The sequence below is a fragment of the Castanea sativa genome, chromosome 3 (assembly GCF_040712315.1).
Source record: "Castanea sativa cultivar Marrone di Chiusa Pesio chromosome 3, ASM4071231v1".
Lineage (NCBI taxonomy): Eukaryota > Viridiplantae > Streptophyta > Magnoliopsida > Fagales > Fagaceae > Castanea > Castanea sativa.
Window position 1 is genome coordinate 38,801,497 of NC_134015.1, and position 72,089 is coordinate 38,873,585.

General features: G+C 33.6%; 3 protein-coding genes across 26 annotated transcripts; 2 read left to right on the forward strand and 1 right to left on the reverse strand.

The window, feature by feature from the left end:
• The first annotated feature begins 9,821 nt into the window (after positions 1-9,821).
• LOC142629957 (F-box protein PP2-A11-like) lies at positions 9,822-17,443 on the forward strand. Of its 24 annotated transcripts, none has more exons than XR_012843169.1 (8): positions 9,832-10,100; positions 10,706-10,758; positions 11,431-11,494; positions 12,625-12,685; positions 12,990-13,077; positions 13,476-13,594; positions 16,224-16,314; positions 16,939-17,443. XR_012843169.1 is itself a non-coding variant. In XM_075804021.1 (7 exons), the coding sequence occupies exons 2-5, from the start codon at positions 10,708-10,710 to the stop codon at positions 13,557-13,559; spliced, it is 273 nt and encodes a 90-aa protein (XP_075660136.1). In that variant the 5' UTR covers positions 9,822-10,036; positions 10,706-10,707; the 3' UTR covers positions 13,560-13,594; positions 16,224-16,314; positions 16,939-17,443. The 24 variants fall into 24 exon arrangements, 8 of the variants coding, with proteins under 8 accessions (XP_075660136.1, XP_075660135.1, XP_075660131.1 ...); XR_012843170.1 differs by having other exon boundaries at positions 11,431-11,486; positions 12,636-12,685; XR_012843166.1 differs by having other exon boundaries at positions 9,833-10,100; positions 11,431-11,486.
• Positions 17,444-21,763: 4,320 nt separating this feature from the next.
• LOC142629827 (protein MICRORCHIDIA 7-like) lies at positions 21,764-31,387 on the reverse strand. Its single transcript, XM_075803862.1, has 19 exons — positions 30,937-31,387; positions 30,403-30,477; positions 29,881-29,915; positions 29,703-29,787; positions 28,243-28,335; positions 28,013-28,097; positions 27,671-27,746; positions 26,795-26,923; positions 26,180-26,278; positions 25,955-26,056; positions 24,945-25,112; positions 24,756-24,851; positions 24,153-24,204; positions 23,904-24,015; positions 23,453-23,825; positions 23,018-23,106; positions 22,831-22,918; positions 22,134-22,256; positions 21,764-22,043 (listed from the first exon to the last, which is right to left on the reverse strand). Exons 1-19 carry the CDS (start codon positions 31,385-31,387, stop codon positions 21,978-21,980), a joined length of 2,397 nt encoding a protein of 798 aa, XP_075659977.1. The 3' UTR covers positions 21,764-21,977.
• Positions 31,388-70,074: 38,687 nt separating this feature from the next.
• Positions 70,075-71,278, forward strand: LOC142626929 (protein SMALL AUXIN UP-REGULATED RNA 54-like). Its single transcript, XM_075800658.1, has one exon. It carries the CDS (start codon positions 70,588-70,590, stop codon positions 71,077-71,079), a length of 492 nt encoding a protein of 163 aa, XP_075656773.1. The 5' UTR covers positions 70,075-70,587; the 3' UTR covers positions 71,080-71,278.
• The last annotated feature ends 811 nt before the right edge of the window (positions 71,279-72,089 follow it).

The following is a 72,089-nucleotide window of genomic DNA, read 5'->3' on the forward strand; positions in this document are numbered from 1 at the left end:
TGGGCTTGAAACCCAGGTTAGAAGTGTGTGAGGATTAAATGACAAACTAAAGATTGCAAATACTTGGAAACAACAAGGAATATAGTAAATCAGCTTCCTCGGACATAAGCCGAGAGTTGTTCTTATATTATCTCTCTCTTTGTTTCTTTTCTTTTTAGGTTACAAAAAGGCCGTCCACCTTTTGTGTTCTAGGTTTCCCCTTAAATACTCCTCTCTTTGATACTTTGTACACGTGTTGTCCCATCTCCCCCTTAACCTAGATATTTCTTTTCTCAGTGCCTTTGAATAGTAACCAGAAGTTTCCCTTCCACTGTTCAGGTGTCACTTACCCATTAATGCGGCCAGGGTAGTAGGTGCAGGGTCTTTAATACGGATGTGGCAGCCTTTATCCTTGACATTTCTCCAACATCGGTGCTTCTGGGGCATTCTAGAGTTCACCCCTTTTAACCATTGGCCTTAACCGTGTCATCTCCTAATCTTTACTATGAAGTCCCGAGTTCTTCGGTGTCTATCCGAGGGTAAGTTTACCCTCGGCTGGATCCACGGATCCTCAGCGTATGGGCCGACCCATAGTACTAACAAATTCTAAACCCAGGAGCAGGTCGGCCTTCCTTAACACAGCTCAAAAGGCCCACATTCCCTTCAGGATCTTTTTACCCCCCCACACTACCTATCTATAATTTATAGAAGAATTCTCATTTATATATTTTAATTTTATATAAGTTATATTCAATAATTAAACCCTCTATTATAATGTTGGTGTATCATATTTTCCTTAAATAATAGAATATATATGTGCATGTATAAATAGAATCATATTAAATGTGTAATGATATATAAGGAATAAATTAGCAAAATCCCTAAGCGCATTGATTTTGGAAATATTTCTAAAAAAAATTAAGAAAAAAAAAACTTACTTTTTTGACAACTTTTTATATTTCCCATGAAAAAGGTATTAATTTTTTTTTCAAATGATTAATTAACAAATACCCTAATTACACTTATTAATCAGATCCAAAATATAATTCTATATACAAACACAATCATAAAAATGACTATTAATAACTATCATATTTTGTCGCATTTAATTTTTAGAAAAAAAATAAAATAGAAAAAAAAATCCTTTTATGTTAATGTTTATTGCATTGAACAAGTTACTAACTAATTATTACCTCAACTATTAAGGTTGCTCACCATCGAAGAAGAGATTTAGGGTTCGATCATGGAAGAAGTTCACAATCGAAGTAGACTTGAATTTAAAATATCCAATGACAATGCTTTAAGGTTTAGTACTAGGCTTTGTGTGCCTAATTATTCATTAATTAAAGTAGAGATATCGGAGTAAGCACATTGTTCACCTTACACGGTGCATCCGGGTAGTACCAAGATGTATCATGATTTTTGAGAAGTTTATTGGAGGAACAACATGAAAAGAAAAATATTATCACCTTTTATGGAGCAATGCCTAACCTGCCAACAAGTCAAACTAGAACATCAAAGCCCCTCAGGGTTGTTATAACCACTCTATACCCAAGTGGAAGTGGAAACACATCTCCATGGAACTTGTGTCTAGATTACTGGGGTCACCTATGAGTCAGGATATTATTTGGGTGGTGGTGGAATAGTTGACAAAATTTGCTCACTATATTCCAATCCAAATGAACTATATATTCTCATGATAGACTTGCAAAACTATGGGAAAATCAAATCTCATAAATAATATTGATAATCATCAACAAGTTTTTGTCCACAACATTAATAAAAAAATTTAGCTACTCATGGTTATTGAAATAAAACTCTAAACATTAAAATAAACAAATAAAATAAAAAAATTGGATTAAAGGAGAGAAGTCATTGTGTTGTCTTGGGGAAAAGTCACAAAGATAGCAACACATGTGGCAGCCCCTTTCGCTCTATTTTATTTCTTCTCTTCAACTTTCGTCTCACATTCAACCCTAGCTAGACATGGCAAAACGAGTACGAATTTTCTGACCCGACCCGAACCTGATTTTTTTTTTACCCGAAGCAAATACGGGTTGGGTCGTGACCCAACCCGTGTTTTTTGCGGGTCAACCAAGCCATTTTTTTAAAACTTTTTTTTTGGGTAAAAAAAATAGTAAAATTAAGACAATATTGGTTTAATTATTTGTTGTGAGCTTTACGGAAACAATTGATACATTTACATAACTGCATGCAAATTAATTGAAGGATGAATGATTGAGCATTCTGTAATGAGTAAAGATTTTTAGATATCAAATAGAAAAATACATGCCAAGATAATCTGGTTACAATAGAGTTAAAAATATAGATTTAAAATTGTAGACATGTGTGAGAAACATTCATAAGTGTGAAAATAGTGAAGGTAGAGTATCAAATTAGCATAAATTATGATTGCTTAGACCTATTTTTTAACAATTTATGTCCAAAATAAACGGCTTTTCAAAATAAATTATGATATATCCTAGAGTGTGTATTGCTTAACAATGATATGATAGTCATAAAAGAGACCATGTATAAATAAGTAAACAACCAAACTTTAATATATATCTCAAATTGAAATAGAGTGTCAACCACAATTGATAATAGATTATAAAATTAATTAGATTGTAAATTTCTTATATGTTTTTATTCTTTATCAAATGAGTTATTCAATAAGTCATTTGTAATTTTGTTTTATATTTTGGAATGTTGATATTGTGTAGAAATAAAACTTGTGTATTTGTTTTACTTATCTTTGTATTATTTTGTTTTAGATAGCAATGTTAGGATTTGTATAATTTTAAAATTATTGAATATATATATTAGTAAGTTTAACTAAGTTCATTCTTGATATAAGTGGTGAATTTAAAGTAATGCATTTTACATTAAGTAATTTGTTGCATAACTTTCCAAATGACAAATACATATTGTTTTACTTATTAAAAAAAAAAAAAAAGAAGATTCATGTGAAAAATACGGGCCAACCCGACCCGACCCGCCTGTTTTGCCATGTCTAACCCTAGTGACTTTTATATCTCTAGCAGTTGTAGAGAAACCGTAAAAGAGTAAGGAAATTCGGATAGTGATATTTGTCAAATTTTCAGACCCATGTTGTGAGGTGATTGTGGCCAAGAAAAAGTCAAAATCTGGGCTTTACGTAAACTACAACGTTCTAGCCTTTGAGTTATTTTTCCAGCCAACTTCATTCACCACAATCCAATATTTGAGTTGAGAGTTATGCCTAAAAAACTGAGACATGCACAAAAATATCTTGATTCCAAGTAGGACTTTTACTACAATTGGCTTCTTTCCAAAATTGATCAAGCTTCTCCACATATTGTACTTCTTTGAGTCTAAATTGGGTTCAGCCTACTTGAATTAGATTTCATCCTTTTGCCTTAAATAAAGCCCATTAGCATGTAAAGACTTTATTACCTATAAACTAAAGATAGTTTATACTTAGTCACAAAATAATGTCAAAGTAAGGCTAAATATGCAAATATAAGAGTACTTTATTTTATATTCTTCATGCATATCTCTAATTGTTTGGCAAGTCTGATAAATCAAATTCGCTGAATTAATGGATTCCTCCTTAGGTTAGAAATTCTCAAGAAAAGGTCTGAATGATCAACTCTTCCATCAGTTGTTAGAATCAATACGTCTTCAAATTGTTCATTTGAAAAGGTTGAATTTGATTCTTCGTCACTGTAGTAAATAGGATAGGAGAGAAAATAGAATTTGTTTCTTTGTTTAAGATTGTATCCTTTCACCTTAAATGTATAACCATTCTTAGAATTCTCAATCTCTATGACACCATAAGGAAAACCATTTTTTACAATGAAAGGTTTAGTCTAGATCTCAATTTATTGGGAAACAAATGTAACCTAGAATTATACAAAAAGCAACTTTTTTGAGATGGTTCAAATGATTTCCTTAAAATATGTTTGTCATGAAAAACCTTCATTCTTTCTCTATAAATCTTAGAATTCTCATATGCATTATGTCAAATTTTTTCTAACTCATTCAATTGCAATTTTCTCAATGGACTAACCTTATTTAAGTTAAAGTTTAACATCTTTAGTTCCCAATATGATTTGTGTTCCAATTTTGTAGGCAAGTGACAAGCTTTACCTAGAAAAGTCGATAGCGGGACAAACCAAGAATATTTCTATAAGCTGTGTGGTATGATCAAAATGCATCATTCAATCTCAAATACTAATTTTTATGATATGGTTAAACCATCTTTTCCAAAATTTGTTTGATCTCCCTATTGGATAACTCAACTCTCATTCAACCCCACTTGCAATGCATATCACTTCACAGTGATGAATTGTTATTTTGACCGCTTGCTTTCCAATTGCATTACATGATTTAAATCTTCAAGTCATAGTGATCAAAATTATAGTTCAAGAGCCCTAATCGAACAACCGGATTAAAAAATATCAAAGAAACGAGTTTTAACAATAAAATGCACTTGCATGACATAAGTCTTGACTATATGTGACTAAGAACTTTTAATTCTAATTGGTATATTTTTAGTCCAATTTAAATTAAATTATGTGTAATAATACTATTCATTGAGGATATAGTTTATGGTAAGGTTGCATGCACCAAATTAAATCCCGAGGCAGTATTTCTTGATTCCAAGAAAAATTAGTAAAAGCTGATTAATTATATAATTAATTGTTTAATTTGATATATTTGGTTAAGTTAATTAAATAATTAATTGGTTAATTTAATTAGTTGAATTAAATAATTGTCATAATATTATTGATTGAGGATATAGTTTAAATAATTAATTGGTCAATTTGATATATTTTTATTTTATTTGTTGAGCTTAAGGACTAAGGAAGTTAAAAAAAATATTCAAAATTCGGAAGAAATTAAATCACAACTGAAACAAAAACAAAATTCAGAGAAAAGCATATATTAAGTCTCAATTAATCGCCATGTGTCGAGCTTTCAGTCAAGGAAACAAAAAAACAAAATCATTTTCTTCAGCTAATCTTAAGCCTTCATCTTGGGCATGATAAAACTCACCATAAAATCTACAAGACTCAATGCTTTGTTCATGCCTTGCCAATGGTCGAATTTTTTACCCTAACAGTATCTATTTAACTCAAAACTATATCTATTTAATTCAAATAGTAATTAGTAAAAAAAAATTCATGAATAGTATAATTTCAACTAAGAGCCTGGTAACTTAGTAGTGCATCATACTCTCCTTTATTAGAAGAACCAAAGTTCAAATCATTCATTCCTACTATTATAATTATTTAATTTTATATATATATATATATATATATATATATATATATATATATATATATATATATATATATATATATATATACATGCACACTATTAATAAGAGGATTCCCTTGTTTCGTCTTCAAATTTTGGTGTATCAAAATATCCTCATATAAATTCTGAAATAGCATACCCTTTAGTTTAATTTTTTTTTTCTTACAAAAAAGCAAAAAATGTTAAACAGTAATATTATCTCACGTACAAAAGGTAAAAATAAAAAAAACCATTATTCTCACCACCCATTTTTATTCAAATGTCTGATTCCTATCTGTACTTGTTATCTATTTGAATTCAAATAGTTCAATTATCTTTATAAAAAAAAAATACAAAATTATTGCTTTAAAAAAAAAAAAAAAAAAAAAAACCCTACCTCACGTAAAAAGTAAAAACTATAGTACACATTCTTATTTTGAAATTTCTATGGTTTTTTAAAAAAAAAATTCTTTAAAACATTCCGAAATTTTTGTTATCCGAATTCTATTCAATTCTCACAAATCCTCATCCATTCACACTAACGCATATCATTTTTCTTTTGTTCAAATCTCAAATTTTTTTACTCATCTCAATTCTTATCCCAATCAATAAATTCAAATGTCCTATTGGGTTTCAACTTCTTACGGTTCTCTATTTCAATTTTAAACATTATTCCACGTTATCTTACCTCCTTCTTAAAAAAAAAAAAAAATACACGGTTATTTATATATCACTTTTAAGCATTATAACACCTAACTAAAAAAATAAATAAATAAAAAAGAACATTATTGCACGCGCAAAGCGCGTGTGATGAGTCTAGTGTGTATGTGTGTGTATATATAATTTCAACTATAGTTTAGTTATTAATTATTAGTTTGCTTTTTCTGGAATAGTGTTGACTATTTATGGGAAATAAAATAAGTTAACCAAGTTGCTTATAAACAAGCTCAGTTTGTTTAACAAGAAAACAAATTGAGCGTTAATATGGAATTTTGTTCATTGATGAGATTGAGCTTGGCTCATTTTTCAAACAAAATTAAATGAACAATTTTAGACAATACTCGATACTCAATTCAACCTTGCTCGACTCATTTTCCACCTTACTTGAAGTCTCTAAAATAATTAGAAGACCTCTTGTTGGGGAGATAATGCCTTGGGGAGACTCCAGTTGAGTAGTTTATATTAGCATATAAGGACACCATTTGACACAAAAGGTTTAAGCCTATGAGTTTGAGTCCAACTGTGTTGTATATAAAAATAATAATAAAATTACTCTCTTCTCATTTGTATTCAATGTGGGACTTCACTCATAACCAACCACACTATTCACATGTTAATATTGCAATAAATCTCTCCCACTTCAAGTGTGATGAGTCATCTAGCGATCAAGTAACTTGTAATACTTCAGTTAATCTCTCCATTGAACATAAATCATTTTCATAACAATCCAAATGTCATATAACTTTACTCGACCATGGGAGGAGTCATGACTCATGAGAGTTTTCTTCGTTCTATTTGGTCGAATCTAGTATTAACATAAATTTGCTCTCAAACTAGGCTCTGATACTAATTGTTGGCAAAATATGCTATATTAATTACTCTTTTCATTAGTATTCAATATGAGACTTCACTTCTTAACCAACAATACTACTCACACATGAATATCACAATAAATTTGTGCCCCTTCACGTGTGAGTCTTCTAGCTACCAAATCACTTGTGGCACTTCAATTTGTTCTCTAATTGAATAGAAGTCTTTTTCTTAACAATTCAAGTGTCATAGCCTTTTACTCGACCATAGGTGAAGTCATGTGAGTCTTCCTGTTCTACTTGGTGGAATCCATTAACAAACACTTGCCCTCGAATCAAGCTCTGATACCAAGTGTACGTTGGAGACTCCAATTGAGTAGTTAATGTAATAAATAGTCACACCACTTGATCCAAAAACTTATGAATTTAAGCTCAACTATGTTATTTTAACCACTCATATAAACCATACTACTCACACATAAATATCACAATATCTCTCAATCACTTAAGAGAGCGAAATGCTCTCAAAACCTTTTATTATTATTATTATTATTATTATTATTGAGAAGATCAAAACCTTTAAAATGATTGACATACTACAAGAACATACAAAATGCCTCCAATTAAAAAAAAAATTAGTGTAATAAAGGGGGTGTTTTATCTAAGAAAAGGGAAGGCGGATAAGTATACCGTATACGTGTCGATCACTGTAGAAGGTTGGAAGCTCGTTGACATTATCTGCCCATGCATCAGATCATCTACCACTGTTGTTGCAGGTACAATCTTTTGATCACCAAAGGCAGTGAAGGGAGAAAAGTTTCAAGTTTGAGGAGTCTTGGCTGCTGCTAGATGATTGTAAGGACATAGTGAAGGAAGCTTGGGGTAGAGTTCTTAGTGCTTCTCACGGCCTTGAATGTATTCAGCAGAAAATTCAAGCGTGTGGAGCAAAATTGATGAGATAGGGTTCGGCCAGGACTAATTCAGATGTTGAAGCAATTAAAGAGATTCAAAAAAGGTTGGACTGTTTAAATGAAGAAAAAGTATCTGAAACTAGTAAAGCCAAGTATTTGGAATTGAGTAAAAAGCTAGATGACATTCTTCAAAAACAAGAAATTTATTGGGCCCAGAGGTCGAGAGTTTCATGGTTGAAGCATAGTGATAAAAATAAAAAATTCTTTCATTCAAAAGCTACTCAAAGAAGAAGGAAGAATCACATTAGGGGTATTTAAAATGCTCAAGGGCAATGGGTAGAGGAAATAGAAGATGTGGTGGAGGTAGTTTTAGATTATTTTCACACTTTTTTTCATGCAGGAGCTGGTGATCAAATGGAGGAGTGCTTGGATGCTGTTCCACGTAGGGTGACTGATGATATGATGGTGGTCTTATCTAGTGAATTCACTGCTGAGGGAATTTAATTTAGCTATGTTAGCTAAACAAGGCTGGCGATTGATCCAAGACCGTGATTCCTTACTATCAAAGTGTTTCAAAGCAAGGTATTTTCCTCGTTCCTCCTTTCTTGAGGCAAAAGAGTCTCCTAGATGTTCTTATGTGTGGAGAAGTTTGGTGGCTGCTCTTCCTATTCTTAAATTGGGCTATTGTTGGAGGGTTGGTAATGGGGTTTCAATAAGTGTGCTGGGAGATAAATGGATACCTAATTATCCTACTAACAAGGTTCTTCATCCCATTCATGAGCTGGTTGAGGACATGACTGTTTCAGAATTAATTGATCCAAAGTTGCATATTTGGAAAGGTGATATGATCATGACTTTGTTCCATAGAGAAGATGCTAAGGCAATTACAAAGATTCCCCTTAGTAGAAGGGCTGTTTCGGACTCAATTATTTGGATGCATAATAGACATGGGAAGTTCTCTGTCAAGGCTGCCTACAAGGTTGCACGAAGAATGCGAGGTGAAGGGTCTCAGGTTGAATCTTTAGAGGGCTGTGTTGGGAAGCTTATCTGGCCAGTTTTGTGGAAGCTTTGTATTCCAAACAAAGTTAAAATTTTTGGGTGGCGGGCATGTAATGACATATTACCAACAAAGTGTAACCTGGTGAAGAGGAAAATTATCACTGATGACAAATGCCACATCTGTACCAGGGAGGTGGAATCAGCAATCCACGTTTTATGGGGCTGTGCAGCGGTGCAAGATGTCTGGGCAGAGAGCATTTCGAAACTGCAAAAGGGTGTCTCTGGCTTTAGCGATGTCATGCAGTTGGTGGAGCACTTGGTAGACCGGCTTTCCCTTGAAGAGATGGAGCTGTTTTGTGTTCAGAGTTGGCTGATTTGGAATCAGCGTAACTGTGTCTTGTATGGTGGGCAGCTGAAGCATCCGGCTAGTCTTAACAAAAGGGCAGAGGAGTTTCTTAAGGAATTTAAACAAGCACAAGTATCTCTGGATAGCAGCCGAGGGAGCAACAACTTGGTGAGACCTGGCAGCCGCCTTCGTCTTCGGAATACAAGTTAAATTTTGATGCAGCAATTTTTTCTGAGTTGGAGAAATCTGGTATAGGTGCTATAATCAAGAACGATAAGGGTGAGGTCATGGCTGGTATGTCTGCTATTGGGTCGAAGGTGGATACAAGTGAAGAAGCTGAACTCCTTGCGTGTCGACGATCCATTGAATTTGCTGTGGATGCTAGCTTTAATCGGCTAGTGATAGAGAGAGATAATTTAAATGTTATGAAGGCAATTTCCTCAGATGTGGCTAACTATTCTTTTCTTGGCAATGTGGTGGATGATATCCGCCATTTGATGTCCGGCCTACAATGGGTTACAACCAGTAAGATTTGGAAGGGAGGTAATAATATAGCACATGTATTAGTTCAATATGCTAGAAACTTAGATTTTGATTTGTATTGGATAGAGGATTCTGCGTGGGAGGTTTATATCAGGATTTTATTATATTATTATAATGGAATGAATGACGTTCCCTTCTTCTTCCAAAAAAAAATGACGTTATCTTCTTATCTTCTCAAAAAAAGCGATAAATTACAATGTTTCACTGTGCTAAAAACACCGTTTGGGAGCCTCTGGTATAAAACGAAACTAATCGCTTGAAAAAAAAAGAGAAAAAAAAGAATGGTACACGGAGAAAGGAGAGAGAGATGAGGCGCGCCGAAGACTTAACACACAGAGAGACCGAGAACGAGAGCGAGAGATCCCAACAATGGCGACACGTTTCACAGAGGAAGGAGAGAGAGATTGAGAGAAAAGAAATTCAGGGAAAGGCTTAGAGATTTAGAGGTAGAGAGGGAGACAGAATTCGTTAGCCACACCATGGTCGAATCCCATATGGGTTCTGCTCAAGGTTTTCTCTTTTGTTTTTTTGGGTTTAATTTCATAATGTCAGAGGTTATGATTTTTATTGAAATTGATTACAAATATAGAAAATGTTGAAGATTGAAGTAGTATTATTATATGGGTTAGAGTATATGCCTCAGATTGGTGTAATGGTTTCAATTTGAATTTGTCTTGAAAAAATTTTAGGAAATAATCATTGGTTCTGAGGGTGATAGTCTTTTGGAGTCTCAAAATCCCTATAAAAAATTTAAGGTCTATCAATTTTCATTATCTGAGCTATTCTTTGTCCAAATATATATATATTGATTTGTTAAAAAACTTTCTTTGATAAAAAAACTTCCTCCACCCAAAAACAACACCTCCGATGGGTTCCTAATCTTTCTCTATTTAAAAAAAAAAAAAAAAAAAATCTAAAAGGTAAATTAGATTTGTTATAGGTTTTCAAATTTTACAATTATAGTTGGCTTTGGTTCTTGATTTAAATTCAGAAATCAGGGCTAAGAAAATAGGATTCTGATATGTGACAATTTTTATTAAATATTTTTGTTTATAATTTTTTTTTTAATTTTAAATTTGTCTCTTTTGGATTTAAATCATTCAGTTTCTTTGCAGAGATGACGTTGAATTTTTCACAATGTAGAGAGACTAATTTCATTGAAGCAAAGGTATTAATTTCTTTTTCTAATATTCTCTTCAATTATGGTTTGTTGTCAATTTAGGAATTTCAGTTCGTAACCCTTTTCATCTCTATTTATTGATATGAGGGAAAACCCCTAGAAGATGAAACTCTATCTGAGTTTTAATGCTTAGTGATCTTTTAAACTTAATCATGTCACTTTAATTTTCAGGTTTTGTTTCCCCCCTTATCTGTTCTGTTATTCATAAGGGAGAGTGAAATTAAGGAATTCTGTTGGTTTGATCTACTTTTGGTTTTTGGGTTGCTATGGTTTAATGGTTTGCCTTTGGTTCAACGGCGTTAAAAAGGGGTTTTTAACAAATTTTTAATTGTGTTGTTTTGGTATTTGATGTCCTTCACCATATGAATTCTTAGTTTATGCTCTATTTGTATTAATGTGAGGCTTTTTTTTTTTCTTCTTTTGTTCGTGTTTGGATTTAATTAAAGTTTCTAGGTTATATCAAGCTTTGGTTTTATGTTTAGTCTATAGGTTATCTCAAGCTTGGTTTAATCAAAGAATCATTTTATTTTATTTTAATATGATCAGAATCTTCTTTAAGGGGTTTTGTTTGATTCTTTGTTTGTTTGTAGACCCCAACTTCTTTTCCAATGTCCTCCTTCAGTAACCCACAGATTATTTTTTGCTTTCTACCATGCACAGCGAGAGACCAAATCTATACAATTTAGAAGCTGTCTGCAAATTCCAGCCATAGCAAAGTGAGAAGGTAGAGTTGTGTTTTTCCTTCTATATATATTTGAAGCATACTTCCTAAGACTTCACTGCCATCCAAGATAATATATTGATTGTTGAATCTAATAGTCAAATAGTGGGTTATTTTTCATTATTATGTTGCCTTTGAAAGGTGGGGGAATTTGCTTTGTAGGAACCAATTTTCGCAATTAGTTTAATGGTAAGAACTGATTACTGCACTAATAATGAATACTATTGTGAAATTTGAGGGTGCTTAGACCAGGGAAAGGACTAAGAAGATTACTTATTGATAAAAATAAATAAATAAAGGACTAACAGGGTTGAGTCTAATAGATGGGTTTGTGCTCTACCCCTATCTTCTCTCTGCGGCATCTGCTATTTGTGTTCGTGCTCTTCCCCATCTCCTCTTTGCAACGTATACGGAAGGTCTGCATCATCTCACTGTTTCTTCTCCTATTCAAATCAGCATCTTCAGTCTTCAATATATCTATGTTTTAATTTAAAATCTGATGATTATACTACTCGAATTACAATCTGTCTTCTTCAATATATCTATATTAAAAAAAATTTCCCTGCTTAATTGTCTAGGGTTCTTCTTTTACCCTTTTTTAAAAATCGATTGGTTAATTCTCTTTCTTTGGATGCTTTGGTTTGGTTTTTTCTTTTGGTAACATTAGGGACTTATCCTTTGATTTATTGTAGTTAAAAGTAAAATTTCACCTTGGATTTTTTAAAATCTTTATGTATAAGATGAAAACAAACTTTCCAATTCAAGTTTGTGTCAAAAAGTGTTACTGTTTGGTGTTAATCTTGCTTTAAGTATTTATTTATATAACCTTGGCCAATAGAAGCCAAATCCTTAGCCATCATATGGGAAATAACCAACAGATTGTTAAAAACTAGCCAACAAAATGTTAAACATTGTGCAGGCCATTCACTAAATATGGTTGTATTTTTACACATTAAGACTTGAATATTTTTTGGGACTGATAAATTACCTTTGATATGGGAACAATCTTTCATATTTTTGCAACTCAAAGCATATTACAATGTTTGCTTCCACTTCTTTTGTAGTCTCTCTTTCATCCTTCGTTGCTGTGATTTTAAAAACCTTCTTACCCTGTCATTTTGTTGAATATTAAGTTCTTTGCCAGGTACAACACTTGGGTATTTTGCAAGAAGAGTTGCTACATCAAATTAAGAGGTTAGGATAGCCTGATTTTCCCTCTATTTATCTCATAATTTGAATTAAATTTTGTCCATTGATCTGTTTGGGTTTGATTTGGCTTTGAATTGCATATTTTAGTCTGCTTTTTTCTTCATTTTTTTAATTCAATGAATTCTTTTTTTGTATTCAACTGAACTATAAAACTGTTATGATTTTATTTTTTTGCTATGCTTTGTGATCGAATTCCTTACAATGATTGTTTCAACTTCTTTTTGTAGTCTCTCTTTAATATATTGCATTCTTCTTTTGCTATGCTTTGTGTCCTGTTGTTTAAACACAGATTTCTAAGTTCTTTACCAGATGACACTTTGGTATTTTGCAAGAAGAGTTACTGGATCAAACTGATAGGTGGACATGAGTCTAATGCTGTAAGATACATCGAATAGTTGAATCTAGATACAATTTTACTTTATGTTTCCATGTGTTATTATTTTCTTCATCATTAGAGGCTGATTTGTTTCATTTTTAATATTTCTATCTTACTTTCATTAGAGTATAGAGTTTACTATCATTTTTTCCTGCCAACATTTTTTGGCTATAGAACTCTTTATACCATCAATTTTCTTTGGTTCTTTTGGTTTAATTTTAGTTAGTAGTCATTGCATATTCCAGTAAGTTTAAATGTTTCCTTAAATATCACTATGTTAGCATTAAGTAAAAGATAGACCAACTCTGGCTTATTTCCTGTTTAGATTATTCATATTATATGATTTTCTTGATATGGATCTGTTTCTGATGGATTTGTTGAAAAATTGGCTTTATGCAGAGAGTTTGGCTGCATAAAAGAACGGGTGGTGTTTGTTTGTCGATTGCTTCAAAAGGGTTAGCGATCACCGGGATAGGTGATTGAAGATATTGGAATCATATCCCAACTGAAGAATCTAGGTCAAATTCGTTCAATTTTTTAATCCTCTTTTTTTAGTTTTTATGTATTGATTTTTCAATGGAAATGGGAGAAAAATTGTATTTTTCTTCCCATGTATGTTTTAGATGTATGTTTTAGATGGACGATCGAAACTCCAGCCAACTATGGAATTTCCTTGCTGCAATTTGTCCGAGTAGGTTTTTTTTTGGTTATCTTTTCTATCAATTATGATTGACATTTTAAAATTTATTGTGTGATGCTATCATAATTGCAAGTGGGTTCATAAATCATAATAACTTTATTAGCAAGTTTTCTTAAATAATAAATATGGGTCATTTGAAGGATGTGGTCATTTCAAAGGATGTCCAATACCATTGAGTTTGTTTGGAAGTTCTTAATGTTTAAGGCAGTTCTTATTGGTAATAATATGACCATCATATTATTGAACTTGAAGTTATGCTGTCTTTGAGTTAGACTAACACATTTGATCCTTTAAAAACTAATTGCTATGAGAAGAATCATGACAAGCCCGAAAATCCTCCCTTCAAACTTTCCATTTTTCCTTTTCTTACATTGTTGCTGTGCTGATCCAAAAGTAGGCATTTGTAGTCTTTCAATTGCTATTAAAAGTGTGAGGAAAATTATTAAAATATAACAAGATGCTAACTTTTGTTTTTTGCTTGACTTTGTGATTCATTAGATTGATTAGAAAAGCTTTGAGAAATTAAAAAGCCTTTGTTGGTTTTTGAAGTGGTGCTTCAGTTTCTCAACAATGGAGAACTGCAAAGCTTTCCATCTGTTCTGGTGCTTTTTTTGCCATTGTATTTGCTAGAATATGCTGCCTTATTTCTTGGACAACTTTTCTGCCAAATTTGTTTGAAGGAATCTCTGCCAATCAACATTACCTAGCGATTTAGATGACCACTTGCATCTATTAAATCGTATTATTCATTAAATCATCTACACAAGGCACACGATTACTAAATATGTCATGATTAAATACATGTGAATAGCTGTTTTTTATCATTTCTTTTCCTGCTTAGTGTAATGGAGAGAACCTTTTGGTTGAAGTCCAGTATGTCTTCTTTTCTTGGTTTGCATGGAATTGGACATTTATTAATATACCATAAACTGGCTGTATCTATCCTCTCTCTCTCTCTCTCTTTTTCTCTCTCTTTTTCTCTCTCTTCCTAGGAATTTCAGATTTTAGATAAAGGCATTTGATTTTCATAGGAATTGAAACTTTATGGAATATGTTAGTGTATTGGGTCAAATATTTTCTAATCTTAGCATCTATCTAGACATGGTTCTTTGAATAGAAGGGTACCCTGTGCATAGCATAGGTAATAGGAGGAGGTGCTGCCAAGTTAGGAGAAAATCACGCTTAAAATTCTGACACGTGTACATATTAAAAGAGAAGACTCAGAAAAGTAAGTTAGTTAGTTAGTTAGTTAGTTTTTTTTTTTTTTTTTTTTTTTTATTTTTTTTTATTTTTTAAATCGCTAACTTGCATGTCACATTTTATTGTCATTTTGGAAGTGGTATTTTGGGGGTAGAGTTTAGGAAATCCTTATTCATATTTGTGTTTGGCCTCTTTGTACTTTGTAATCTAACAAATTTGAAGTAATTATACTTTAATTGTATAAATAAGATCTACTCAGGGAAAGGGTAATTTCTAAATTTAAGTTAAGCATATGGATATGGTATCTAATGTAGAAAATATTTGCATATTAATTAATCCTTTGAATAATTTACAAAATCATTTATTAAGGCTTAGCAGTCATAACTCATAAGTGGATGAAAACTGAAGAAGATTTTCATTATTTTAAATTGTGTTAGTTATGCGAGGATGAAAAATGAAAGACCATGTTACTTAATGCAGAAAAGACCATGTGGACACAGAAGCTCTTACTGTTTTGTGTGTGTTAGCATATGGGACAGCGACAATGGTTTTGGATACCACAATATTTATTGTAAATTTATGACTATCAAGACTTGATTTTACACAAATCTGTGAGTTTTTCCTATTGGGTGATTCCACAAATGTTAGAGTTGATTTATCATGTTCATTGTGTGTGCATTATATTCTGATTGCTTTAATACACTGTTTTAAGTTATCGTACAATCTAGGATATGTTAGCACTTAGCACAATTAGGCAATATAAGGAGTTCCTGTATAATATTTCATTTTTTAAATCATCATTTGTGAAATTATGTTCAGATTATGAGAATGTTGTGGGCTAAAGTTTTCCAATACTTTTTGTAATACCCAAAAGAGAAAAGGGGAGGAATGGGATTAAAAGTGGTGATAAATTGGGTTTAATCTACAGAAACAATAAGAGATATTTCTTTTATTTTAACTTTTTATATGCTCTTTCATACCCTCACACAAATTATGATACATACCTCAAAGGCTCTAACTAATATTGTCATATAAGTTTTAGTATGGTGTGATTCATTGTGGTTCCTTGGAATAGCAGATATGGTGTTTGAAATTGTCATGTAAGTTTTAGATTTGTGTGTTTCAAGCTTTTATGTGGTTTTTAATTTTTTTTTTACTTAGGTTAGTTTGTTTCTGTGTATCATTTTTTGTAGGTTCTTGGTTGGAACAAATGAGTAAATGCTTTAAAAATAAAATGACCTTTGCAGATTGTTAGTGAAATTAGTAAAGGGCAGATTATTGAAAGCCAAAACCGTAGAGCACTCCACTGCAGAGTGTACTATGCAAGCCATAGTCCAGGTATAAATTTTACAAATGTGGTTTTTTTTTTTTTTTTTTTTGTATTTTTTTGTATTTTATTAGGTTTGTTTATGTGAGGAATAATGGTTAATGGGTGTTTGATTAATTATATATTGAACTGAATTTACAATGTTGGGCATGGGTATCTAATGTTATCTGCACTTTTTTGTGTCAATTGTATTGGATTCGGTTGCCAAGGTTAGATCTTTTTGGGTCCTGTTTATTGTGGTTGTTTTAGTGAGGAATAATGGTTAATAATGCATTGAACTTAATTCACAATGATCTATACCACTAGACATTAAGTACATTTTTGTTGTGGATTGATGTGGACTTGCCGACCAGTTATGCATGGCATCATAATTCAGCTTTCAAATCGATTTGTAACAAAATTGCAATAGAACTTATAATACCTAGAGCAATTTTGATGTGAATTGGAATTACAGGAGAGGACACATTATATGAGTTTGTAATAATACTATTAATACTAAATAGAGATGAGTTGAAAGGGACTATTCTCTATAAAGGTTGCCTTTTAATATATTTTCTTGATGGTTTATATATTATCTAAATTACAGACCTATTATCTTGCCATTATGTAATTATTGTGTTCATTTTTTGTGTTAGGTTTCATCAGACTCCAGACAAATTCGGTGCTATAATTGTTTCTTAAAGTGATATTTTGGATTCGCTTAAATTTCAGGTGACTTATTAGAAATAGGCCCTCAAAGATTAAGAACAAATATCCCATCATAATATTATTTACAACAAACCCTTGATGAATATCCTCCTTAATGTACTGACTCGACTTTGAAGATTAGTCCCAAATGTTTAGACAAAGATATTATGCCAATTCATTTGGATATATTTGCACTATTTTCTAAATGATTTCCATTGTAATAAATTGTTATTATTTGTTTCCCCTTATTTCTAAGTAAGTTATGATGTCAAAGCAAGTCAAGTTTTAAGTGCTTTGAAGATATTGGATGGTTTTGAAGATATTGCATTTTTGCATGCAAAATAGAGAAGCAATCTAGTGAATTCCCTTCATTCAAACTCATTTGAAGAATTCCCTTCATTCAAACTCATTTGAACGCAATGGAAGTAATAAAAGTGGTGGTTGCTTATTTCATTTGTTCCTCCGAGTGGTCTATTGAAGAATGGAAGTACATATGTGATGTGATTTAAAGAGATTAATGTTTAAAATTTTTAGGGGATATTGGATACTATATGCTTAAATATACTAAATTATTTAGGTTTGAATGTATGTAGTAGAAGTATGAGAACTAAGTTTATGTTGGATGCAAAGATCATTAATATGTAAAATGATTCTGCGCATTGCACGGGTTAAACACTAGTATATATAAAAGCAGAGACCTCATGTGGGAAAGTATGAGGTTCTGCCAAGTGACTTATTGTATTACATCCTTCTCATTTGGGCTTTTACCTCATCCAAATTTAGCATTTATGTCAAACTATTAAGTAATGACAAATTCATTTATTTCAATCTATTAATAAAATTCAAAGAATTTATATACATTTATAATTTTACGTGCTTTGAATTGATACAAATGGATCTAAAAAATTATGGGAAATGTAGGAATCAAAAAAACTTTTCAATTTTCTGCATAAGACTATCTTCAATGCAGAATTGCAAGAGTCAAATTCAATGAATTAGGCAAATATTATTTGTCTCCACTTTTGTCCAATATAAATTCTCATTTCCATTGGACTTAAAAATTAAACTTCCATAATTTTCTCACAGTATCTTTGTTTTTCTTTCTGAGAGATATGTTAATTTTCAAAATATTATGTTTGTCTTAGATATTTTGTTTAGATTTTATGTATACAGTTTTACTTATGTAGCATTGTAATTTTTTTAGGTTTATTTTTTTATATTATGTGCCAATTTATATTTTTGGTTTTTTGTATGATGCGTATACTTGGTAAGGATTTATTTTTGGCTACTTTTAGTTCAATTAAAATTTGGAGGTTATATTGTGATATTATTGTATCACTATGACATTATTTTTTATATTGTTGTATCATGAAATTCTAGAAGTTTTTATAGCTAATTGATATATAAAACATAAATAATACAAGAAAGACACCTAGGAACCAACAGGTTTGTAGGTGACAATTTCATTATGATTTGGTGACATTTCTTAGTTGTATGAATTAGAGGAATTTTCCCCCCAATGTATTTAGTTTGAATTTAGTTTTAGTAGAAAACCTCATAGACTAAGTGTGACTAACAATAATAGTATTCATGAAATCAATGGGTCATATATAATTTCTTACAAATTTCTCAATTTGCATTGCGCATCGCTTGGGATATAGGCTAGTTTTAGGGTGAGTTTAGTTGGGCTTTTTGAAAAAGTGCATAATGAGAAAGTTGAGTTTTTAAAAAGTGCATAATGAAAAAGTGTTTTTTCAAAAAGCTGAGTGTTTGGTAAAAACGGTTAAAAAGTGCTTTTTGAAAAAGTTGAGTGTTTGGCTAGCACTTATAAAAGTTGCAGTTTGAGAGATAAATTACCAAAAATGACAATGTATATATAATGGAATTTATTTCATACTTAAATCAACTAATTCATATACTTAAATCAATTTTTCTTTCTAAAAAAATTATTTTTTTTTCTCATCAATATTAGCTAATAATAATTTACCACTTAAAATTTATTGTGAAAGTATTATGAAAATATTAAGATAAAAATTGATACTGATTTTAATTTGAACGTACTATTAAAATTATTTTTTTTTCTTTCTATAAAAATTATTTTTTTCTCACTAATATTAGCTAATAATAACTTACCACTTAAGATTTATTGTGAAAATATTGTGATGAAAATTAATACTGATTAAAATTTGAACGTACTATTAAAATTATTTTTTTCTCTTTCTATAAAAATTATTTTTTTCTCACCAATATTAGCTAATAATAACTTACCACTTTAGATTTATTGTGAAAATATTGTGATAAAAATTGATACTGATTTTAATTTGACCGTACTATTAAAATTTTTTTTCTCTTTCTAGAATTTTTTTTTTCACCAATATTAGTTAATAATAACTTACCACTTTAGATTTATTGTGAAAATATTGTGATAAAAACTGATACCTGATTTTAATTTGACCGTACTATTAAAAATATTTTTTTTTCTTTCTATAAAAATTATTTTTTTCTCACCAAGATTAGCTAATAATAACTTACTACTTAAGATTTATTGTGAAAATATTGTGATAAAAATTGATACTGATTTTAATTTGACCGTACTATTAAAATTATTTTTTTCTCTTTCTATAAAAATTATTTTTTTCTCACCAATATTAGCTAATAATAATTTACCACTTAAAAGTTATTGCGAAAATTTTGTAAAAATATTGTAATAACAATCCCTTCTTTTTCTTTCCCTTTTCTTCCCCTCTTTTTTTCTCCTCCACACGTTACTGTATTTCCTTCTTTTTTTTCTTTTTTTTTTCTCTCTTTTTTTCTCCTCCACCCACGTATAACTCTTTTCCTTTTTTTCCTTCTTTCCTCACTTTTCCCAGCCACTCCAATCAACCACTTCTTCCTTTCTCCAGAACTTTCCACAGAGCTCTCCTTCTTCCTCTTTTTTTTTTTTTTTTTCTTCTGCAAGAACTCATCCGTCCACAGCTACTGCATCTCTTTTTTCATCTTTTTTCTTTATTTCCTTATTTCATCTTTCCTTCTTTATTCTTTCTTTTCCACACTCCATAGAAGATGATGATGAAGAAGATGATGATGATTGAAACATAAGGATTTTGGGATTTTGGGTTTGATTTTGAGTTGATTTTTTTTTAGTTGATTTTGAGTTGATTTTTTTTTTTTTTTTTCTGTGGATTTTGGGTTTGATTTTGAGTTGATTTTGTTTTGGGTTGATTTTGAGTTGGGTTTGGGTTGGGTTTTCCAATGGGATTTGTGTTGATCAGATTAGAAAATATATATATATATATATATATATATATATATATATATATATATATATATATATATATATTTTAAATACAGAGGAAGAGATAGAGGCATGAGTGAGCTTGATGAGAGGCGTTGAAGAAGATGAAGAATGGACAGATTTATTAAAGGATAATTTGGTAATTGCTCAAGATTGTTCAATGGATACATTAGAACACGCACTGGCTTTTGGCAAAATGGACCTCCAGAACTCCATAAGGGATTGCGCGTTTTATGCCTTGGCTCAAAACGCAACTTTTTCTAAAAAGTTGCGTTTTGTGCTTAACCAAACACACATAAATGGCTGATTTTTTGGAAAAGTGACTTTTTGAGCTCAAAACGTTGAACCAAACGGGCACTTAAAAATTGTTGATACTTGATATTGATTGTTTGAACTTTGAAGAGGCTGAGAGGCGTTTGAATTCTATAGAATTTGTTAAAAAGTGCAGTTTTAATAATGTCAGTGTTTGATTAGCACCAATCAAAACTACTATTTGAGGATTAAATTATCAAAAAGAACAGTTAAAAACATATTTTAGAAAAATAAATAAATAAATAACAAAAAACTATGAACATGATGAAGGAATTCACCGATCCGCAAAGATTATGAATGAGGTTGTTACTTTCTTCTCATGTCAGGTACCTTCTAACAAAATTTTGGGTCATATGGGCAAAATCGGGATTTTGAGAAAAACCGAGTACAACTTAGGGGAAAAAATGTATAATTGAGACTGGGAGTGGTTATATTAAAACACTAAAATCGCATTTTCGATGAAGTTGGGTGTACAGTTATGGCTCATCCAGATTCCTTGCTCCCACAAACCTAGGTCTAGCGGGTAGAGTATTACTATGGTTACTCCTAGATGAAAAACACCAACTTAGGTCATCTCTTTCACTCATTTTTTTCTCCCAAAAAAAAAAAAAAACCCACCAAAATTGTTCTTTTTAAATTTTTTTATTATTATTTTATATAATATATAAATTCTACTCTAACTTAATCTATTTTTAAAATGGAGACCATCTCAATTTTCGGGATAAAAGTCGCGGATAAATTGCTTGAGAAAAGCTCAATAAATGGAAATGCTAAAATGAATAAGAATGAACAAGAAGAACTAGGGCAAAAATGGCACTACCAAACAGGTACTCATTTCTCACTCTAGAATCTTTTCTCATCTCTTCTCATCGTTCTCACCACGTTGACTTCATTTGCTGCATAAAAATGATAGAGAAAGAAGACCTGCACGTTGAGTTTGACAAATGTATGCACTGCAATCTATGGTTTGTACAGGTCAACAAAAATTGCTTGCCAAATGCCAATGGAACCACGACAACAGGACCCATTAAAATAAAATTAGCTTCTTCTCCCAATAATGTTATTAACTTCATTGATTATCAAAAAAGAAAACTACTAGGCAATATAAACTTACATTGTGGACATACAAAATGTAAGTTTATATTGGCCAGTACAATGTACACCTATAATAGTTTATAAAAAATAAATTTTAGTAACTTCATTAAGGATTCTGGATAATAATAATAATGACTAAACTAAAACACAAAGGGAGGGGTTTGCGCTCTATATTTCAGATTTACGGTGAAGCAAACACCCCTAGCTAGTACAACATCATATAAACAAAAATTTAGTGTGAGACAACTATAAAAAATAAAAGGCTCTTCAATCATTACTTGCAACTCAACCCTTCCTGCCTTCTAGTTGCTTCACCTTCTCAATTAGCAGTTCAATGGTATTGGATGCATCCTACGGTAAACAAAGAGACTTCATCAGCAAAAGAAGCACTTTCATTGTATTAAAATCTACAATCAGAATTTTTTTTTTTTTTTTACTTACTCTTAATTTCTCCCTCCATTTATTCTCTTCCACGATTTTCTGGTCCCTTTCTTTGGAAATTATATCAATCAGAATTTCTTGCTCCTTGTCCATATCTTCTAATTTTTGTTCTTTCTCCTGAAGCTGATGGTGAAAAAGGAAAACAAAAAAGACTTCAGTTTTATAATCCACTGTTAGAGATGACTGACAAAACCGAACTCAAATACCTATACCTATTACTGGACCCCTAGCCCAGAAATACTAATAAGGCCATCATGTACTTTTATATTCTAAAGTTATGGAAGAATCCATATATGTATAATTGGTAATAAATTTAATTGGTATTTTCCATGCAACCAACTTGCATAAGTGAGCAGAATTGTGTAATTAAATCATTTAAAGAATCTACACACTAAGACAATAATTAGGTAAGTCTGGTTACCATTCCTTTTTTTTTTTTTTTAGGCTGGAGAGAGAGAGAGAGGGGGGGGGGGGGTTGAACTAGGGAAAATTAGCATTCAGCAGATTTCCTCGTTATCCATTTTAAACTCTCTTTAATGTTTGTATAACCCAGTACTCATGAATAACAATTGCCAATTCCACTTAATCTCTGTAGCACACTGATTCAAGCTCTACAACACTAAACCTTATTTAAACTGTACAATCTGACACTCTTAAATGGTGAAAAGATGAAATGGGCAAATGACTGTCTACTTACCTGAATTGCAAGTATTCTACTTCGTTCTCTTTCCTTCTGTAAATCATTTAGCAATTTAGCCATCTCTGGACTGCATAGTTCCTTCATTCTGCAAAGGAAAAGGATATACTTCAATGGTTAAAAATGGAAACAAAAATAGCATAATCAAACAATATCCCAGTGAATCCAACAATAACAATTATACAACCTTTCTCTTGGTTCAAGATCCTCTTCTTTCACCTTGATTAGACTAAGTCCATTAGATGATACTTGTCCATCACCGTTTATGGCAGGTGCCTGTGTCATGGAGAACATAAATGGAAACATTCAGAGACAAAAAGAATTGAAGACAAAAAAATGACTATTGGGAAGAACCATAGAGCCACCCAAATTTAAAAGGAAAAAGAATGGCATATCATAGCATGAGCACATGAAGATTCAACAAATATCTAATGATAGTGATAGTGGCTCGCAAGCATTCTAGTACTATCTCTTACAGAAATATTTCTTATTATTCTTAAATTGCACACTATCAACTCAATAAAGCCAAATATCTGACAAATTCAATTTTTCTACGTGGTGCATGAGGTAAAGCAAGAAACAAAATGCAAGTGAGAACTGAGAAGTCAAATGGAAAATCTACCTTTGAGGGTAAACCTGCAAACATTTGATCTCTTATTCCGTTTGATGTGGGATCTTGCTGAGACTGAGATTCATCAGAACAAGGTGATGCTTCATGAAAACTTTCGTCTTCACTTGCAGACCCTACTGGTTGTGATCTTGCATTAATTACCACACTGGATTTAGGTTTAGAACCCCTGCTAGTAGAGCCACGCCGATTCTGATTTGCCCATGAAGTAAATTGTTCTACATATTCATGGGCTGGAGAATTAGTGGTGCATTGCCTAAGACAATAACCTGTGCCCGAAGTGGATTTCTCTTTATGAGATACTTTAACTGGAGAACCAGGTTGACGACGTCTTGCTGCATAACCGACTTCCTGGCAATTTGTGGACCTGACAAAAACAAATCCATTAATTAAGTGTTTTCATCACCTCAGATTTTCTAATCACAAGAAACAAAAGAAAACACACCAGTATTTCTTTTGGATTGCATTTAACCGTTGCTCAAGTCTTGCGAGAACAGTTGTGCGCTCAAAGCCCTGCTTGTCATGAGCTGGTTCAATAAAATTAGCTTCCAATACACCTGTAGCATAGAAGGGGCATAACAACAGTAAAGTTTAATAAAAAATTCTTATTCATTGAAAAACAAAATCACGTTAAAAGTAGTTGTTGCAATGCCAAAAACAATACTAATTGAGTAATTTCAAAGTGAAACAATACCAATAACTCCGCGGCCATCACTGCCAGCAGCATTCCAGACCCTCCAGAATGGCTGCAAAGAAGGCAATCAAACAGAATACAATGTTTAAATAATAAAATGCAATGTATCACTCTAGAAATCCAGCAGGATAAAAATTTTACTTGGACCCCTTATCAATCATTTTGAGCACAAAAAAGTGCTGCTAATCATAATTCTAAAAGCAAAACCACAAAACTGTTGTAACTCCAATTACAATAAGATGAAACCTTCATAATGTATCATTGGTTAATTAAAGCTTTTTTTTTTTTTTTTTTAAGTGTAAGTGATTTATGTACGTGCTCTAGAATTTTGAAATCTATAAAGTATGGGCCCAAGCTGTACTCAAGCAAAAGAAAGTTTTATACGAAAACCTAAAATGAATGGATTGCATAAAAAAACCTAGAACCACTCGACAACCACAAATCTGATACAAATTGAAACTTGAACAGTTCTACTCAAACATATTAAGCACAATGCCATCGCACCATGAATGAAGGCTTTAGTCTCTCAACCATGCTCGATAGTTTTAATCACTGGAATATTCCTATAGAATCAATAATATACAGAAGAACAAGAAAAATAACCTTAATTAATCGGTTCTTGTGATAAACATTGAACCCTTGAACATCAATATGAGCTCTTGCATCCTTTACAAACCCAATTGTCACAACAGCAACCTTCTGTTTAGAGAAGAGTAGGAAAAAAACAGGTTATGGAAAATGGTAGGCATAAAGCTATGCTAAATCAGATGCTGAATCTTACAAGCAACATACATTTGAATCTTTTGGAATTCCCTCAGGAAGATTCACAGCCACAGGTTTGTATGTAACCTCCTCTGCCAACATCATATCATTAACTATGTTATGATGTTGAACATCTTTTCCACGGAGAATGATTCTAAAGTTTGGTGGAAGTTTAAGATAGAGAATTGATGCATAACTCTGGCAAAAGATAAAATCAAGAAATGGAGTTAGTATTAAACCATAGCAAGCATCAAAGGACTAGTACAGAAAACTTCTTGATCAAGGAAATAAATGAGGTTCCTCACAACTAATTATCATTGTCAGTAAAAGAAAAAACACTAATAAGTCAAATATCACATGACATTCAGGCTGCATACTAAAGGAAAAAAAGAGAAAAACTGTAGTTATTAGAATTTTACAACCTCAAGTTATTATAAATTATATCCATACTAAGATTTCATTCATTAAATCGCAGATCTAACTCTAAAAAACCAATAATCAACCAACTAATAAATGATATTAAATAAGAGATCAGGGATCATATTTGAGCCACAAAGAGGTCTAGATATCTGCCAGGCAGTGCAACAGCAAATGCTAGAACTTTTGACAACCATAATTGACCATCATGAACGCAATCGTTTAATTCGCACTTGTAGTTGTGAAACTCATTTACCTTTCACAATGTCAGTTCTGAAATTTTAGTAATATCAGTTTCCTTTTCAAAAATTAATTTCTCAATTTCATAGAGAAAACTACTAGGATGAGGAACCAAAGTTTAATAGTAGTGACAAACTGAATTATGTTACAGACCAAACCATCAATGTTGTACATCAATAAAGCCCAACTTGATGTTATTCTAAGACTCTTTTCTACAGAATACTAGCCATAAGGAATCCAAGTAAGTAGAATATATGAGAATTTAGAAAATTCAATTCAGTGGGGGCCTTAGCAGTCAGTAGGCATCTTCAGCGTGAATAACCAGCAGACAGATTAAGACAATGAAATTTCAAATTAAACTCAAGTGAGAACTTGCAACATACCCTTAGAGAATGTCGATAAGTTAAGAAATGTCTGGAGTTCGGATATTGTTCTGACATCTGTATGTTCTTCTCATCTCGGTTGACACCTCTAAGTTGAATGTCCTATCATATCAAAAGTTATAAACATTCAGCCTTATCAGAAATTGCATATGCCACCTTTTAGTTTTACATGAAATTTCAAAGAAATAAAATCAGAATATGAAAGCAAGAGTGCTAAAAACTTACATGTGGATCAGTGTCTAAATCCAGTTCCAGTTTCCCTTCATCATCCTCCCAAAGATTGTATATTATTATTCGTGTACCATGATCTTTCAGGGAATCAAACTACATGTCACAATTAAAGCATGATTAAATGAGACACAATGATGATGTCACTAATAAATATATAAAATGACCATGACATTAAAAAATTTTAGGCATAGTTTGACCCACATAGCAAGGGTTAAAAGCAACTTACTGGTCATTGCTAAACTATGCTACAGTAATAGCCCAGTAAAGCACGATGCAATAAAAAAAAAATTTCCATATTCATTAGAACTCAAATTATCCATTCTTTAAGCATCATTTGCACAAACATACACATGCAAGTGAGAACAAAATTATGATATATAGGATAAAAAATTTTAATAAAATTATCATAAATGATAACCAAGTATCATTTCTGTATGCACACACACATCCAAAGTGAAAATAAAATTATGCCAAAAACATTATAAAATTCTTAAAATTTATCATAAATATGATAACCAATCATAAAATGATTGAAATGTATAAAAATTGAAACCAAAAAAGAAGACTATTATTTTTTTTTGTAAAGTAAAACCAAAAAAGAAGACTTACCTGCTTTAAAAGATCTTCTTCACTGGCATAAGGTGACCACTCCACTATGGTTGTTAAATTTCTATTCCAATCACTCAGAGAAGAGCGCACCACCTTGTTCCAACTTTGTCCTCGTTTCTCATATTGAATCTTATCATTCCAAATTAAAATCAGTCACAAAGCCAATAGTCAAATACTTGATGCTCTAAGAATTACAAAACTTTTGACAAACAGTAATCAAAATATCAATCAACATTCTATAAATATATATATATATATATATATATATATATATATATCAAGCAACATTATTTCTCTAAATCCTTGCTCGTTGTTAAATAAAAAGACCTATCATTGATTAATTAACATGACAATTACTGGAAACCTTTTGGTGTGGACACAAGATACGGGAGAAACAATTCCTCTCATTACTAGCTAACTGACATTCATCCATTCCATTCTATTCTTCTACTCTATAGCTATATCTTGAGAAATCTTATATTTGTTCTATTGCATTATTGAGTGCTTTAACCCTAGAAAAGTAGCAACATGCCTCAGATATTACATTTCATAAAGTCCCCTAGCTACACCATACTCCCAAAGGAATGAAAAGGAGCTACAAGCCAATTCTTAGGTTTTGTTTTCTCTTGCTTGGAGTTGAGTACAAGCAAGCCTAGGTTTTGATTCTTAAGTTAATTTTCATTTCTCTAATCATGTGTTTATTCTCAAATTCTCTGAGAATTTTATATTGATTTCTAGTATCACATATTGCTGTTCTAATTCACCTTTATTCCTTCTTTTTTGTCATTTTGGTAAGTATACTTTCCCTCTAAACAACTCATAATAAAAATCCATGTATACACATGCACATGCAAGAATAGTTACAACAGTTCTTACCATGGGAACCACAATATCTTCCTTTCCAGTAGCCCTCAGAAATGTGTAGGACAAGATTCCAATGCTTTGAGTGAAACTTAGACAAATAAATACATATCCATTAGTTTTGAAACTGATAAGGCAAACAAGCTTAAAACACTGGCGCAGGAACTCAGAAAGTGAATATAAAGTAATAAATCCCTTTTTCAGCAATTCACCATATCAGAAATACAGTCACATATATTTTATGATTTTTTCTTTTTCTCAAAGACCAGAAATGATGATCATATACATTCCAGAATAGCAAGAGCAAAATAAGCAAAGCCAGAAATCAATTTTATAGTAAACAGACAAAGGACCTACCTTTGTCCATCATTTCCTTGACAGCGTGAAAACACAATGACATCTGCTCCTAGCCTCATAGTACTTGTCTTGAACCCATTTCCATCTGGGGAGAAAATTGGGGAAAAAAACAAAAGAATTAATGGCATATCTAATAATCAAGTCTTCTGCACATAAAATGTTTCAATGTCCAATTATATATCCACTAAATTTCTGAAGCAAGAGCCGTTGAAAGTAATTAAGGAGCTCACATTGACCAATTGTGTTGGCAATTTTGCTTTTTGCAGAATAGCCAAGAGACATGCACTGCCGCATCTTATCTGGAGTCATTCCTCCACCATTATCTGCAGCCAAAAAGTAATGTTGGAACAAAACAGTAACACCATATATCAGCATTTGAATGTTCATCCAGAGTTTAAAAGAACAAAGAAAAATTTTCAACAACATTCTAACTCGTTCTTTTATTGCAATACTTTTGTCTGCATATTCAGATGAACAGATCACTTCACTTTGCCATCCCTCATCTCATTACATTAAACCGAGGGATTTAATTTATACAGTTATACTCATGATTGAATCATTTAGTGCAGTACTTTTTGGGACCCAACACTTTTGTCTTCATGTAAAACTGAACACATCACTTCACTTTGCCATCCTCATTTCATTTTTTTTCCTAAATTAAGTGAATTAATTTGTACAGTAATACTCATGATTGAATATTTAAAGGTAAAAGAAAAATAAAATCAATAAAAATTCTAAAGCATAGAGGTGAATGCAGAAATCCAGATAGTAAAAAATATAAATAAACACAAATGATACTAAAAATAATACATAAAAAAGAAACATAAAAATTATATAACAGCCCTTTTCTTTTATAGGTAATAAAATTTTTATTGATAGGAAAAGTGCAATGTGTTTACAATTGTAAACTCATAGCAAAGAAGAGAATACAAACAAACCAAATGGAAAATCTAATAGAAATAAGGAAATCAGACAAGGAAATATAATGCATCCCAAATATGAGACAACTCAAACAAAGTCCTAGCTAGTGAAGTTTTTAGGAGATCAATAGGTCTCTCAATGTCCTCAAAAGTTCAGGTATTGTGTTCCTTCCATACTAACTACATAAGACACGCCGGTATCATATTCCAAACATTTGAACAATAATTCTTCAACCAATTCCTCCAAGCAAAACAAAGAGAGACAATTGTATTTGGCATCACACACTGAACCCCAAACATAAGAAAAACCTCACTCCACAATGCATGAGCAAACTTACAATGAAGTAAAAGGTAATTCATAGTTTCCTCATCACACCGACATAGGCAACACCAATTAACAAGAAGCAAGTTCTTCTTAACATGATTATCTATTGTAAGAATCCCACCCACAGCCCTAAACATGTTGCCCACATTAAAATGCAAAATAAAATAGACCAAACTCCCCAGGTATTAGAAATTTAACCCATGAGATAGCAGAACTAAAAATCATGCACAAAACAAATCAACAGATCATATAAATTGGGCCATTGACTATACTCAATTGAAGCAAAGAAAAGCCTTTGCTTACAAATAATAATATTAAAAAAGACGCTAAATCAATTTTCCCCAACAACTCTTGAACATAATAATATAATTAATAAAACCAAGACAATAAATCAAGAAACCTCCAGGAAACAATTGAAAAAAAGTAAAACAATAGAGCTACTTACCTTCAACTAGCAACATATGATTTTTATTTTCACTTTTCATGTTTTGAAGCACATCTACGTGAACAAGTGTAGCTCCATTACAAACCTGACCACCAAAAGAAGTTCAGGAAAAATGGAAATTATGAAAATAATTGTGATGCATTTTTATTTTTAGAAGAAACTTTGAAATTATAAATACCTCATCTAAAGCATTGTCTAGAAGCTCTGCAAAAGCTGTGCAATTAGAAGATCTAAGTCAGTAAAATATTCCTTACATAATACCACGTTTATTTCTAGGTTTAAAAAAAAAAAAATGAAAATTCATCCCTACATAACATATGGTGCAACACACCTCCATAACTTTGATTGAAAGTGAATGTTTTAACAAATCACCATTGGATTACCTTATCCCCTTATATCCCCCATACTTGAAAAATATCAATAACTATCTTTATTAAAAAAGTTTAAACTTCAAGCTTTTTATTTTTTATTTTTAACTTTAAAACAATACACAAAACATTAGTTGAAATCATATAGCAAGTAGCATTAACACATAATTTGGCATGTATATTAAAAGTAACAAAAACATGTAATCCAACAATTATATTTTAAAAAATATAAATCATATAAAATGTGTAACATCACAAAAAGTTACATTTTTTTATAGTTACACCATGTCTAACTTCATTATAATTCTCATTATTCAAGTGTAAATATCTACCTCCCAGAGCCCACTTGTGGCTGGTTGCATTTGAATGTAGAAACTTAGGATGGACCCTGACATGATCCATACCGGCTGCAAAAAAAATAAAATAAATTAAATTAAAAAATTCCACAAAAATAAACTAGACCAGTAAGTTTTGCTATAGCAGTTCGCTACTATTTAAGATACCAAATTAGACACAATACATAGAAGCTAAAAATGTTTAATTCTCAATCTTAGTAGAAGAGAAACTGAACAGTTACATCTTAAACAAATTCTTGATTGCCGAGAGCAATGTTTATTTCATACTCGGTTGTTGCACACGCACTGAAATTAAAGTCAAGATTTCATTTCAAAAATTTGAACCGAAATAATGACTTTTGAACTGAAATTGTGAATCGTGTGCAACAAAATAGTGTACACTAGTATTTAGCCATATCTATAAACTTAAAGCAACCAAACAGTTTCGGCAGTATCACACGACTAATTGCCATATTTGAATTCAACGAAATTTATATCATTAAAAACAAAGAAACAATATTTAGTAATTACCAGAAGTGGAAACAGAATCGACACCATTGCTAATTTCATAATCTCCAGCTTTCCAAAACTGCTTGCAACCGCGAGCCTCCTTACTTACTTCCCTACTCTCCGCCGCGGCGGCAGGCTTCTCCGGAGGAGCATACACAGACAACGGCAAAGCGTTTATAGCAGTACGGTTCACTGAAGTAGCAAGAGAAGAGAGAAATCCAGGCGGCAACACCACGTCCGAACAATCCTTCTCCAATTTCCGTGGCTTCTTCAATACCGATCCTTCTTCTATATCTCCACTCCGCCGCTTATTGTCTCCACTCATTCTGACAGACTCAAGGAACGATTCGGCGTTCGAGTTGCCGGTATCAGAAGACTCGGTACAGCCACTGCTGTCGCTGCTACTGATATCGATAGTGTTTGCGAAAAGCTCGGGAATAATCTCAGGTTTTTCTTGCTTGATCAAGAACATTGTTGGGAGAACTGTACGTGCCCTTAGGGTTTCGGACCTTCGGGCTTGTTTGGGAGAGAAGAAAACCAAGACTATAAAGAAAAAAAAAAAATCCTTTTTGAGAACGGAGAAGGAAACCAAAGAGACACAAAGAAATAGAGAGAGAGAGAGAAAGAGAGTTGCGATGGGTTTCTATGATCGTTATGCGGTAGAAGTGGCGCGAGTTATATAAAACCGGGCTGTCACGTGAGAGCCACGTGAGAAATAAGAGTACTAGTCGGTTTAGGATTTTATAGGCTAACACGTCGGTTTCGGGGGAGGGGGAAGTGAGGTTTTGGAACTTTCTAATTTTCCTTTAAATTGCATTTTTGACCCTTAAATTTTGAGGCTTTTTGTTTTTGGGTTCCTTTTAGTCTGAAAATTTTCATTTTAATTCTCATTAAACTTGGTGAGTAAGATGTAGCCAATTTCTTATTGATTTTCATTTATACCCACTATTAACATTACTATTTTTATTTACCAGTAACTACTCACCACTTCAACAATTTGTAAAATTATTTATAAAAAAAATTTGTATCTCAAGCATTACTTAAATTTGATTTTTTTTTTTATATAAAAAAGTGTTTAATTGTGTTTAAGGCTATTAATTTGGCCATTAAACACCATCAAAATGTATTTTAATGATCAAATTGGTCATAAAACATTTTTTTAATGAGAGAGAGTTTCAATTTATAGTATCCGCTCTTAGCAATTGCTTTTTACATAATTAGTTTGTTGTATAGGTGGGGATCTAACTTCTAATATCTTATAAAATCATAAAAAATTTTATCAGTTAAGCTAACTAAAACCCACACGAGTCTTTTGTTACCTTGTTTTTTGTTGTGAACAAAAATTAGTCTTGATGGTGGACCAAAAATTGGACTATCTCCTGTTCGTCCATAGGGTCGTCCAAGTCTAGAATGGCAATCCCAATTTGAGAAGGTCGTCCAAGTATAAGAAGGTCATCCAATATGGAAGCACCTGGACGACCTCCCAACACTTGGAAATTGTTAGGGTAAATTTATATTCAAAAGCTTATAATTCGGACCACGTTCTACTATTCTGAAGTGTGAGCAAAATCCTTATTCATCGCTCTAACTTCCCACTAAATTCTTAACTTCTAATAGCAGTTGTAGAAAATAAGTCTGAACCTTCTAACTTCTATTGCAGTTTTGGAAGTTAAGTCTGAATCTGCTAACTCCCGTCCACGTTGAGGAAGTCACTAAACAAGTAACAACTCCAAAGCTCACTATAAAAGGACTCATCCATATCAAATGAAGGTAAGTTTTCCACTACTCCAAAAGTTGAAATTCTTGAATTCTAGAGAGAAAACTAACTGAAGCATCGGAGGTTTCATGGCCGGTTCACCCCGATCACCTTTGATCTTGTTTTTTTCTTCTTTTCAAGCTTTCCAAGCAACCACTAGCCTATTGAAGCCCGAAGCATTTAGCCTACTGATTTTCTATGCATCATCAGTTGGCGCCGTCTGTGGGAAAGTTAAATTTGTTTTTTGCAATTTATCTTTCTTTGACAAAAAGCTGTATGGTCCAGAGAAGGTCAATTGCCACTAATCCAAGCCACCAAGAGAGTGGAAACGCTTCTAGCCACCCCAACCTCACTCACCAGTCAATGCCTGTTATGCAACCACCTTCCGTCCAACAAATGCAGTCTATGGCAGCCACCATGGCAGAGCTAACCCTCAAAACCAAAAGCTAACTCGAGAGATTAACTAAAGAAGGCAACGTCATGAACGGTGTCTAAAAGGACAAGCTCAGAGTTAAGAAGTTAGAGAATGAGAAAATGTTGAGAGTGAGAATTACTCAAGGGGTATTGCTTTGCGTAGGGTGCCACACTTGGAAAAGGAGATGGATCAAATGAGGAAAGCCATGGACGGTATGAGGGAAAATATGAGAAGGACAAATCCTGTAGATGACTTGGTTCATCGAATTGATTCCCCTTTCATAGCTTCCATTAACTGTCACCCCTGCCTTCCAAGTTCAAGATGCCTGAGTTAGACTCATATGATGGAACGCATGACCCATGTGATCACATTGTTACCTTCAAGACCACGATGCACCTTCAAGGGGTTCTAGACGAGATAATGTGTAGGGCCTTCCTTACTGCCCTTAAGGGACCAGCACGAGTTTCGTTTAGAAAGATACCACCAAATACCGTTGATTTCTTCGAAGAGTTGAGTAAGTTGTCTATCAATAAATTCATTGGAGGTCAAAGGCATAAGCGCTCCTCGTCCAGCTTCCTAACTATAGAGCAAGGAGATAATGAAAGTTTGCGGTCCTTCATCGCTTACTTCAATAGGGAAACCTTAACAGTGGACGAGATGGATGATAAGTTGCTGTTAGCAGCCTTCCATAATGGAGTTAGTTCAGATTTATTCATCCACAAGATCTATGATCAAGAACCACAGACCATGGCTGAACTCGCCCATTCAGCCCAAAGCTTCATGAATGCAAAAGAAGCGGTCATTGCCAAGAAGAGGAAGAGAGCAAAGTGGACAGAAGCAGAGCTCCCACGTCATCTTGAACAAGGTCCTCGTCTAAAGAAGGCCTATAGGAGAGAGAAGAAGGATAGAGACAACAGGAAGGCAGTTTCATCTTCAGGATGAAATTTGCACTACACGCCCTTAAACGTTCCACTTGATCAAGTGCTTATGCAAATCAAGGATGATCTATCATTGAAATGGCCAGAGAAGATGAAGGGAGATCCTAATAAGTGCAATAAGAACAAGTATTGTTGCTTCTATAGGGATCATGGGCATGACACGGACGAATGCTATGATTTGAAGTAGCAGATTGAGAATCTCATCAAGGAGGGAAAGTTGAGAAATTTTCTTGGACGAGAGCATAAGGACGAGAAGTTAAAAGGAAAGTTAGAAGAGTCATCATGCCCCCACTTAGAGAAATAAGAGTTATAATAGGAGGAACTTCAGCCGGACAATCTTCCAAGTCAAGGAATGCCTACTTAAAGGTGCTGTAGAACGTCCAACGCTTTGGACGACCACCAAGGACGAGGGGGGCAGACAAGTAGGCTATCACTTTCATGAACGAAGATGCTGGAAGGGTCCATCATCTACATGACAATGCAATCATCAGAACTTTGTTCATTACAGACTACATAACTAGAAGGGTGCTACCTTCCAACAGATGAGGCGTGGATGAGATCAACTTCGTCCAGTAAATTCACCCTTAGTTGGATTTGAAGGAATGAAGGTACAACTAGTGGACACTCTTACTCTACCCGTCGTGGTAGGGACATATCCACAGCAGATAGCTAAAGAAGTAAATTTCCTTATCATTGATTGTTCATCTTCCTACAATGCCATCATCAGACGACCAAATCTGAATAATTGGAAGGCAGTGATGTCCACCTACCACCTATTTGTCAAGTTCCCAACAGATTATGGGATAGGACAAGTGCAAGGAGATCAGTTAGCAGCTAAAGAATGCTACTTAGCCATGTTGGCTATGGACGAGCATGTGCAGGTGATGAATATAGAAGAAAGAAGGGCTGCTGCAAAACCCACTGAAGCGCTGGAAGACGTTCCTCTGGACGAGAGTAACCTTGAGAGGTTTACCAAGATTGGAACGAGCATGGAAGAGAAGACGAAGCAAGACCTTGTCAATTTTTTAAGGAAGAGCATTGATGTTTTCGCATTGAGTCACTAAGACATGCCAGGGATTGACCTAAGTCTCATTACTCATCGTTTGAATGTATATCCTTCCTCCCAGCCAGTCTGTCAAAAGAAGAGGGTCTTCGCTCTTGAACGAGATAATGCTATCAAGGAAAAGGTCCAAAAGTTAACCACGACAAAGTTTATTCAGGAAGCCTATTACCCGAATTAGCCTGTTTTGTTACGAAGTGATGCCCTTCAGTTTAAAAACGCAAGGGCAACTTATCAGAGGTTGGTCAATCATATGTTTCATCCACAGATAGGGCGAAACGTAGAAGTGTATGTGGATGACATGTTGGTGGAAAGCTTAGACGAGAAGAAGCACCTGGATGACCTACAAGAGACCTTTGACACACTTAAACAATATAACATGAAGCTGAATCCAAGCAAGTGTACCTTTGGGGTTTTATCAGGGAATTTCCTAGGATTTATGATTTCACGGAGGAGAATTGAAGCAAATCCTGACAAGATCCAAGCAATGCTAGACATGGAGCCACCAAAAAACATCAAAGAAGTAAATTCTATCACTGGACAAGTTGCAACCCTTAACAGATTTGTTTCGAAAGCTACTAACAAATGTTTGCCATTTTTCAAGGTTCTTAAGAAGGTGTTTGAATGGACGGATAAGTGTCAGAATGTCTTCCAGGATCTTAAGGCCTATCTTACAACGGCTCCTCTATTAAGCCCATCTATACCTGGCGAGGAATTGTACTTATACTTAGCAGTGTCCCCACATGCAATAAGTTCGGAATTAATCAGAATAGAAAGGAGAATATAAAAGCCTATTTATTAAACAAGTCGAGCGCTAAGGGGAGCAAAGGGATGATATCCTATGATGGAAAAGCTAACCTTTGCACTAATAACAGCTTCCAAGAAGCTAAGGCATTACTTCCAGGCTCATGTAATCAATGTCTTGGCGAATTATCCACTCAAGAAGGCAATTAACAAGCTGGAAGCTGTAGGATGACTGATCCAATGGGCTATAGAGCTTTTTGAGTTTGATATCAGGTACCAACCAAGAAGTGCGATAAAGGCTCAAGCTTTGGCAGATTTCATTGCGGAATTCACTCCAAACCATGGTGATCTAGACGAGGTGAATCAAGCTAAGAAGTGGCTCATCTATGTAGATGGTTCGTCCACACTATATGCAGGAGGTATAGGAGTTATACTGAAATCCTCGAAGGGGGACAAGTTGAAATATGCAGTTCATTTACAGTACTAGACAACCAACAACGAAATTGAATATGAAGCCCTTCTTAAAGAGCTGAAATTGGCTAAGTCCTTAGGGGCAGAGTCAATAGTCGTCCAAGGAGACTCTCAATTGATCATGGATCAAGTAAATGGAACATGTGAAGCTAAGGAAGAACGGATGAAGAAGTACCTCAATAAGGTGAAGTGACTTATTAAGAAGTTCAAGGAAGCCAGTTTTCTTCAAGTTCCTAGGGAAGAAAACATGGAAGCAGATGCCTTAGCAAAAGCAGCGCCGACATAATGGTTTATGGATGAGCTTGATAAAGTCCAGTACATGCTGAGCATAGATCTTCTAGAGGTACAATAGATACAAGGAGAAGAAAACTAGATGACCCTAATAGTGGCCTACCTTAGGGAGGGAAGCCTAAGGATCAGATTAGCTAAGGATCAGATTAGCTAAAGATCAGATTAGCTAAGAATGTTCTAATAGACGAGGTGCTATATAAAAAAGGCTTCTCAGAGCCTTACCTAAGTTTGTTAGCTCCAAACAAATCAAATTATGTGTTAAGGGAAGTTCATGAAGGAGCATGTGGAAACCATTCAGGAGTAAGAGCACTCGTCCCTAAGGTCATCCGTGCCGGCTACTACTGGCCGACCATTCAAGCAGTTGCTAAGACTTATATTAAGGTGTGTGATCAGTGTCAGCGCTTCAACAATATCCCTAGACAACCATCGGAGTATCTCACCCCGAAGATGGCCTCATGGCGCTTTGCACAATAGGGATTAGATATTTTGGGTCCATTTCCAACAAGAACCAGGTAGATGAAGTTTTTAGTAGTGGGTATTGATTACTTCACTAAATGAGTGGAAGCCAATCCCTTAGCAAAGATTACACAACATAATGTCAAGAATTTTGTCAGGAAGAGCATCGTCTGCCGATTTGGGGTTCCTAGGGTACTAATGTTAGACAATGGAAGGCAGTCTGATAACATACCCTTCAGAGATTTTTGTGAGCAACTTAAGATAAAGAATCATTATTCCTCACCTTCCCACCCACAACCAATGGACAAGCTGAAGTAGCAAACCAATCCTTGTTGAAGATCATCAAGACTCAGCTTGAGGGGGTAAAGGGAGTATGGCTAGACGAGCTACCAGGTGTTCTATGGGCCTCCAGGACGACCGTGAGGATCCCTATAATGGAAAAATGCATGTGCACAGCGAAAAACAAACGGATCTACTTCATTTATAAAAGTTAACATGTACTATATAAGTTTCAGAATTTAAGAACAAGAGAGTGTACCTTGGAGCGGTGAATTTCAAAATCGAAGATCAGAAGCACTTGAGAACACTTTCAATCTTCACTCCAATTCCACTAACACCCAAGATGCGTTGTCTCTCAATCAGTTCCAAAGGGAAAATGTCAAAAAAGTGTCTAACACTTTTTTTACACCATTTTGCAATAGTGTTCTCTCAATTCTCTACAGAAAATTATATATGTTTCTCCCTTTGTATCTAACCGAATATCTAATTGGGCTGGCCTTTTTAGGTCTTTCCAATTCGGCTTAAGTGTGTGGCTTGGAGTGGGATCAAAATGAACCAATAAGACACTAGCTCCAATGGGCCTTGGGCTTTTCTGTCAACTCTTGACAAGTCCAAAGTTACCATTAACTATATTTAATACCACTATATAAATATAGTTGCACTATAGGCCTTATTTATAAATTATATCCCAAGACTTTATTTTACATGCAACCCCTTCATAAAATATTCGTAATAACACAAAGTCATGGATGTAGACTGCCACTTTGTAGATTACTACATCTTATCCTTGAGTACTCAGTTTAATCATTTAAGTTATTCATCATATATTTATAAAATCCAATTTCATATATATATACTCTAGTAACTATTTACTAAAGTAGTTAGGCCTAACATTCTGAATAACAAACCCATTAAACTTATCTCAAGGGAATATTTTGTATCTCCGTTAAGAGACTATGAATTTCATCTTGAGAATATATGTTCCATCAATATTAAATGTGGTTGCCTAACATACTGAGGTTTTGACCGTAACTCTAGATCTCACTTTTGATATATCAAAGCAACCTACACCTCATGATCAAGTCTATTATTCTCTCAGGATTAAGAGTTCATGCAAATATAAGTCGTGAGTTTATTATTCATTTGATAGTCGTTAGAAGAATAATAAATCTCACACCGGTCCAGTTCAATATGTTTTAACTCTTAAAACATATTAACATACCAACTAGAAATCTCTATTTCCATGATCAAGACAAATCATCTTAGTTGATATGTTATAGTCTTCGAAAATAAAATGCCAAACTTCATCACCGACTACGAACTAAAATTCTGAGCTTACAAAGAACTTGTGGTTTATATCTTCTGTGACTTTTCATATAAATCACATACTATGCATCTCATGGACTATATGATAATGTCCCAATATTCATGTTACTATTATTTTAGATAATAGCAAAACAACTTTATTAAACACAACATTAAGTCATACATAATGTCATATATAATAAAATATATAGCATCATACAATAAGATTTAAGAGCACACATCCTAACATCCTACAAGGGAAACATCCTACAAGGGAAACACCCTACAAGAGAAACTCCTTTCAAACTAGCCTATGGAAGTGAAGCAGTTATACCTGTAGAAGTACACATGGCTAACCACAGGGTGATAAAGTACAAGGACGAGAAAAATAAAGAGCAACTTCGTCCTAACCTTGATTTTATGGACGAGGTAATGATGGATGCAAAACAGAGAATAGCCAGGTATAAAAACCTCATGACCAAACAATATGATACAATGGTGAAATCCAGATGCTTCAACATTGGGGACCTCGTCCTAAAAAGGTCTCTTTAGCAAGCAAAAACTTGGCCCATGGAAAACTAGGGCCTAATTGGGAAGGACCTTACAGGGTTATCAATTGCAAAAGGCAGGGATCATACTATTTGGAAGCCCTAGATGGACGAAAATTGGAGCACCCTTGGAATGTTGAGCATCTAAGAAGGTATTATCAGTGAGAAATCATCTTGGACGCGAATCATCCTGGACGAGCATCATCTTAGACGAGCATCATCTTGGACGAGCATCATCCTGGATGAAGTTGAAGTTATGTGTTACTTTCCTCATATTTATTTGTGTTAGTTGCCAGTATTACATGTTTTTTAGTATCTTAATTCTCTAAAAGTGCATTAGCCTCCAACTTGTGCACTGTCTATGGACATATTTGTGATGGACGAGGTCATGAACTTAGTCTGTTTGTACAATATTTTCAATTCCCTTAAGGCACCATCTAAGCATGTGTTATGCTTGTGGATGATATTTATGTTGTGTATATACAGTTTGGATGTCCAATGTATATAATGTTGTGTGAATTTTCATTTTGTTGAAGTTCTCATTAAAACTAATCCAAGAGAAGGCTAAAGGCCCAAGACGAGCAAAATCTCTAGACACAGGGATGTAACGTCTATAAGCCTAAGCAAGTTTTCTCTCTCTCTCTCTCTCTCTCTCTCTCTCTCTCTCTCTCTTTTCATTTTTTAATATTATGGTTATGTTTTTTTTTTCAAGCACAAGACAACTTTCAAATTTATTACATTGTTATTTTAAAAATTACATTCTCTGTTTGGATATTGATGAGTTTCCTAAATGAAACCTGTTTCATTATTTTTATCCATCTAAGAAGATAACACACACACACACACACACACACAATGTTGATGTTAATGTTAATGCAAATGGTTATGCACTGGTAAGATCTTTGAATGTTGACTACAGAAGCCTTTTTTGAAGTTCAGGGTTGTTCTTGAACTTGTCTACCTCCAAATGATAGCATGCTCAATAACCAAGAGATTGCATATCACATAGAGAAATAAAGATTTAGTATCCTTACAACTTATACAGGAGTATTTTGTGCTTGCTCTTGTTTGGCTAAGTATTGATACCATTTAACATAAGTAATTAAGGTTTTATATTTGAGTTAAAGTTCTAAGTCTGTCATTTTCTTGGGTTAGTTTATGCAAATTTCTAAAATTCTGTTTTTATATGTTTAGTAACTCTTTGATTTACATTATATTGTCTGTGCAACTTACGATAATTTAAACATAAGATCAGAATATGCATTTTGAAGATTTGAAAATATGACTTTGATTTGAACTTTTAACATCTAGAATAGAATGATATTTCAAGTTTTTCTTCATAATCTTAGTTTGAATTGAGAGTTTCATATTTCGATGAAGTTCGAGAGAATGACTTTGCATGGATGTTTCATATGACCTAGATTCTGTTTTTGTTTGCCATATGTGAATTAATCAACGATGATAAACATAATAGTAATATAATTAATGTGAATAGCACAAAAGGTAATTACTCGTTTCTGTGTAAACGTTTATAAAAAGTAAACTAGCTACGTCTCAAATTTGCATTTTGTTTATTACCTTGTGTATGCTAACACTACAATCCCCAGCTCTCTAAAAATCATCAGCTGCATCCCATCAACCAAGCAGCTTATAAGTTTTATGTTGGTGTTTGAGGACATTTTGTGTACAAAGAACCACATTTGAACAACCACATTTTTCGCAAGTGTTGAAAAATATTTTTAAACACTTTGAAATTTTAATTATTTTATTAGCTTAATTTAGGTGTTGAAAGACTTTTTGTGTACAAAGGACCACATCTTTCTTTTGTTAATTTTATGATGATAGTTATAGACAATTTTATATATTTGATAATATATTTCTATGTTAATATAATATTAGTTTGGAGACATTTATGGTGTTATCTAGTTATATTTGTGGTATTGTCTTATTGGAGCTAAAATTATTACATGTTATTTGTAATAGATCTGTGATTTAAAAACCTAGGGGGAAAAAATTTAACCTCTGGCGGCAAGCAAAAACCGCCGCTAAAGGTCTAAAATTATGTTATAAGTGAAGACCTATAGCGGCGGGCGTTACTGCCGCTAAAAGGTACATAAGGTCTATTATGCGTGAAGCCCTATAGTGGCACTTATTGCCCACTGCTATAGGTGACAACATATAGCGGCGGGCATATCCCGCCGCTAAAAGGTCACTTGACCCGAATGGTGACCTCATATGGCGGCGGTTTTAAGCCCGCCGCAATAGACCAAAAGCACCGCTAAATGGCAGATCTATTGCAACGCTTTTTATTACCACCACAATAGATTTATAGTGGCACCGCAACAATGGTGGGAAGAACCACCACAATAGCACCCGCCGCTAAAGGTCGCCGCTTTTTTGGGCTTTTGCGGTGGTTTTGGCCAGCTGCAATAGTACTTTTTTTTTTTGTAATTATTCTACAATAACCTAATCTAAGTGTAATGACCCATCATGAACCTTGCCTCCCACATCCTACAAGTACTTATACTTGTAGAATGACTATCATGCCAATGAGTGTGTGATGGTTACTCAAATTTTAAAGCTGGTAAAAATTTACTCACATAAGTAATAATAATAATACAATAAAGCTTGGCACTCTAGCTACGTTATAGTCTAGGATATGATGTGTCATTTTAACGTGACAACTTGTTAATAGTTGCATTGTGCCATTAGAAGCTTTCCATTGATTTGTTGTAATTTAAGGCAAGTGAAAGTGCACTAACATGCCAAGAGTCTTCTAAAATTAATAAATAAATAAAATAAATAAAAATGTTATAAGTCTTGTATCTAAGAGTCCGCTTGGGAACAACTTATTTAGGTGAAATTGAAAACGTTTTGCTGAAAATACTATAAATAAAGCTAAAAAATAGCTGAAATAGTACAATGAGACCTATGAATAGTACCAAAAAATGCAACAGGACCCATAAATAGTATAAAAAATAAGCTGAATAATAAAAAAGCTGGCTTTTTAAACCAATGCCAAACATAACCTTAGTGTCATAGTTTGTTTTGCACTATTAGGAGAGTAATGGTTGAAAACTTCAAGTCCCTTACTTCCAATTTTGATAACTATCATAGTATTAAAAAAAAATTTAAAAAGTTGCATAAAAAAAAAAACAGGGACAAAACTATGTTGTCCCATAATAAATCTATGCTATCTACTAGCCTTATCACACGCGCTTCACACGTGCGATGAGGCTTTTTATTTTTATTTTTTATAGTTTCATAATTTTTCATCTATTCCAATTTGAGGTTTACATTTTTTCTCATTAATATTACGCATTTAAAGTATGTTTGGCAAAAATAATTTTTGCCTACTTATTTTACTATTCAACTTATTTTTGCTATTATTTATGGCTCCACTGCATTTTTTGGTACTATTTATGGGTATCACTGTACTATTTCAGCTAATTTTTAGCTTTATCTACAGTACTTTTAACAAAAAGTTTTCAGTTTCAACAAAATAAGTAGATCTCAAACAGACTCTTAGAACTACTAATACAAACAGGAGTGTCATGAGGCTAACTTCAAAAAATGAACAAATATTACATGTTTATTTTGTAGCAAAAAAAAAAAAAAAAACCTGTGTTTTTATTTTATATAGATAATTTTTATTTTGAGAATTTAATTTATAAGTGGATAAAAAATTTTGAAAATCAACATGAGGGTATCTCTATTTTTTAGGCAATGTTTTAATGAAATTTAGAGTTGTATTTTTACCAAATTTTCCTTTAGTTTTGTCTTTACTTAAACAGAAGGATGTAAGGGCATTTTTGAACAAAGAAAAAAGATAATCCCAAACAAAGAAAGCCCCTTAAATAATAATAGTATGAATAAGAGGATTCTCCTCTTTGGACTAAATTTTTATATGATTCAAAAATACCCTTAAATCTTACATTTAACTTGGAAAAAAACTTGAGAACAATCAGGTAAAAATACATCTCCAACTCCACTTAAAATGCTTATAAAATAAGGTACTCTCTTACTAATCCATGTCTTTAAAACAAATTTATCCAAAATAAAAATTATAAAAATGAAAATTATAAAACTAGACCAAAAAATAAAAAGCCTCATTGCACACGCAAAGTATGTTTGATAAAATACAACGGGTTAATAATTATAAGTTAAAATACATTTTTTGTCCCTATATTTTTTCCTATTTTTAATTTGATTTTTAAGTTTTCACAACTTTCATTTTGGTCTTTATATATCTAAACTTGTTATCATATTTGTCTCTGTCATCATCTTGTTTAAGAAAAACGCCTACATGGCTAATAGACTACGTTGGTAGTTTGAAAGTAATCTTTCCATTAATTAGTCATACTTTTAAGGATGGTTAAATTTAGGAGTGTCAATTCGGGTTAGCGTGTTGGGTTCGTGTCGTGTCAAGGTAAGGGTATTCGACTAAATGACTCAACTCTAACCCAACCCATTTAATAATCGTGTCATGATCCTTCAACCCTAACCCAACCTGTTGATAAGGCGGGTTGACTAGACCCAACCCATTTGACACGCTTAATAAACGAGTCGTGTTGGGTTGGCACGAATGTAACACAACCCATTTCAACCTACATAATATTAGATATAACATCCATCTAGAAATAATCTTTTTACATCCCAAAAAGCAGCGCATACACTTCAAGTCTTCAACTCACATTTAAAATAATATAGTTCAACAAAAATATAACATTCATCTAGAAATAAGTTCTTTACACTCCAAAAGAAATGCATACATTTCAACCCAAATTCAAAATAACAAAGTTTAACAAAAAAAAAAAACATAGTTCAGCAAAAATATAATATCCTTGAAACTCGCCAAATGCTAAGTATCAATATTAAAAAAATTTGAGCAAACAGTAAACTAATCCTGACTATGACCACGATTATCATCTCTAAATTCTTTGTTGATGTCCAAATTCACAACATCTTCCATGAGCTCATCCAGTTTCATTTGTGCAAGTTCTATGCCCAAATATATATATATTAGTAGTTCTAGGATCTATAAAGTTTCAATTTACAATTATATCCCTTGTAAATTTTTGTAATTACTCACTTTTCTTTTTAAATTTAAAATTTATGTTGGATATAAAAGGTATTTGACAAATCTAAAATAATATTTATTTGCTATACGATTTAAACGGATTGTGTTAAGTGGGTCATTTCGAGTTGACACAAATAAATTGGCGTTTCAAACGTGTCTATTGCGGGTTACGCAGGTTGACCCGCTTAGACACGTTTCTTATCGTGTTGCTTTCGAGTTGACCCGTTTAAGAAACCAAACCTATTAAGGCCCAACCCTAACCCGAAAAATCCATGTCTGGTTTGTGTCGTGTTTGCAAGTTGGGTCGAACATTGACACCCCTAGTTAAATTGCAGTAACATAAATAACATAATGGGGACAAAACTATGATGCATCATGGCCTTGTGCAGAGGCCATGACCTCCCAAAAGTTAAAAAATTCTTTATGTTATGGGCTATAAAAATCAGTTGGGTTCTTTATATTTAATGGTTGGCCCCCTAAAAAAAAAAAAAAAAGTTGCTCCCACCCTAATATGAATCTTTGACATGACTTGTCTTAATAATTACATAGTCTAAAATCAATAAATCATTACATGCTGAAGCGATTCCCAATTACCACCCAAATAAAAAAACTTTGGCTAAAATGCAAATTTCATCGTCTAAATTTTACCAATATTTATTTTAGTTCTCTAAATTTCAAAACTCTTCCATTCAGTTTTTTATTAGAGCTTCATCTAGCACTATCGTTACCCCCCCCCCCCCAAAAAAGGTTGTTTTGGTCTTTAATTCTTTGTTTTGGTCTTTTTTATATTTAATTTTTATTTTATTAATTTTAAAAAAGAATTAAAGATGGAGCAAATGGCGTCGTCCCACCCCATATTAGAAAAGAAAAAAAAGAAAAAACAACTACCCTCACCAAAATCCCTAACCTGATACCTCACCAAAATTCCTAACCCAATGAGAGAGAGAGAGAGGTTTAATGTGAATTAAAGGAAATGACCAGACCAAAAATGGTTGATCTTGAACACTAGAGACATTTATAGAAACATATGGATCTTCCAAGTCCCGAGGAATAGGAAGGGATTTGAATATATATATATATATATATATATATATATATATATATATATATATATATAAAACCAAAATCCCTAACCTGATATGAGAGAGAGAGAGAGAGAGAGAGAGAGAGAGAGAGAGAGAGAGAGAGAGAGAGAATTACATGAATCGCACATCTGAATTCAGGCTGCGTTTGTTTTGGCTAAAAACGCTTTCAGGAAATTATTTTCCAACCTTTTGTGTGTTTGGTAGCTACAGAAAATTCGGTCAAATGGAAATTCAAATCAACGTTGACCGGAAAATAACCCCTCTCACCCGTAAATTCATTTCCATTCTTATTTTACCTTCAATTCATTTTCGAAAATACACACCCGAAGAGAGAGAGCTCAACCACACTCCACCTAAAGAACCCAGGCACACCCTCACCGATCAGATCACCGTCCTTGTTCAAACCCATCCTCGTCAGTGATGCCTAGAATCACCCCTCTACACACAGCCTCACCATTGCATGTAAGCCACTTCGCCGACCCATCCCTTGTCCTCGTCCTCCACCGACCCGTCCCTCATCCTCGTCCTCACCGACCCACCTCCATCGACCCATCCCTCGTTCGAACCAACCCAGAAATTCAAATCAAGTTTTACGCTTTGAAACCAGACACGAGAGAGAGAGAGAGAGCTTGAAGGGAAAGTGAATCTAAAGAGAGAGAGCTTGAACTTGGGAGAATCAGATCACCGTCGCCGGCTCATAGTCGCCGCCTGAAGCTCGTCGTCACCGCCAAACACAGATCAAAGCCTTGTCATCTCGTTCTCGTTGCCGCTGAAGCTCGTCGGCAACGCCAACACACAGATCGAAGCCTTGACCCGATTTCAACCTCTCTCGATCTCTCACTCTTTCTTCCTCCCCCTCTCTGTTTGACCGAGTTAATGGTTTTATTTTGATTTTTGTTTCTTTAAAAAGTTTACATCTTGCAATTTTCTATTATAAATTTGTTTGGTAGTTGAGAAAATGTGAGAAACCAGTAAAAAATTTGCATTTTTCAGAATATTACCAAACACTTGAAAATATTTTCTACTGCAATTTTCAAAATGCAACCAAACACTAAAAAAATATTTTCCTTTCCCAAAAATATTTTCACCTGAAAATATTTTACACTCGAAAAATATTTTACATTCAACCAAACTTAGCCTTAGTCACAGAGTTCAATGGTTTAATGAGAATTCAAGGCAATGACTAGAGCAAAAATGGTTGAACTTGAACACTAGAGACATTTATAGAAACATATGGATATTCCAAGCCTTGAGAAATAGGAAAGGATTTGAATATATATACACACACACACACACTAGTCACTAACATGTGCAATGCACATGAATAGTTAAGGGATAGGTTTCAGGAAATGAAAAAACCATTATTTTTTAGTTGGAGTAGTAAGCAAAAATGCATTAAAAAAATGATATTGAAAGAAATAGCACATAGTTTTATTAGTTAGGCAAAAAAAGGCAATATTGTTTTATTTATTAGTTTTTTGTGAGAAGGAATAAGAGATAGAATCTTGTGTCTAGTTTAGTTTGTGTCGTATATATAGATATATACAGGGTAAGTTGTAGTATATATAGCAATAGGTATCTATTGAAAGGTCATAACCTTTCAAAATTAGATATACCAAAACGTGCATATTGAAATGTCATAACCCTTTATTTTGGATATACCAAAAGGTGTCTATTGAAAGCTCATAACCTTTCATATTGGATATATATGAAAGTGTCTATTGAACGAAAATGTACCTATTGAATGAAATCTCTATTGAATCAAAAGGTGCCTATTGACCGAAAATGTATCTCTTGAATGAAAATGTGTCTACTAACCAAAAAAGTGCATATTTAATGAAAAATGCCTATTGCAGGTTCATAATCCTTGGGGTATAAATAGTAGTTCATATTCATTTGATAAATTCTTCTCAATTTCTTCTCTTTCATCTTTCTTAAAAATACAAAAAACCTGTGAATCTTTTTCATAAATAATTATTTTGTAGAACCCAATAAACTTTTTTTTATACAAGATGGAATTCTACTCTAGCCTAATCTAAGTGTATATGTGTGTGAAGCTCCCTCTTAAAGACTTGAACCCCGGCTCTTTCCTCCCACACCTCACACCCCACAAGCACTTACTTGTGGAGTGATCATCGCACCAAGGGTGTGCGGTGGTCCAATAAACTTGATTGTATATGTGGCTGTTACCCAATTGAAATTAATTATTTTATCAAATTTTTGCCATTTCATTCAATTTTTCATAATTCGCTTCCTCTTAATTGTAGGATCAGTTGATCAATAACTTCAATTTTGAAAATAAATAAATAATTGTGAGTACCCTTGTAATTGTAGTCCGGAGTAAAGAGTATATGGAGGAAATTGTTGAAACCATCCCATTATCACATTGATATTCCTGCTGAAGACTCTTCAACGATCATCCCGCAAAATGAAATGACGCTTTAACTAGTCAAAATTCTATTGCTGAGTGGACTCCCTTTCTTTCTTCTTTTCTTTTTTCAAAATATTTTTCTAGTTCTAACTTTTTATTGCCACTCTACTTTTATCTGCCATTTTAACATTTTTCTCTGTTCCATAGTTGAAGCCAATGTTAAATTTTCTTTTACTTTTCTAATATGGGTCAGTGGGGTGCGTGTCCTTGTGTTCTCTGTGGGTTTGTTTTCTTTCTGTTCCTTGTTTTTCATTTCATTATCTGTTTATTTGGGCATTTTTTTTAGTCAGTTATTTTTTGTAAAATAGTGAAAAGGTCTAAGAATCAAACCACATAACTGTTCAGTGTTTTTAAATGTTTCGGTGGCAGTAATTTATATAGCCACATAACTCAATAAATAATGGTCAACAAAAAGTCAAACGTATTTACTATTAATTATATATATATATATATATTTTTGATACAAAATATAATTTCTATTCTAGCATAATCTAAGTGTATATGTGTGTGAGACTCTCTCCTGGAGACTTAAATCCCGGCCCTTGCCCCCCACACCCCACAAGCATTTATACTTGTAGAGTAACCACCGCACCAAGGAAGAGCAGTAGTAATTATATATTTTATATATATACACACACACATACACATATATGTATGTATGTATGTATATACACACACTCACACTAGTGATTGTTTTTCATAAGAACATAAATTTATAAAATTGAAGATTTTTATTTTAATAGTTATTGTTGTGGACAATAATCACATGTTTATTGTGAATGTAACTTTTTTTTGGGAAGCATCAACATTTTTTTTTATAAGAAAACAGATTTCATTCAACTGAAATTGGCATACAACAAGCTCAGGAGTACAAATGAAATCAAGCTATCTACAATCAGATTGGACTAAGTGTTGCACCGTAGGTGGTGCTACTCCTTTCCAGACTTGATTGGTGCCATAACAATTAGCGTGCTGAGCTAACTCATGGGCAGCCATGTTGTAGTCCCTCTTCAGATGTTTGAACTGCCAGGAGCTAAAGGAGTTAAGAATACACCTAATACCTTGGAACAAGTGGCCATTGCAGCCACTTTCGTCACCAGCGTTTACCCTATTAACAACTAGGAGGGCATCAAATTCAATGATGACTTGTTGCAACTCCATCTCCTTGGCTAATAGAGCTCCTTTGTCAACTGCAATGGCTTCAGTTTCGAAGCAAGAGTACTCACCAGAGAGGGGCATACAAAGGGTAGCAGTGGTTTCACCTTTGCTGTTTCTAATGATCACTCCAATGCTGGAGGGACGACCATCATTTGAGGTAGCGCCATCCACGTTAACTTTATACATACCCAAGGGTGGGGGATTCCATCCTTCTTTCAACAAAGATTTCTTATCACAAAAAGTATTAGAAGCCTCCTTGAAGTCGCAAGAAAGCCTTCTAGCAAAATTCCATACTTGGGTGGGGGGTGGCAGCTGTCTCCAAAAACTTTCTGGTTTCTATTATACCAGATGGACCAAGCAGTCAGAAGGAATGTTTCAAGATCTTGGGTTGTTCCTTCAGCCAAAATTCTCATAGCAACATCTAAGATATCATTGTTATTGATTGAAATGTTCACAGGATTCTCAGACCAATTATCCCAGACCTGTCTAGCTTACTCACATGAGATAAGGGAGTGTGAGGTGGTTTCAATTTCTTCATCACAGATGGGGCAGGACACATTTGTATTTACTCCTCTCTTGCTTAAGTTATGCTTTGTGGGAAGAGCATTCATGCAAGCACGCCAAGCAAATATTCTGATCTTTGCTGGAATTTTAAGATGCCAAAGTTTCCTCCATAATGGTAATCTGGGATCCCCCTTAGAGCTTTCTGGGGAGCATCAACATGTATGTATATGATGTCTATTATACAATATATAATATGAAATAAGCAACATATTGAAAGCAAATAATTTAAAAATATTTTTTATTTCCATATACAACATAAATTCAATTTAAAGAAACTCAATAATAGTTTAATACAACTATTACTTATATGAAAATAAAATTTGTGTTTCCTACAATAGGCATTACCCAATAAATGATAAGATCCCTTCAAGCAGTCATTGGAAGTTTTCAAACTCTCTTTAGTGATCTACTTGCATAAAATTAGAGAAACCTTTCAACAAGAAATTACTCGTTATAAGTAGATATGTAAACAAACAAATAGAAAATAAATATTATTTTTGTAAAGTTTATTAAGCCATTGATTAGAGAGCAATGAAGAAATAAAAGCCAAGAAAAGATCATTTACTTTGCAAAAGTTCAAAGTAAAGAGATATTAAAAAAAAAAAAAAACATAATACATATACATGTATAATTTGAAATTGCTATTAAGTTATGTAAGTTTTTTCGGTTGAACACATTTTCTATTGTATAGAAGTGTCATTCTTCCTTCCAATGAAAGTCATTTGATTCCTCAAAAAAAAAAAAAAATGAAAGTCATTTGGATTTTTACAATAATATAAGTTTTTTTTTTTTTTTTTTTTGTCACCATGGGCAAAATCCATTTATCTAATTATATATTGAATTATGATTTAGCACAATTAGGCTAGAAAATACCTTGAAGCATTATATTTACGTAAATAAGAATGGCAAAATTGAACTTGCATCCACGATAGCCTCACGTACTGGACGTCATCTTCAAGTTTCATTTTCATGAATGTTTGACAAAATTATAAAGACAATCATAAACATTATCATAGTTATGCTCCATGATTTGCATTAAGAAGAGCAAAAGAGTGACAGTTCAATTCCATAATTTTTTTTAAGAATACACACACAGGAAAAGAGAAAAAAGTCTTAAGGAAATTGATAACGATGTATATTCAAAAGAGTATTTCTAATTTCATAATTCATGGAAAGATCTCCACAAACACTCCAAAACACCATCTCTTATTCACAAAAATGGGAAAGGGCCGCATTCTTATGGCACCACACAAATGACATTTATTGGTCCTACATCGTAGCTTCCTACTACAATCACAACTTATTAATCAAAACTAATATAACAAAATTTAGTCATATACAAAAATTTTAAATGTGGAGGGCAATCCCTATCACAAAAATGGTACTTAACAGCTTATGGCACCCACAGTTCCATATCTCTAACACTTACTCTCATATGTCAAATCTTGATAGCAAGGAACTATTATAAATTCTATTACACTTCCTCAAACTAAAAAGTTTCTAAAACATTTAAAACCCACAGCAACAATAAGCAAAAATTATTCATCTTCCTTTACATTCATTTGCATATGCACAGTAATATCACACTTAGGAAACATATCAATGTATGGCTCGCAGTGGCACCACTTGGGGCAGCAGTATAGACTGTGTTCATTGCCATATTAGATTTCTCGATGGAACATCACATAGCCACGTCTCCTTCCCCTTAAGGAGACACTTTCCACACTACCCCAACCAGATGAAACTCTTTACGACACACATGTTTCTCACATTTTAGTATTTTGTTAGGCAATGAGAGATAGAAAGGAATTTGTGCATGATAACTCAAAGGGATAAGTTAAAAGGTAATACGAAGTGAGAAGAGAAACCATCATAGGATCATTTTTTTTTTCTCTCCGTTACATGTGACTATTATAATTCCATTGTTTCAAATTGTTGTATATATATGTGACTGTTCTACTTCCACAATTATATATCGTATAAAATTAGAGAATTTTGTGGAGTAAGAGTCTTGTGGATTTGTTTCCCTTATATGGGTGTGTTCAAGGAATTAATTGTGAACATTTGAAGCTATTTTCTTTCTATTTATTATTGACACATGTCAAAATATTTGCCATGTACAAATAATTATTTAACATGTGGCTTTATATGTCCATATAGTACTAATTAAATGTAGGAAGTTGCCATATGGCATAGTAAGATGTTTCGAGAAAAGAATAGGTATCATCGAAGTATGCATTTACTTCGAGGTAATAGAGATGGGAAATCATGTTGTTCTCTTTGTGTTCTCTGATGGTTCAGATGCGGATAGGGTCCTCTTGGGTGAGCCTTGGAGTTATGACAAATACCTGGTCTCTCTACGCAGGATGGAGAAAAACATTGCGGTTAGGGACTTGGTTTTTGAGAGAACGTCTTTTTGGGTTCAAATCCATGATTTACCAGTGGGCGATATGAATTCGGAAGCAACCGCTAAGATTGGTAAGGTTTGTGGAGAGGTACAACAAGGTATTCAGGAACGGGGAAACCAAGATTGAAGCATCTTCATGAGGATCAAAGTTCGGGTTGATACTTCAAAACCACTCTGTCGTGGGCGGAAACTCCATCATGAAAATGGGGAAGTAGGATATATCTAGTTCAAATACGAATGGTTGCCAAACATGTGTTATTGGTGTGGTAGACTATCCCATAAGGACAAAGACTGTGAGCTTTGGGTACGAAGCAACGGGTCTCTGACTGAGAGTGATCGACAATTTTGGTGCGTGGCTTCGTGCCCCACTGTTTAACACAAGGAGATGCTCATTGCTTCAGGTGGGTGGTGTGGAGGACGATAAGCGAAGTGGTAAGGAAAATGGGGTGAATGAGGAGGTGGAGAAGTCCGCTTAAGGTCAAGAAAGTCAAGGTGTGGATGGATGTGGATCGGAACATGGTAGAGAGTTTCAGGGGCAGAAAGGTGTCACTAAGAAGGCAAATACAAGTATGGAAACGTACGTTAAATCAGGGTCCGTGATCACAGGAATTACAAAAGTTGAGTGTAATTCTAGTAGGGAATCAAATTTTCAAGAAACGTTACGCGGGATTGATTCTACTATTTCAAAATTTGATCTTCCAGTGGTGGGCATAAATACCAATGGACCCGAAGCAGTTTTGGACCGGACCAAGGTACCAAATTCCTCTAATGCTTTGGGTTCCGTAGGCTGTATTTCTAAAGAGGATGAAGAGATTACTTTAGTTGGTAGTTCACGAGTGCTATTCGTAAATGTATTTTTAATTCTTATATTTTAACTATTTTTTATTTTGATCTTTAAATTTTAATATTATCACTTTTAATCCCTAAACTAATTAACACGTATTATTTTCTTCATTTTCGTCAGTTAACTAACGAAAATAGCTAAGGTGGCTGTCGGAGGAATTAAAATATTATAAAAAATGTCACATCACCCGTGACACATCAGCATATATATTTAAAAAAATTAATTTATTAATTTTAACTAAATAATAAAATTAAAAACAGAATTAAAAACTAAAATTCGCAGGAATTAAGATTGTTCTTCATGTTCTTCAAATTGTTCTTCATTTTACAACTTGTTCTTCATATTCTTCCCAAATCAAACCCAGCAACCAAGAACTCAAACCCAGATCACTAGGACATAAATGAAAACAAGAAGAAAAAACTCAAATTCAACACCTCAGAGATCATCAAACCCAGCGCCATTAGATCTACCACAAATCAAGATCATCGAATTCTTCATGTTCTTCCCCAAATTCTAATACAATCAACACCGAATTCTCAGCAAATCAAACCCATAAACCCAGTTAACAAGCCAACCCAGATTAAACCCAAATCAAGAAACCAATCACAACAAACCCAGATCAATATAATCAAACACAATTAAACCCAAACCAACACAATCAAACCCAGATCCCACCACCAATGACCGACACAATCAAGCCACCACCACCCCGCCAATCAAAAACATTTCTTCATAACATGAACATCAACTCAAAAACCCATAAAAATTCCAGAACATGACCACCACTGACACCGAAAAAGTCACCAAACCCACATATCAATCAACAAACCCATGTCAAGATGGTGGCTAAGATCAGCGAGCTCCATTGTGGCCAAGATCGAGATGAAGGCCGAGACCGGCGAGCTCTATTGTGGCCGAGACGGTGGCCGAGATGGAGGCCGAGACCCAGACTGAGGCTAAGATCAAGTTCCATTCTCTCTAAACCACCACCAGCCCCTTTCCTCTAGATTTGCTCCAAACCGCCGGCCTCATCTCATTCTCTCCCTCTCTCTCTCTCTCTAAACTCTTTTTTTGGTAGAGCTCTCTCTAAAATCAGATCATGGTTTAAAAAGGTCTGATAATTTAAATAAATAAAAGAAATTCATTTGATGCTTTTAACTAACTCACTCAAAAAAAAGTAAATACACTTAAACCTAAAATGATATAATGATAAATTTTTGTTTGGGTTGGTTGAGATGAGAGAATAGAGTTTGAGTTTGAGATTATTTTTTAAATTCTGTTTTAAGTATGTGAATTTTAGTTTTTAATTATGTTTTTATTTTTATTATTTAGTTAAAATTAATAAATTAATTTTTTAAATTTGTATGATGATGTGTCATGGGTGATGTGGCATTTTTTTTATATATTTTAATTCCTCCGACAGCCACCTCAGCTATTTCCGTGGGTTGAGTGACGGAAAAGACGAAAATAACACGCGTTAATTGGTTTAGGGACCAAAAGTGGTAAAATTAAAATGTAGAGACAAAAATGAAAAACAGTCAAAATGTAGGGACTAAAAGTGCATTTATGCCAATAGAATATAAGCCTTGTGGATGGAAAAGAGTATGCAAGACCGAGTCCCTGCTAAAGCCCAGATGAAGCCTATTCTGAAGAAAAAAAAAAAAAAAAAGAACAGTCTGAGAAGTTGAGAGCAAGAACGATGTCGTGTTTTCAGGGAAGAAACTTTGTGCTATTGACACAAACCAAAGGCAAATGGCAAAGACAACTGGGCAGCCCCGCCGAGACCAATAAGTTGCCTAGCTTGGAACTGCCATAGGCTTGGGAACCTTCATGTAGAGGAAGAGCTTGAAAACATAATTTGAGCACAAGATCCCTTAATTTTTTTTTTTTTTTTTGGTCTGAGACCTGGTCTGAAAAGAAACATTTAGAGAAGATACATTGTAAGATTAAGTATGGAGGCTTGTTTACTGTTCCTAATCAGGGTAGAGGCAGTGGGTTGGTGTGAATACAAAGGGTCAGAGTCGCCACCTACTTTTTGCAATGGTTCAGGAACCATTTATATAACGTCCTCTCGAGGAAAGACCTTTGATTTTACTATCAAAGTATGGGCTCAGAGTTTAGATACACTCTTGGAAAGATGTTAGGCACTCAAGATCACCCAACCCTAAGGTTGGCCTCTCGTCGTTGTATCTTACGTCTTAACCTTGTTAAAAATATGTTCAATACTTGTATCTATACTCATACACACACTAGCATACATCTAAGCACACAACATGACATCATTCATTCCAAAACAACATAATATATCTATCCATAAAGCAATAAAGAGCCAAGTCACACATGACCCTAACATCCATCTAATCATCATCAAGGTATTAACATAAGCCCTAGTGTCATACATCTAAGCATGCTTCATCATATCATACCAAGGAAACAAAGTACGCATGGATCATCACATGTACCCTCAAACATTTAGACATGAAATCATGCATCAAACAAGCATATTCATCTTTATCACCATATTGCAAATGCATGAACATTTCCAATGCATGACTTAACTCTACTTACCTTTCAACAACACAACACCTATGGCATTGATGCATGGACATGTGAATGACTGTTCATGGTATTTAAACAAGACATAAACATAAAACCCTAATCTAAACATATCAAAGATAAGCAAGCATACAAGACAGAGACTCAGATACATATAAACATATGAAAAGGGCTTAGACAGAGGCAAAACATGTGAAACAAGCAAACCAAACAAAATAAGAAATCTAAATTAGGGTTTTTAGGCAAATGCCTACATACGCAGCTAGAGGCTTGCGTATGCAAGGTTTAACCTACATATGCATGCTCATGGTATGCGTGCGTGGACTTGTTCATAAACCTTAACCCAAGAACACAAAATAGAAAAACAGAGCACAAAAGAAAACCCTAATTCTAACAATCTAGCATGCTTATAAACATCAGACAAGCATAAACTAAACTAAACAAACATGTAAAAACATTAACTAAGCAAAGAAATGAGATTAAAATGGGAAAGAAATACTAAAAAGAAAAAATAAATGTTGAAGCTTGATACCTCAAAAATGAGTTCCCAAGCTTTTATTTTGACCATTTCCCTCAATCAAATCTATCACAAGTCATTAAACAAACAATTAGTAATCTTAAACTCAAAGGATTGGGGACAAAAAAGGTCACAATCAAATAAAATTGACTTAAGGGTTTTTTGTGAAAAACTCCCTTTTGATTCACTATTTTCTAGTGAATCTTAGATTTTTCCCGTAGAATTTCTATGTGTCTTTAAAAGGTACCATGTATAGCTTTACATAGTGGAAAAAATGGGGTTTAGAACGGCTCCCAGACGATGTGAGATTCATTCCAAACCTCAGCCATTATTGCAAAAAACTTACATTTTTTATGTTTTTGAAACCCTAGCTACATATGTAAGAGAATGCATGTGTACACATACTTTGACCCACATATGTAGGTCACTTCCCACGTACATTGGTCAAGAGCCACTTTGATCATTTTATTTCCAAAAATAAATTTTTTCTTATTTAAAAGGTTATGTTTTCCATTTTAACACTTCTTGAGACAATTATATCTGATTGGGCTCTACAAGCCTTGGGCCTTAAAGTTTGAGCATCATTAGGGAACAGGTGCCCGAGTCGTAAAGGGTACAAAATGTTGTGTCTATAGTTGGCAATTCTGTGGAAATCGGATATCACAACATGGGTAGATAGTTTCTTAAAGTATCATATTGATGCAGTAGTGAATGGTGGGATGATTGAACCGTAGCGGTTTACCATATTTTATGGAGAGCTAGATACAGGTTATAGGGAAGAAGCTTGGAGTATGTTGTGTATGTTGCAAGCTAAACCACACTTGCCTTGGTGCTATATGGATGATTTTAATGAACTACTACGTACTGAAGAAAAGAGAGTGGGGAGAATCAAACCACATGCTCAGATGCAAGCATTTCGTGATGCGCTAGATTATTGTGGTTTAGTGGACCTCGGCTTCATGTCCAGAGTTCACTTGGCATAGTGGAAGACATGGGCACCTGGTATGGGAACACCTAGACATAGGAGTGGCTAATTATGATTGATTATCCAAATTCCCAGCAACTACAGTCAGCCAGCTACACTGGTATACATCAAATCATCACCCTATCAACTTGGTCTTCAATCACAATAGTAAATCTCAACAATGGTTTAGACAGTCTTTCTGATTTGAAGAGATTTGGTTGGTAGATATTGGTTGCAGCGATACGGTGTTAAGAGCTTGGCAAATTCAACAACAAGGCACTCCAATGTTAAAGGTATCGAGGCCAAATGTGATGCCTCCCTTTTTTACCAATCCTTTTGTTAGAATATTGGTTCAGATGTTTCGGAAGCTGTCCTTTCATGCCTAAACTCTAGTACTCTCCTTAAATCTATAAACCGTACTTTCATTACCTTGATTCTTGAAGTGAGCAACCTTGAATATGTTTCGAATTTTAGACCTATTAGTTTATGTAATGTTCTTTATAAAGTTATTGTTAATAGACTCAAACCCTTCTAAACTCTATAGTTTCAAAAGCTTACAGTGCTTTCACCGTTGATAGATTAATTATGGATAATATTTTGATAGCTTATGAGTCCTTGCACTATATGAAAACTCAAAGCTCGAGTAGGGAGGGTTCTATGGCTTTGAAGCTTGATATGAGTAAGGCCTATGATAGGGTAGAGTGGAGTTTTTTGGAGAAAATCCTTTTACAAATGGGGTTTCAGGATTCTTGGGTGATAATGATCATACAATGTGTATCCACTATGACTTATTCCATCTTATTGAATGGTGAACCCAAAGGGTTTATACGACCATCTAGAGGTTTAAGGCAGGGTGACACCCTTTCCCCTTTTCTTTTCCTATTTTGTGTGGAAGGATTAAATGCTCTTCTTAATAAAGCAGTGGAGGATGGGGAGATTAGGGGTATCTCTTTGTGTCATTGAGGCCCAAAGATTACTCACCTATTTTTTGCAGACGACTGTCTTTTATTTTACAGGTCTAATGTAGCTGAATGTTTAAAAATTCAACAGCTACTTGACTGGTATGAGGCTGCATCTAGCCAGCTGGTTAACAAGGACAAAATCTCACTCTTCTTTAGTTGAAATACACCTGACGAGGTTTAACAAGAGATTAAGGTCTTGTTGGGTGTGCCGACCATCAAACACTATAACAAATACTTGGGCTTACCGTCATTTGTGGGGAGGCAAAAAAGGCTTGTTTCAAACAGATCAAGGAGCGAATTTGGGTCAAAATGCAAGGGTGGATGGAAAGGCTACTTTTGCAAGCAGGGGAGGAAGTTATGATCAAGGCAGTGATTCAATCCATTCTTACTTATTCAATGAATGTGTTTCAATTGCCTATTATTTTGATAAAAGAGATTGAGGCAATGATATGCAAATTCTAGTGGGGGAACCAAGAAAATGCAACGAAGATGCAATTGGTGAAGTGGAGTACTTTGTGCCCCCCAAAGTCTCTAGGGGGCATGAGATTTTGAGATCTTAGATGGTTTAATGATGCACTTCTAGGAAAGCAAGTTTGGAGGCTCTATCATGAGAAGGACACTTTCCTCTATAAAGTGTTCAAATCAAAGTATTTTCCATTGGGTAGTATTTTTGATATGGAGATTAATCCTCAGAGCTCTTTTGCTTGGAAGAGCATTTTACAGGAAAGTGAGGTTATTTGCAAGGGTGCTAGATGGAGAGTAGGGGATGGTTCATCAATCAACATTTGGAAACAGCGTTGGCTGGACTCGACAGGGGGAGGATAGAATTTATCGCCCGAACTTGACGCATCACTAATAGTAGTGAAGGACCTGTTCATCCCTGAAATGAAGCTATGGAACAAGGAGCACATAGACCAAAATTTTATACCATGGGAAGCGGAGAATTCAAAGTGAAGAGGATCAAATATGAGACGGATCTTTCTCCAGTAATCACGATAGAGCGGTGTTAACATAAGGAGAGTCGACGGGTAGAAGCTAGAAGGACGTGTAATGGATGGTTGTAGCATTTGGTATCCGTCGGTATTGATTAGGATTCATGCACTCCTAGTTGGAGTCAACTTGTGTCTTGCGATAAGTTCAATATGGCTTTGCTTGGCCTCTACACATACGTCATAATGAGAATTCTTGAGGTACACGTTTAACCCTAATTGAGAAGATTCCTATAAGGAAAAGAACTCTAAGAGATACACAAAACCCACAAATTACTCTCCTAGTAGGAAAGTACTTCTTCGTCAAGGTGTATATTTCGACCCTACACTACTATAAATACCCCAAAGCCCTCATAAACCAAGGTACGCATAATTAACTCGACTCTGGCACTCTAGGGTTATAAAAAAAACATACTCTAACTTGACCTTCGGAGGGTTTTTGGCCGGCACCACACCGATGCTCTCTTTTAGGTCATCTATTTTCTTTTTGCAGGTGTTGCTTTGGTTTGGGGAGTGCTTGCAGCTTACTGGTGATTTTTTCGGCATCATCACAAAGCATCCCGGTTAGCTTTCATCTGACAAAAGATTTACTCATATGGCCCAGAACCTCGGATGGGTGTTATTCTATCAAGAGTGCCTTGCTGGCCACCAAGACTCAAAATTCCCAGTCCAGCTTGTCCAACATAGAGGGTAGCAAGCTTTTATGGAATGGTTTGGAAGTTAAAGGTCCGGAATAACGTCAGGCATTTCTTGTGGACAGCTTCTAGTGAGTCTTTACCTACTAAATCTAATATTTTTGTTCGACATATACTCCCTGATAATGTTTGCAGCCTCTGTGAGGAGCACCCTAAGGATGCTATCCATTGCTTATGGCTGTGTGATCATGAAATTGAATTTGGTTTTCGGACACTATATTCTGTTTTCCTCAATCAAGAATTTTCAAAAGTTTTGACGAACTGGTATCTTTCATGCTGTCAGAAACCAACCCAACCACTGCTGCTCAGTTTTCCATGGTCGCTTGGAGTATTTGGATTAGATGAAACAAACTAAGGGAGAAGCATCAAGTCTGGGAGGCAGAGGAGACTGTCAAGCGAGCACGAGAACTTCAGCTGGGATGTGCAGGTTTGTCCCACATGGTCTACTGCTCAATGTATACAGCTAAAATGGTCACCACCAGTTGCAGGAGTTTTCAAGATTAACTTCGATGGAGCCATTTTTGAGAATATGGCGATAGCAGGCTTAGGGGTAGTCGTGAGAGACGCTGCGGGGTTGATTATAGCGACCCTTAGCCAGAAAATTCAACTCCCTAGTTCAGTTGATATGGTCGAAGCCTTGGCAGCAAGGAGAGCTCTCATTTTCGCTCAGGAGATTAGTATTACTCATGTGGTTGTGGAAGGTGATTCTCTAAAAGTTATCTCAGCTCCTAACAATCCCAAGCCAAATAGAACTTAGTTGGGGCACATTATAGAAGATATCAAGAGAGCAAGTTTTTGTATGCAAGTTTGTAGTTTCTATCATGTTCATAGGGGTAATAGGTTAGCTCACTCCCTTGCTAGAAGAGTAGTTTTAGCTGCAGATACTGATGTATGGTTAGAAGAACCACCGCCGGATTTGGATGATATTTTCCAATCTAATCTACCTTAATGATATTGACTTGCCTGATTTTCAACAAAAAAAAAAAACAAAACAAAACAAAAAACAAAATCATAAAACTACTTTGCAAAAAGGCAGGCCTTAAGTAATTTGAGCCTAATACTATGCTTTGTCAAATATAACGTTTGCAGGCTCATCTACTATGGCTCAAAGCTTTATTAAGTATTACACACTTCTTAGTTCTTACTTCTTAGTCGCACTTCCAGTAATCTTCTAACCAACCAATCAGTCAACCCTTGTACCTAACCAAAGTATGTCCAACCTCGGTTAATTATGGACCTGGTAGGCACCAAGCCGAAAAAAGGCAAAGCCTAATGCAAGGATTAACATTGTGTGTACCTTTAGTTATTTTGTTCTATCATACCATGATTAGTCAGAATGTGTCAAAACAATTTGTTTCATCCACATAAATTAATTCATATGAACTAACCGTTCTGCCTTCAACAAATTCTTCTTCCTCTGTAATTTTAAGAACCAAATCTGATATGAATAGAAGAATTTTTTTTCTTTCTCTAATCTATAAGAAATTTATATAATTTTTAAGCTTAGTTTTAAATCAAATAGGTTTAAAACTATAAAAATATATAATTTCTAAAATAAGAGAATTTCCACACACAAAAAAGAGAAGATAAATATAATTACAAAGTTAAAAGGGAAAGATATTTCTTTCGATGAAAAGAGACTCAAAATTCGTATATAAAAAAGAAAAAAGAAAAAAAAAGATTTAGATGGTTTACCTATAGTTTATTTTCCTAAGAGGTAAACTAATACCTGAAATTGATGCTTCAAAAACAATAGTTGGGGATAGTTTAGTTTAACTAAAAGCATATTACCTAATTTTCATAAAATTAAAAATTCTACTCCAACTAAAACTCTATTGATATAATTAATTGTTTGGATTTTTTATAATTTAGATAAGAGCATAACTCTTTTATTTAAGTTTCAAGAAATTTAAAATACTATTATCAAAATTTTAAAAAATTTAAATTTAAATTTTCATATTTATTTTAATTATTTTAACCATCCATAATAATTGTGTATTCTAATATAAATTGTCAAGTGGCTCAACATATTCATGAATTACGATTGCTAATTTAAAGTTTCAAGAGACTCACTAATTATTATGATAGTTGTTCAATTTCTTTTTTTAAAACAATAATGTGGGGGTAAAATGACTAAAATATGCATTTGGGCCTTGGGCCTGATTTGGTGGTGTAAGTCTGTCCGAGCGGAGCTTGTAAGGCCCGCAAGCCAGTTTATGCTACAAGGATTGGAGGAGCTGTCCGAGGAGGAGTATCTTCTCGAATGGGTCAAGTAAAAGTCATAGGACATGTCAGAGTGTTTGGAGAGAGAATTCCGGAAGATCTGTTGGATAAAGGTATGATCCACACAGTTACTAGAAGGAATAACGTATGAGAAATATTAGAGGAAAAAGGCTACTACCACCGCATCAAAGACCCTACACCTACCTCCCTGGTCACATTAATGGAAAAATGACCTCTGAATAGTAACATTCAGCTTTTCAGCTATTGTTTGAAGACTTCAAGAAGGTGGCGGATGAAACAAGTATCTATTGGAAAGATCTGTGTTACACGTGGAAGAAGAAAGGAAGAATAAGATGGATATAAGAGAACAAGAGAGGGATAAAAAGAGGGGGGGAAGGAGGATCGCAGAAGAAAAAGAAGGAGGAAAGAGAAAGGATTGAATATTTGAACTGTAATTGTAATATTATTCTTAAAAAAAGAAAGGCAATACAAGTGGTCCTCAGCTTACATCCGAGGAGAGTTTCTTTGCTGTTCTCATCTATTGAATACGCGGGTAACAGCAATCTAGTCTGTTTTTTCTCTTTATCCAATATCCATAACCTAGATTTCACGCCCACACTCTACAAATTTTATTGTCTAAGGCTCTTTGAACCTGAGTCCATCTAGTGACTGGACCGGGTACAAATTGTGCACCTACAAATAATATTTTAATTTGACAGGTGCATCACAGATGTATATTGCTAGTTTTGTATCAAAACTTGATCAAATTTGGAGTGTACTCATATATATTGAGTTTAAATAAAAAATTGTAGGCATCAAAAATAAAATATATAAACAACTAAATAAACGTAAATTTTATTTTTAAACTCATTGTTTCAATTTTTGTTATTCAAATGCCATAAAGCTCTTGGCACAATTGTTTTTTTTTTAGATACAATTAAATTTCGACCTATGACGTCCAACATAATTATTTCTCTTTTATGAACAGGAAAAAATGCTAATTAAATTTTAATCTAAGCAAAGTTTAAATTCAAATCTTCTACTAAAAAATAAGATATTTTACCAGTTAAATTAACTAATTAGTGTCTTGGCATGTGTGTGTGTGTGTGTGTGTGTGTGTGTGTGTGTGTGTGTATATATATATATTGTAAGTGCACAATTTGTACCCGGTCCAATCACTAGATGGACTCAAGCCCAAAGAGCCTTATACAATGAAATTTGTAGAGTATAGGCTTGAAACCTAGGTTTTATGGATATTGGACGACAGATAGGTGGGCTAGATTGCCACTATCTACACAAGCAATGGATAAGAATAACAGAAATTCTCCTCGGAGATAAGCTGAGAATGATTTGTATTGCCTTTCTTTCTTTTTGTAATAAATTACAATTAAAGAAGAAGAAGATCCCTTCCTTTTCTTTTTCCTTTTCCTTTTATATCACTCTTTCTCTTTCCTTCACCGTCCACGTGTAACACAAATCAATAATCCAGATCTTTTCATTCTTCACCTGGAGGTCCTCAAATAACAGCGGTAAGGCTAATTGGTATTGTTCAGATGTCATTTCCCCATTAATGCGGCCAGAGAGGTAAATGCAGGGTCTTTAATGCGGTAGTAACAGCTTTTTCCCTTGATATTTCTCATATGTTCTTCCTCTCTACAACAGCGTGAAACATATCTTTACCCACTAAATTTTCCAAAATTCTCTCCCCACATATCATAACATGTCATATAATCTTTATTGGACTCAACCGAGGAGATGCTTCTCATCGGACTACATCATCAACCTTTTCAGCAAAAGCTGACTTGTGAGTCTCAAAGACCTTGTTCAGACAGGCTTACACCACCAATATCAGGCCCAAATAACACCCCCCCCCCCCCCCCCCCACCCACACCCACTCCCACTCCCACTCCCCCCAATTCGTGAGTTTTGATATTCAATTCGTGAACCCCACACACACATATTCGTGAGTTTTTATAGGACATATTCGTGAGTTTTGATATTCAATTCGCGAACCACTTTATCTCTTTTATGGTTGATATGTCCTAGACTCAAAGTTGGATTAAGTCTATTTAAAAATAAAAATAAAAGCTAGATTAAGAAATAAGATTAAATATCAATGAAAGCTTTGACTTTCATTTCACCGGCCATATGACGTTTGCTATCAGTTTCTTCGACAACTATGAAAACCAATCATACCTAGCTAAGGATATTTTATGGGTCTACCCTCGCAACGCCACCTATGTTTCAAAATAATGAAAGTGTTTTCTAATATTCTGTTCAGGTTTTAAGTTTAAAATAATTAAAGTATTTAAATCTTATACGAGTAATCATTTGAACATTCTCCAAAATGTGGCAAGCATTGTGTCAGAAATGATCAATGCAGTACTTTATTATTAATTTATTACAATTAAGAAGAGAATAGTTTACATGACTGCAATATGTTAAAGAGTGATTTTGTAATATATGGCTGTTAGTTCAATTGATAGATTTTTTAGTCATTGAAGAAGCAATTTGGGGTTTGAACCAATGTTTGAATTTGAATTTGATAATCATTTCGATTTGGCTATTGGAATGAAATATTTTGATACTAGTGCACTATTTTAAGATTACTGTAATATATATTTTTATTATTGAGCTAATATTTTTAAATTGATAATATAATAAACAAAAATTTTAATGAGGGGAATTGATTGGTTGTTGTTAATTGGTTATTCTGCACAAATCATGTTTCTGTCCTTATATATTATATATACTTGTGTGTAACTCCGTGTTTATATATCGATACATTTAAAAACAATCATAATTACACACATACACACACATATATATGATTTAGAATTTAATTGGATTTAGACTCTTTAGTTTTTGCACCGAATAATTCACTTATTACAAAAATTAAAAATTAGATTAGACACATAACACAAAATTGAACTTCAATTAAAATTGAATTTAGAATCTAATTAAATTTAGACTCTTTTATTTTTGCACCTAATAATTCACTTGACACATAAATTTAAAAATTTGATGAAAAACGTGGAGCAAAATTAGGCTTTAATTTAAAATTTAATTGAATTTTCTCTTAATTTTAATTATTAATATATATATATATATATATACACACACACACATGCTTGGAAGGGTATTTATATATAAGGCAACTTCCTTCATCCAAAAAAACAAAAGGCACCTTCCGAGAAGCTTCATTTCAACTTCTTTTTTTTTCTTTTTTTCTTTTTTTTTTGTTGAGAAAAGCTTCATTTCAACTTAAACTTTGTTTCATAAAATAAAATTATAAAAAAAAAAACCTAAACATTGAAAAGCCTACCTTCCCCACGTGACTCCTTATCTTCATTTCCACTTATTACTCTATGTTCCCAATTATTTGACACTCCTGTGCATTTGGCATCAGTTTATTTCAAGTTTTTACAGATTGATTTTCGTTGAAAGCATATTGAAGTATACCTGTAAAGAGAGATTTAAAAAAAATTATACATAAAAGCAAAAAGTTAAAGGAAAATGAACACCCATCTTCGTCTTTTTTTATTTTTTCATTATCAGAGAACATGTATCAGAGTATTATCTCAAACTCTATCCTCTCTCATGATCATCATTTTTCATTTCACCTTCCCTTGGTTCAACAACTTCCTACTAGCCGATCTTCTCATCCTTTTCATTTCATCTTCTCTTAGTTTAGCAGTAAAACTTCGTAGGCGATCTTCTCATTTGTTTCATTTCATCTCCTCTTAGATGCTAAACTTCATACCGGGCAAACCTTGGATTTCATCCAGAATTCACCAAAACAACCTAGAACATTTAAAACAGGTTGAAATGGGCCAAAATTTTATCTGAGATGGAAAATTTTATCCAAGATGGAACATGGGGGTTATTGTTCCCGGTACCTAATTTTCTATCCATTTTGGGTACAAAACGGAATTCAAAACTATAGTTCAAATATTGCTTACATCAAAAACTAGTTAGTGTATTGATGTTTTGGCCCATTTTAACTCTTTATCATAAGAGGAAACAGAATGGAACATGGGAGTTATTGTTCCAGTTTGCATACAAGTATGTAATTTTCTATCCATTCTGGGAACAGAATGGAATTCAACACTATAGTTCAAAAACCAGTTAGTGTATTGGTGTTTTGACTTAATAATAAAAAGTCAATTATCATGAGGCAGATGTCATAGATAAAAATTTTATCATATCTAAATAATAATAAAAAGTATTTTTGTGATATAATCATCCCACATAACAACATTCAATCAATGATCTTGAAACCTAGTGGTATTTATAAAATTATAAGTTCAATACACGTAGACACAAAGCTTATGGTTAAAATTTATTTATTCCACTAATTTTTGTTTTTCCTATTTTTTCTCTTTCTCACATGCACTATCCTGTTGTCTTCCAAGCCTGCCTAAGGACTAGGCCACTTAAAAAGATACATATAAAAATTTATTGGTATTAAAGATATTTCAAATTTACTACATAAGTCCTATAAATTGATATGTCACCAACCGTAAAAAGTGATTTATATATTTATTTATTATCTTGCTAAAGCACCACTAATCACATTCAATGACAAATCAATTTGTTAGCTTTTTACAGTAAAATTATAGTAACTTTAGCATTTTTCCAAAAAAGTATGGATTAATAGAAAGCAAAACTTAAGTACAGTGCTTAGGTTTTGTTCCTTAGATTCTCCTCTTTCGATTTTGTCACGTGGCTTTTTTCTCACGGGATAAAAATGTATTTTTAGTTAAATATAGTTACATGGTAGAATCTTAAGAAGGGAACCTAAGAAATATCACCTAAGTACTGTACTTAAGTTTTGTCCTTAATAGAAATCCTACTATCACCATTAAATGAACTAGCTTATAACCCATACATATGCAAGGATGCACATATAACATGTTTACTTAATAAGTAGTAATAGTATACATTCATAGTATTACTAGAAACATAATAAATTCAAATTGAGTCATTTCATATTTTTCTAAGTTTAGATACTTGAATTTACATGTTATTATACATATATAATTAACACACAAATAAAATAAGTTTGAAAGGACACCGGTGTATTTAATATATAGAGACACTTGGCATCAAATAATAAGGCAATGAAAATGACATTTGGCATAAAGTTGGAGTGCAATTAGAATCTAATTTGGATTCCTTGATAGTTGGGGTGAGTGATTTAAATCCTAAATGTAGGGATAACAATTTTGCCTACCCTCTTCTTGGCGCATCCACCCCATTTTGCCTCGCTCGAGTTTTTTACTTCTTTTAAAGGTGGTGGGGCAGGAATGGGTGGAAGAAAGTGGAAATTATTTTTGAAGGATTAGGCAATGTGTATTTTGTTATGTATTAGGGGTTTGGATCATGTTTTTATGTATTAAACTATTAGTGTTAAAGATTTGGTTATATCACTAAGTATTTAAAATTTTAAATACATGGATATTAAGACTCCTTGTTTTTGTTGTGATATTTTCTTGTAAAATTCCATGGATAATATTATTCATTATTAGCTAAAAATTAGTTTAACTTGAAGTGATAAATTTATTTATAATTTGAAATATGTTTATATTAATGAAATATATTTTATATATATAAAAGTGTAATAGGTGTGGGGCAAGGCCCTAAGAGGTAGGGATGGGGTAAGTAAATTCACCCCATCATGTAGAAAAGGGGTGAAGACCCCATCTTTCAGCCTTTAACGAGACAAAACAAAATCATACGGGGTAGGGGTGAATACCACATTCTTCGGCCTCCTCTCCCCACCCCCAAATTGACATCCCTACCTGAATGTATCCATTGGAAACACTAAAAAAGGTGCCAATCAATTGAGTAACATGACTCTAATTGGTTGATAATTGTAGATGATAGTTTTGCAAACCATTGTCTTTACGGCTATCAGTGATTTATTGACTTGGCAGTGTTGATTAGGCTCCTCCTAGCAAGCAATCAGAGGAAACTTCATATAAACCTCTTCTATTAAAGTGATCGTGCAAGAGTGCAATGTTGACATCAAGTTGTAAGAAGTACCAATTACGATAGCAAATGTAGTTAAGGGAGTCCTCATAACCACAAACTTAGCTATTGGTGAGAAGGTTTCCAAAATAATCTAAACCTTATTTTTTGTGTTTAAATTTTTGTATTTGACATCTCATTTTTATTTTTTTATAAAGTTAGTGTTGTTTAAATATCGAGAGAGAGAGAGAGAGAGAGAGAGAGAGAGAGAGAGAAGAAGGATGGTGAGAAGTGGAAACTAAATGCTTAATAAATGAGGTATTTTTAAGCAATTTTCTTTTTGATCCTAATTTTATGCGTTTTAATTTTTGAGTTCAAAGTATAATTTTATTTTTAGTAACTGTATTTTTTTTTTGAGAAATAATTACAACATACTACTTTAAGATATATATATATATATATATATATATATATATATATATATTACTTTAATTTGGCGGTTTATCATATTAGAATTTTTTGAGAGAGAGAGTTTCAACTTATAGCGTCCGCTCCTGATAATAACTCTTTATTATCAAACCAAGACATCAGTCAATTTTTTATGTAGGCTGAGATTACCATCAGAAACTTTACCAATTGAGTTAACTGGAACTCACTCATATTAGAATATTCTAACCACTACTTAACGACAATAACTATTTTAATATAAGACTAAAGATTAAGAACTAAAATGATACATTTGAAACAATAAGGACAATTTTTAACAAAGGATAAATGTTAAGGACCAAAATAGTAATCAAACATTTTTTTTTTCCATCCCAGCTAGTTTTCTCAAACCTTCAAAGCATGATCTCACCAAAAAAGGCTTCTCCAAGTTGTAAGGCTTGTACACAACAAAGTACTCAACATTTACTAGACCCTTAAATAGAATCACTTTACTAAAAATAGAATCATTAATTTAACTATGAGACAGAGATGTGGGTGGGTTCCATTTAGTTTATACTTAATAGGGTCTCTGAACTAATGATAAAAGAACAAGCACATAGAACGGGTACCATAAATTCAAATCCTAACATGATTCTCAAAAAAAAAAAAAAATCCTAACATGATATGTACGAATAAAAGAGATAGTAACAAAATTTATTCGGGATGACACACATAAGGGAAATGGTACAATTGATTTTTTGATATTGTTTTTAGTCTATGATTGAAATGAGTGTAACCGTGTAGGTCCATTTTGGTGTCCAGGCAGATAAAAAATCCACGAAGTCACAAATACGTTATGGAAAAATCAACGAAGTCACAAATACTTTGTGGATTGACTTATGGCAATAGTTAAATGAATAACAGGTTCATCAAAAAAAAGTGAAATGAATAAAAGGAATGACTTAGCCCCCAGCCTTCATTATCCAAGGAAAAATGAGGGAGAGAGAGAGTGTGTCCCCATTTGTAAAGCCTCAGTTTATGAAGCACATGGAGCCAAGTCAAATTCGACGTGCTTTACTGGCTACCTGAATCACTGCCTTAATTCACTTCAATTTGAACTCAAATGCCTCATTGAACTTTGGAAAAAGATAATAATATTGCTGGCGGCCGCATGAATTAGTGTCATGTTAATTTTCAGCTATTTCCTGTGGACGCTATTAAAACTTTATGTGTAATCTAATCCGATCCATAATGATCGAGAATGATAATGTACCAGAATATTCTGCAATAATATAATATAATTAGCGGATTAAAAACTTAGGCTCTTCTTTTTCTTTTTTTCTTTTTTTATACAAGTTAAAAATTTTACCTTGATCTAATCTAAATATATATGTGTATAGCTCCTTTCTAGAGACTTGAATCCATATTATTTTCTCCGCAAACTACAAACACGTATACCTGTGGAGTATGCAGTGAAATCTAAGCTCTTCTATTTGACTTTTGGTCTCTAATTACTTGTTCTAAGAGTAATTGCTAGGGTATAATATTTTTCACAATTTTTTTATTTTATTTTATAATTGTTAATATAATTTATTGTAATTTGAGCAACACTCTTGCTTGGCCCACCAGTAATAATTTTTATTATTATTGTTATCACATGAGATTAATTATATTAACAGTTGCGGAAAAAAATTGCCTCACTACTTTATATTGTTGTTCACTTCTTCTAGACATGACAGCAATAAAGAAAAATCCAAAGTTTCCCTCTCATAAACCTTTGTCCTTAGCCAGAAGAAAAAAGACAAAAATGAAAAGAAGTAGTCGCGATTAGATTGAAATATGTTTGTCCACTTCCATTAATTTCTCCATTCACAGAAACTGGCCTCTTCATGTCACTGTAAGTAAAAAAAATTAGATAATTTTTATGTAGATAAATATAGGAGCTCTAGCCAGCGTTGACAAGTAGGCTATATTTTGAGAATATTTTAATCCCATATGGGTTTTATATATGAAAGCTAGTGGTGCCATTGATCTCCATAGTGAGATATCCTCAGAAAAGACATAAGTGAGGGCATATCCTGTGAGACACTTCTGGTTCATATTATTTCCCCTCTTACTCTTTTCTTGATTCTACAGTTCTTGGAAACACACAAATGGCTACGACCTTAACCTGATTCCTCATGGGTTCACTATCAATTTCTGTTTGGTGAATTTTTGTGTACAATATTTTTTCTTGGATTCTCTTCTTGTGAATGATTTCAAATTTTCCAAATTGAAAGGTATGAGTAACACAATGAGGCCAAGGGTCAAGGTCTTGATTCATTTGGTCTATGACAGAGGTTAGTTAACGCGTAAAGCCATTACTTTCAAAGCATTTTCCTCCCTCTTCTAGTCTTTGTTTGTGACTTGACCAGTGATTTGGACTCTGTTGTGTGAGTTTTGAGTCCATATATTTATCTTTGCTTTTACCTATATCTGTTATTTTCTTCCTATTCTATATACAATTGGCTACTGTTCTGGTAACTTTTTGTACCAATGAAAATGGATGTGATTTACGAAAAGAAGAAGAAGGGCCTGATCATCCAGACATGGGAGCGATGTAAGTCCATCGGACGAGGCAGTAAGAGCAAATCATCAGGAACAGTACGTGCCCTGGCATTGAAGAGCAAATCGTGGTCTTCCAATAAAGGCACCTTGGAGCTGGAAGAAGAAAAACGAGCAAGAAAACGCAGAGTCACTCCTGAAGGTTGCTTCTCGGTCTATGTTGGACCTCAAAAACAAAAGTTTGTGATCAAAACTGAATATGCGAACCACCCTCTATTCAAGATGCTACTTGAAGAAGCAGAGTCAGAATATGGTTATGATAACCAAGGTCCACTTGTCCTTCCATGCAACGTTGATATCTTTTGCAAGGTCTTGTTGGAAATGGAAGATTGCCATGAAATTCATCAAGGATGTAGCTTTAAGCGTTATGGCTCTTATCACCTTCTTAGCCCGTCTCGAATGGCTGTCATCAATCAGTTTTGAATGTTAATTTGCCCCTTGTCTTTTTTCTTTTTTTTTTTTCCATTAAATTCCTGTGTTATAAGTCTTTTAGGAGGGTTTTTTTTTTTATATATATTTTTTTTAATGGTTATGTGGGAATGAATGAGTTTGATGTTATAATATGTAGAATTTCACTAGAACATGATAATAAGCAGTAAACAAATCTTGCTATTTTTGTCAATAGCAACTGTGTTATGAAGTTCTTAAAGTCTTGTGTTAAGTCTTTTTAGGAGGCTATGTCATATGTGGGTTTTTTTTTTTTCCTTTTCTTTTCCTTTCTTCCATATGCTTCTGTGGTATTCAATGAGTTTGTTGAATCCTATAATCATGTACAATATTGCAGCAGTAGAAATCATAAGCAGGAAACAAAACATGCTATTTTTGTTGATAATTGTTGTAAACAAATTTCAAAAGCTTTTTACCTTAATTGGTAACTTTTGATGTATTCAACCAAGATGTCCAGTCTTCAATTTGCCTCTCGTCTTACTATCGAATCATTAAAAATTAAAAATTAAGAAGAAGAAAAAAAAGCAATTGTTATGAATTTTGGTTTGTTCTGTAAGGGGACAACTATGTTAATTAATGACGTTTGAAGATTTGATTATAGCGTTTGACTTGTTATGGGCGGTGGGTGATGTTGATTTTATTATGCTAAATACAACTAATCGGACAAACAAGTTGTCCTTATTAACTAATCATCGTATCACTCAACACCAAAAGCAAAAGGTATAACTTATATATAAGGCCAGAGGTAACGTGCAGCCATGGCAAAGGGCCAGCCGCTTATTTAGTAAGAAGACTTGCAGCATTGGAGTTAAATAGCTTTATAGCTATTTTAGCTCCACCAAAATACAAAAAAGAAGCATGCAGCAGTGGAACTAAATCTATATTTTTTTAGCTCATTGCTACAGTGCACATCTATAGATAGATGTGCACTGTTCATGAGAGCTAAAAAAAATTAATTTTTTATTTTGTGTTCACATTACCTTTTT

What these genes read in the sequence shown, in the direction of transcription:
- LOC142629827 (XM_075803862.1), bottom strand. Translation starts at nt 31,387, where the DNA reads ATGTTCTTGATCAAGCAAGAAAAACCTGAGATTATTCCCGAGCTTTTC. An exon ending in AAGATATTGTGGTTCCCATG is followed by an intron (nt 26,924 to 27,670) that starts GTAAGAACTGTT and finishes TGGAATGATAAG; the next exon opens with ATTCAATATGAGAAACGAGG. An exon ending in ATTTAGACACTGATCCACAT is followed by an intron (nt 26,057 to 26,179) that starts GTAAGTTTTTAG and finishes TTGATATGATAG; the next exon opens with GACATTCAACTTAGAGGTGT.
- LOC142629957 (XM_075804016.1), top strand. Translation starts at nt 11,815, where the DNA reads ATGGGTTTGTGCTCTACCCCTATCTTCTCTCTGCGGCATCTGCTATTT. An exon ending in CTTTGCAACGTATACGGAAG is followed by an intron (nt 11,908 to 12,635) that starts GTCTGCATCATC and finishes GTTCTTTGCCAG; the next exon opens with GTACAACACTTGGGTATTTT. An exon ending in TTGCTACATCAAATTAAGAG is followed by an intron (nt 12,686 to 12,989) that starts GTTAGGATAGCC and finishes GTTTAAACACAG; the next exon opens with ATTTCTAAGTTCTTTACCAG.
- LOC142626929 (XM_075800658.1), top strand. Translation starts at nt 70,588, where the DNA reads ATGAAAATGGATGTGATTTACGAAAAGAAGAAGAAGGGCCTGATCATC.